General features: G+C 44.7%; 3 protein-coding genes and 1 long non-coding RNA gene across 4 annotated transcripts; 2 read left to right on the top strand and 2 right to left on the bottom strand.

Annotated features, from left to right (window-relative positions):
• Positions 1-32,472: 32,472 nt before the first annotated feature.
• Positions 32,473-48,422, bottom strand: LOC127315343 (cysteine-rich receptor-like protein kinase 44). The gene is made up of 7 exons (XM_051345838.1): positions 48,287-48,422; positions 47,958-48,216; positions 47,547-47,775; positions 47,319-47,466; positions 46,997-47,215; positions 33,534-34,016; positions 32,473-32,565 (listed from the first exon to the last, which is right to left on the bottom strand). Exons 1-7 carry the CDS (start codon positions 48,407-48,409, stop codon positions 32,473-32,475), a joined length of 1,554 nt encoding a protein of 517 aa, XP_051201798.1. The 5' UTR covers positions 48,410-48,422.
• LOC139834186 (uncharacterized) lies at positions 35,152-36,532 on the top strand. Its single transcript, XM_071824612.1, has 2 exons — positions 35,152-35,646; positions 35,727-36,532. Exons 1-2 carry the CDS (start codon positions 35,515-35,517, stop codon positions 36,021-36,023), a joined length of 429 nt encoding a protein of 142 aa, XP_071680713.1. The 5' UTR covers positions 35,152-35,514; the 3' UTR covers positions 36,024-36,532.
• Positions 48,423-51,701: 3,279 nt separating the features above from the next.
• On the bottom strand, positions 51,702-54,712 carry LOC127313222 (uncharacterized). Its single transcript, XM_051343776.2, has 4 exons — positions 54,557-54,712; positions 54,380-54,480; positions 52,003-52,081; positions 51,702-51,924 (listed from the first exon to the last, which is right to left on the bottom strand). Exons 1-4 carry the CDS (start codon positions 54,557-54,559, stop codon positions 51,877-51,879), a joined length of 231 nt encoding a protein of 76 aa, XP_051199736.1. The 5' UTR covers positions 54,560-54,712; the 3' UTR covers positions 51,702-51,876.
• Positions 54,713-57,192: 2,480 nt separating this feature from the next.
• Positions 57,193-59,009, top strand: LOC127313221 (uncharacterized). Its single transcript, XR_007858834.2, has 3 exons — positions 57,193-57,712; positions 58,476-58,570; positions 58,657-59,009. It is a non-coding gene; the product is annotated as an uncharacterized lncRNA (long non-coding RNA).
• Positions 59,010-72,089: the final 13,080 nt, after the last annotated feature.

Genomic DNA, 72,089 nt, shown 5'->3' with positions numbered 1-72,089 from the left:
GTACTCATCATGATATATGTATATGCATTGTTATGCCTTCTTTATTTGTCAATTGCCCAACTGTAATTTGTTCACCCAACATGCTATTTATCTTATGGGAGAGACACCACTAGTGAACTGTGGACCCCGGTCCATTCTTTACATCTGAAATACAATCTACTGCAATTGTTCTTTACTGTTCTTCGCAAACAAACATCATCATCCACACTATACGGTTAATCCTTTGTTTACAGCAAGCCGGTGAGATTGACAACCTCACTGTTACGTTGGGGCAAAGTACTTTGATTGTGTTGTGCAGGTTCCACGTTGGTGCCGAAATCCCTGGTGTTGCGCCGCACTACATTCCGTCACCAACAACCTTCACGTGTTCCTTGACTCCTACTGGTTCGATAACCTTGGTTTCTTACTGAGGGAAAACTTGCTACTGTACGCATAACACCTTCCTCTTGGGGTTCCCAACGGACGTGTGTCTTGCACGCATCACCCAGCGTGGCAAGATAAGAAATATCAAACTCCCAGCTATTAGATACTTTACCTATTATCTTGCTACTAGTATTCTTGGTAGGGAGAATACTAGTAACATTTCCCATTATCACTTGGCCTTTCTAGCTACTGCACTTGATGACAGTACTAAGTATAATCTTGGTTCTCTTATCGCTCGTCGCTTGTCTACTAGAGGACCCATTTATGGGGGAATTGTTGCTGCACATATTGTAGCTGCCTTGGATCTTACTATTGACCCAAATGATGTGTTTTTGGAGCCACAAAGCCTTGATCTTGCTGCCATGAAACATCGCCACTTTGTTACTGCTAACTCTTGTGCAGGGAATTGAGTGTATAGAATGTTATTTGTTGATGGGGAAGAAAGGAAGGTTCCCCTACCACAACCTGGTTTGTTTAGTATTCACAGGAAGTCGTGGTCTCGCTCAAAGGAGGAGTTGGATGAGCAACTTTGACTGCTTGGATTCCATGGCCAGCAGCAGGAGGAGGAGGCGGCGGCCCCTGAGGACTACACCGCGCACTACACCAAGCCGCCCTCGAGTTCATACCAGACGAAGGTGCCTCTTCGTCGTATTACGGAGGGAACATTTCTTTCGATGCTTGGTCACCATGGGGTTGATCTCCACTTAGGCCAAAAGCCTAAGCTTGGGGGGGTATACCGACATCCCACTCATCTACATATCATATTCTGTCAGAACTTTGTATATTCATGTTTCGCTTTCTTTTTGTTCTTGTTAGTTTTATTTCAGTAATTTATCTTTATTTGAATCTTGTAAGTTGTTTCTACTGTAATAACCTCTGCTTAGCTTGTTTTTTTCGTTTTTATACTAGGATAGCCTCTAATAGGAAGGAGGTAAGAATTTGGGGAGTTGCTGTCTAAAAACAGATTCTATGCTGTCACCATAAATATTCGTATAAATATCCAGAATGGAGTTTTTAGCTACCAATTTTTGATCATATGCCCCAGGTTGTTATCTAACTTTAGTTAGTTGAGCACTTTTCGAGATGAGCTACAGAAAATTTTCATAAAAGTTGATCATTGACTGCTGTTCTGGGTTGGCAGATTTCTGCCACTTGTTGCATTTGCGTGTTTATTTTAGTTTTCTTTCTTTTTATTGTTATTGATTTTGTTTGTACTTTCCAAAACACAAAAGGACCAAAAACATTTCTTTGTTTCTCTTCATTTTCTTCTTAGTTTGCTTCATTTCTCATTATGGTCTGATATGTGAAAATTCAAAAAAGATTTTGCTTTGTGTGTTCATTAAAAATCGAAAACCCAAAAATATTTGTTGTTCTTATTTGGTTTTGTAAAGTTGCTACAGGGTTCACCGGTCTTCCGTGACTTCATGGGAGGTTGGTTATCATTTCATATTATTCAATTCATACAAGTGAAGAGCAATAATAACGGTCACGATAATTCGAGTTGTGGTGAGAGGCTGGTATGAACTCTACTTGTTTTCATTTTTGTACATATACTCATTTATGTGAATATGCTTAGCTTGTTTGTGTAAGGTGTATGCTACTTGATGATGCTCAGTAGTTTATGCTCTCTCATGATTAGTTCTAATTTACTAATATTGGGTAACATGTCATATAGATGTTTGCTTGCATTGCTCTATTCATATAACAGTATGACATTGTGGTATCCTCCTCTGAATGTTTCATTTGAATCGACTTGGCACATGCTCAAGCATGCATAAGACTAAAACAAAAGTCATTTAAGCCTCGATGATTTATCTTGACTTGGAGTTCTTGTATTAGTTTTATGCTTCCGTTAATTTTATCCATCGCAAGCATGATTATGACAGCTACTGCTTTCTTGATTGTCGCTTCCCAGTCTATTGCTAGCCTTAACTTGTACTGAGTATGAGCTCTACTTGTGCATCCAACTACCAAAAACCAAAGAACCAATTGTGTCCACCATACATACCTATATGTGGTATTTTGCTGCCACTCCTAAGTGAATTGCTTGTGTGCTACCTTTAAACCTTCAAAATTATTATCACTTGTTTTGTGTAATTTCTAGCTCATGGGAAAGTAGTCTAAAAACTATTGTGGTAAGTACTATGTCTTATGCATCTCAGTTCTTATAAGTTGCTTGTTGTGTGATAACCATGTTGTCATGGGGAACACCATCAACTTGCCTTTGTTGAATATCGTGTGAATTGCTATGCATGCTCATCTTGTTTGAAGTAAGGGAGATTTACCATGAGTTGCAAAGATTGGAGTATGCATATTGTTAGAGATGAACATTGGGCCGCCAACTAAAGCCATGTTCACATGGTGAAAGTTTCAGTTGGACAAAAGTCCGAATATCTGTTGTCCTTGTCTTCCCGATATAGATGTCCAAAAAGTTGAGATTTATCACAATTGAGAAATCAAATGAGATTCATCTCCTAGGACCTTTGTACAGGAGGCAAGAAGGTACCCCTTTGTGACACTTGGTTGAAACATATGTATGCGATGAAAATTCATGGAAATCCAAGCTAATTAGGACAAGGTGTGAGCACTATTAGTATATTATGCACGTGGCAGGCAACTTATAGGAAGTGTTATGCATGAGCCATATTATTTATCACTACCATTGACATGAGTTGCACTTCTCAAAATATATATTTTCAACACTCCTATTGCATTCAAAATGAAAAGCTCTAGCACATGAGCAATCTTACTTTCCTCTGCGCAGGGCCAATTTTATACTTATATGTTGAGTCACCATCTGTTCTCCGAGCATTTTCTTGAAAGCATAGCTGTCATTCTTAGTTTAATATGCTTGTCCCGGAATAAGATTAATTGTGGCATGACTGTGATGCTTGAATCTTTGAATATTTTTACTTCTAGTCTTCTCCTAAACTTGAGAGGTGCCTGATACGTCTCCGACGTATCGATAATTTCTTATGTTCCATGCCACATTATTGATGATATCTACATGTTTTATGCATACTTTATGTCATTATTATGCGTTTTCTGGAACTAACCTATTGACGAGATGCCGAAGGGCCAGTTCCTGTTTTCTGCTGTTTTTGGTTTCAGAAATCCTAGTAAGGAAATATTCTCGGAATTGTACGAAATCAACGCCCAGGGTCCTATTTTCACACGAAGCTTCCAGAAGACCGGAGGAGATACGAAGTGGGGCCACGAGGTGGCACCACACTAAGGCGGCGCGGCCAGGCTAGGGCCCGCGCCGCCCTGTTGTGTGGGTCCCTCGTGACTCCACCGACCTTGCCCTTCCGCCTACTTAAAGTCTCCGTCGCGAAAACCCTACGACGTTCGACGAAACCAGAGAAAACCTTCCAGAGCCGCCGCCATCGCGAAGCCAAGATCTGGGGGACAGGAGTCTCTGTTCCGGCACGCCGCCGGGACGGGGAAGTGCCCCCGGAAGGCTTCTCCATCGACACCACCGCCATCTTCATCAACGCTGCCGTCTCCCATGAGGAGGGAGTAGTTCTCCATCGAGGCTCGGGGCTGTACCGGTAGCTATGTGGTTCATCTCTCTCCTATGTGCTTCAATACAATAATCTCATGAGCTGCCTTACATGATTGAGATTCATATGATGATGCTTGTAATCTAGATGTCATTATGCTAGTCAAGTGGATTTTACTTATGTGATCTCTGGAGACTCCTTGTCCCACGTGTGTAAAGGTGACATTGTGTGCACCGTGTGGGTCTCTTAGGCTATATTTCACAGAATACTTATTCACTGAGTTATGATTTGAGTTGGATGTCTCTATGAAATTGTGGTGTGTTAGTACCTCCTGTGAATGCTCAAAGTGACAGCGTGGGGTGTTCATTAGTACTTGGGAATGCATCTTTAAGGTTTGCCTACATGATGAATTAGTGTTCGTTATCTTGCCAGAGAGTAATTCAGAGTGGCATAGTGAAGTGCTTATTTATATCTCTTTATGATTGCAATGTGTTTTGTATCACAATATATCTGTGTGCTACTCTAGTGATGTTATTAAAGTAGTTTATTCCTCCTGCATGGTGTAATGGTGACAGTGTGTGCATCGTGTAGTACTTGGCGTAGGCTATGATTGTGATCTCTTGTAGATTATGAAGTTAACTATTGCTATGATAGTATTGATGTGATCTATTCCTCCTTTCGTAGTGTGAAGGTGACAGTGTGCATGCTATGTTAGTACTTGGTTTGGTTATGTTGATCTGTTATGCACTCTAAGGTTATTTATATATGAACATTGAATATTGTGGAGCTTGTTAACTCCGGCATTGAGGGTTCGTGTAATCCTACACAGTTAGTGGTGTTCATCATCCAACAAGAGGGTGTAGAGTCTAGCATCTATCTATTTATTCTGTTATGTGATCAATGTTGAGAGTGTCCACTAGTGAAAGTATGATCCCTAGGCCTTGTTCCTAAATACTGCTATCGCTGCTTGTTTACTGTTCTACTGCTTGTTTACTTCCTGCAATATTACTACCATCAACTGCACGCCGGCAAGCACTTTTCTGGCGCCGTTACTACTGCTCATATTCATTCATACCACTTGTATTTCACTATCTCTTCGTCGAACTAGTGCACCTATTAGGTGTGTTGGGGACACAAGAGACTTCTTGCTTTGTGGTTGCAGGGTTGCATGAGAGGGATATCTTTGACCTCTTCCTCCCTGAGTTCGATAAACCTTGGGTGATCCACTTAAGAGAAACTTGCTGCTGTTCTACAAACCTCTGCTCTTGGAGGCCCAACACTGTCTACAAGAATAGAAGCACCCGTAGACATCAAGCACTTTTCTGGCGCCGTTGCCGGGGAGGAAAGGTAAACGGCACTCACACACCGGATCCCGGCAACGAAGCACTTTTCTGGCGCCGTTGCCGGGGAGGAAAGGTAAAAGGCACTCATACTCCGGTCCCATGTAATAAGTACTTTTCTGTTACCGTTGTGTGTGTGCTCGAAGCTATTTCCTTTAGATTCTGCAATTGCATCTTTTTGTTTCTTGTTTACACTAGTTTGGCATAATGGACAACAATGAGCTTCTTATTCTATTTCCTGATTTAAGACATGGATGGTTTGATGCGAAAATTAAAAAACCTATGGAACATATTAGTATGAACGCTTTGAACACCATTGTTGCTAATGATATGGAAAATTCTAAGCTTGGGGAAGCTGGCTTTGATGAGCATGATATTTTTAGTCCCCCAAGCATTGAGGAGAAAATTTACTTTGATGATACTTTGCCTCCTATTTATGATGATTATAATGATATTGGTCTTTTAGTACACTTTGTTATGGAGGATAAATTTGATTATGATTACAATATGCCTCCTATATTTGATGATGAGAATAATAATGATAGCTACTTTGTTGAATTTGCTCCCACTACAACTAATAAAATTGATTATGCCTATGTGGAGAGTAATAATTTTATGCATGAGACTCATGATAAGAATGCTTTATGTGATAGTTATATTGTTGACTTTGCTCATGTTGCTACTGAAAGTTATTATGAGAGAGGGAAACATGGTTATATGCATCTTAATAATATTAAGTTTCCCCTCTTTGTGTTGAGAATCTTGAAGTTACTCGTGTTTTATCCTCTTATGCTTGTCACTTTGTTCTTCATGAATTCATTTGTGTACAAGATTCCTTTTCATAGGAAGCATGTTAGACTTAAATGTGTTTTGAATTTGCTTCTTGATGCTCTCTTTTGCTTCAATTCTTATTTCTTGCGAGTGCATCATTAAAATTCCTGAGCCCATCTTAATGGCTATAAAGAAAGCACTTCTTGGGAGATAACCCATGTGTTTATTTCACTACAGAAATTTTGTTTTATATTTGAGTCTTGGAAATTGTTATTACTGTAGCAACCTCTCCTTATCTTATTTTATTGCATTGTTGTGCCAAGTAAAGTCTTTGATAGCAAGGTTCATACTAGATTTGGATTACTGCGCAGAAACAGATTTCTGTCTGTCACGAATCTGGGCAGAATTCTCTGTAGGTAACTCAGAAAAATCTGCCAATTTACGTGCGTCATCCTCAGATATGTACGCAACTTTCATTCAATTTGGGAATTTTCATCTGAGCAAGTCTGGTGCCATTTTAAAATTCGTCTTTACGGACTGTTCTGTTTTGACAGATTCTGCCTTTTATTTCGCATTGCTTCTTTCGCTGTGTTGGGTGGATTTCTTTGTTCCATTACCTTCCAGTAGCTTTGGGCAATGTCCAGAAGTGTTAAGAATGATTGTGTCACCTCTGAACATGTGAAATTTTGATTATGCACTAACCCTCTAATGAGTTTGTTTCGAGTTTGGTGTGGAGGAAGTTTTCAAGGGTCAAGAGAGGAGGATGATATACTATGATCAAGAAGAGTGAAAAGTCTAAGCTTGGGGATGCCCCGGTGGTTCACCCCTACATATTTTAAGAAGACTCAAGCGTCTAAGCTTGGGGATGCCCAAGGCATCCCCTTCTTCATCGACAACATTATCAGGTTCCTCCCCTGAAACTATATTTTTATTCAGTCACATCCTATGTGCTTTGCTTGGAGCGTCTGTTTGTTTTTGTTTTTGTTTTTGTTTGAATAAAATGGATCCTAGCATTCATTGTGTGGGAGGGAGACACGCTCCGCTGTTGCATATGGACAAATATGTCCTTAGGCTTTACTCATAGTATTCATGGCGAAGGTTGAATCTTCTTCGTTAAATTGTTATATGGTTGGAATCGGGAAATGCTACATGTAGTAATTCTAAAATGTCTTGAATAATTTGATACTTGGCAATTGCTGTGCTCATGTTTAAGCTCTTGCATCATATACTTTGCACCCATTAATGAAGAAATACATAGAGCTTGCTAAAATTTGGTTTGCATAATTGGTCTCTCTAAAGTTTAGATAATTTCTAGTATTGAGTTTTGAACAACAAGGAAGACGGTGTAGAGTCTTATAATGTTTACAATATGTCTTTTATGTGAGTTTTGCTGCACCGGTTCATCCTTGTGTTTGTTTCAAATAACTTTGCTAGCCTAAACCTTGTATCGAGAGGGAATACTTCTCATGCATCCAAAATCCTTGAGCCAACCACTATGCCATTTGTGTCCACCATACCTACCTACTACATGGTATTTCTCCGCCATTCCAAAGTAAATTGCTTGAGTGCTACCTTTAAATAATTCAAAATTTATCACCTCTGATTTGTGTCAATGTTTTATAGCTCATGAGGAAGTATGTGGTGTTTATCTTTCATTCTTGTTGGGCAACTTTCACCAATGGACTAGTGGCTTCATCCGCTTATCCAATAATTTTGCAAAAAGTGCTGGCAATGGGATTCCCAGTCCCAAATTAATTAACCTAAATAGACACTCCTCCATGGTATGTGATTGTTGGAAGGCACCCGAGGATTCGGTTAGCCATGGCTTGAGAAAGCAAAGGTGGGGAGGAGTGTCATCATAATAAAACTAAAATAAAATGGCACTCCTTCATGGTATGAGATTGTTGGCAGGCACCCGAGGATTCGGTTAGCCATGGTTTGTGAAAGAAAGGTTGGAAGGAGTGCCACCCAAAAATAAAAATAATTCATGGGAGCCGCTCTTTGAAGGTTTGTCTGGCAAGGGGGTTAGAGTGCCCACTACCATTCGTTGACAACAACAAACACCTCTCAAAAAATTTACTTTTATGCTCTCTTTATGTTTTCAAAACCAAAGCTCTAGCACAAATATAGCAATCGATGCTTTCCTCTTTGAAGGACCTTTCTTTTACTTTTATGTTGAGTCAGTTCACCTATTTCTCTCCACCTCAAGAAGCAAACACTTGTGTGAACTGTGCATTAATTCCTACATACTTGCATATTGCACTTGTTATATTACTTTACATTGACACTATCCATGAGATATACATGTTATAAGTTGAAAGCAACCGCTGAAACTTAATCTTCCTTTGTGTTGCTTCAATACCTTTACTTTGACTTATTGCTTTATGAGTTAACTCTTATGCAAGACTTATTGATGCTTGTCTTGAAAGTACTATTCATGAAAAGTCTTTGCTTTGTGATTCATTTGTTTACTCATGTCATTACCATTGTTTTGATCGCTGCATTCATTACATATGCTTACAATAGTATGATCAAGGTTATGATGGCATGTCACTCCAGAAATTATCTTTGTTATCGTTTACCTGCTCGGGACGAGCAGGAACTAAGCTTGGGGATGCTGATACGTCTCCGACGTATCGATAATTTGTTATGTTCCATGCCACATTATTGATGATATCTACATGTTTTATGCATACTTTATGTCATTATTATGCGTTTTCTGGAACTAACCTATTGACGAGATGCCGAAGGGCCAGTTCCTGTTTTCTGCTATTTTTGGTTTCAGAAATCCTAGTAAGGAAATATTCTCGGAATTGGACGAAATCAACGCCCAGGGTCCTATTTTCACACGAAGCTTCCAGAAGACCGGAGGAGATACGAAGTGGGGCCACGAGGTGGCGCCACACTAAGGCGGCGCGGCCAGGCTAGGGCCCGCGCCGCCCTGTTGTGTGGGTCCCTCGTGACTCCACCGACCTTGCCCTTCCGCCTACTTAAAGTCTCCGTCGCGAAAACCCTACGACGTTCGACGAAACCAGAGAAAACCTTCCAGAGCCGCCGCCATCGCGAAGCCAAGATCTGGGGGACAGGAGTCTCTGTTCCGGCACGCCGCCGGGACGGGGAAGTGCCCCCGGAAGGCTTCTCCATCGACACCACCGCCATCTTCATCAACGCTGCTGTCTCCCATGAGGAGGGAGTAGTTCTCCATCGAGGCTCGGGGCTGTACCGGTAGCTATGTGGTTCATCTCTCTCCTATGTGCTTCAATACAATAATCTCATGAGCTGCCTTACATGATTGAGATTCATATGATGATGCTTGTAATCTAGATGTCATTATGCTAGTCAAGTGGATTTTACTTATGTGATCTCCGGAGACTCCTTGTCCCACGTGTGTAAAGGTGACAGTGTGTGCACCGTGTGGGTCTCTTAGGCTATATTTCACAGAATACTTATTCACTGAGTTATGATTTGAGTTGGATGTCTCTATGAAATTGTGGTGTGTTAGTACCTCCTGTGAATGCTCAAAGTGACAGCGTGGGGTGTTCATTAGTACTTGGGAATGCATCTTTAAGGTTTGCCTACATGATGAATTAGTGTTCGTTATCTTGCCAGAGAGTAATTCAGAGTGGCATAGTGAAGTGCTTATTTATATCTCTTTATGATTGCAATGTGTTTTGTATCACAATATATCTGTGTGCTACTCTAGTGATGTTATTAAAGTAGTTTATTCCTCCTGCACGGTGTAATGGTGACAGTGTGTGCATCGTGTAGTACTTGGCGTAGGCTATGATTGTGATCTCTTGTAGATTATGAAGTTAACTATTGCTATGATAGTATTGATGTGATCTATTCCTCCTTTCGTAGTGTGAAGGTGACAGTGTGCATGCTATGTTAGTACTTGGTTTGGTTATGTTGATCTGTTATGCACTCTAAGGTTATTTAAATATGAACATTGAATATTGTGGAGCTTGTTAACTCCGACATTGAGGGTTCGTGTAATCCTACACAGTTAGTGGTGTTCATCATCCAACAAGAGGGTGTAGAGTCTAGCATCTATCTATTTATTCTGTTATGTGATCAATGTTGAGAGTGTCCACTAGTGAAAGTATGATCCCTAGGCCTTGTTCCTAAATATCGCTATCGCTGCTTGTTTATCGTTCTATCGCTTGTTTACTTCCTGCAATATTACTACCATCAACTGCACGCCGGCAAGCACTTTTCTGGCGCCGTTACTACTGCTCATATTCATTCATACCACTTGTATTTCACTATCTCTTCGCCGAACTAGTGCACCTATTAGGTGTGTTGGGGACACAAGAGACTTCTTGCTTTGTGGTTGCAGGGTTGCATGAGAGGGATATCTTTGACCTCTTCCTCCCTGAGTTCGATAAACCTTGGGTGATCCACTTAAGGGAAACTTGCTGCTGTTCTACAAACCTCTGCTCTTGGAGACCCAACACTGTCTACAAGAATAGAAGCACCCGTAGACATCAGTGCCCCGGCATTTATGTTTTGCTCCACAAATAGGGCAAGCGAGATACCACTTTATCATATCATATTATGAACATTGCAATTCTGCAGATACTTATGTTTCATGTTGCTTATTATTGTGTTAGTATCCTTTCATGACTTGCATAACTATTGAGTATTCTTAGTTGCATGCTTCTTATTATAAATTGCCTGAGCATTTGATCATGTAGTGAGAATATATACATCATATGAAGCAAATAGGTTCGTGAAAGTTTCTTTTATCGCACTTAGTCACTGAATTGCTTGAGGACAAGCAACGAGCTAAGCTTAGGGGGAGTTGATACGTCCAAAACGTATCTACTTTCCCGAACACTTTTGCTCTTGTTTGCCCTTTATCTTGTGTTTTTTGAATACAACTAACGCGGACTAATGCTGTTTTCAGCAGAATTGCTCTGGTGTCTTGTTTTTGTGCAGAAATCCAACTTTCGGGAAAATTCCCGGAAAATATAGAAAAACCAATATTTCACCTGAAGACTCCCGGAGCTAGAAGACGAGACAGAGGGGGCCACGAGGGGCCCACACCCACCCTTGGCACGGGCCAGGCCTTGGCCGCGCCAAGGGGTGGTCTGGCCGCCCCGGCCACCCCTTCGACCTCTCCTTCGCACTATAAGATGCCCATGGACCTGAAAACCGAGGGGGTTCGACGTTTTTCCAAAAAGAGTTATGCTACTCCGCCGTCACCAGAAACCCCAATCCAGGGACTAGAAGTTCCCCTCTGCACCATGCCGGGACGGGGATTTGGAGGAGATCATCGCCATCGCCATCACCGACGCCTCTCCATCAACCATCCAAGATTCCCCCATCCATGTGTGAGTAATTCCCTGCTGTAGGCTATAGGGGATGGTAGGGATTATATGAGATTTGTTATGTAATAGCTATAAGATTGTTATGGGCATAGTGCCTAGTATCCGTTGTTAGTATTTTTGACATTGTTGCAACTTGCTATACTTAATGCTTGTCACTTTGGGCCCGAGTGCCATGATCTCAGATCTGAACACGTTATTGATACATGAGGATAATTGTTGTTTTTTATCATATCTGCAAGTTGTATACACACATTGTTGTCCGGAACCCGAGGCCCCAAAGTGATTTTAAATTGGGATAACCGGAGGGGATGGCTATGATGTGAGGATCACGTGTGTTCATGAGTGTTAATGCTTTGCTCCGGTACTCTATTAAAAGGAGTACCTTAATTACCAATAGTTTCCCTAGAGGCCCCGCTGCAATGGGCTGGTAGGACAAAAGATGTCGTGCAAGTTTCTCATTGCGAGCACGCACGACTAAATAGGAACACACGCCTATGGTTATATTATGCTAGGATGCTTATATCATTATTACTTGCAATGCCTATGTATTTCTATTACATGGACTCTCTCATTCATGCAGCGCCCGTTCATCCATCCCTGTGCCTACAATATTTTAATCCTGCTGTCTACTGCAATCATCGCTACTGCTCTTTTTATTTCGCTACTGCTATTACATCACTACTCTCACTGCCATAAAACTGTTACTACTGATAAACTATTGCGAGCAAGTCTATTTTCAGGTGCAGGCGAATTGACAACTCACTTGTTAAAGCTTATAAATATTCTTTGGCTCTCCTTGTGTCGAATCAATAAATTTGGGTTTTACTTCCCTCGAAGACTATTGCGATCCCCTATACTTGTGGGTCATCAGGGTGCTCGACTCGAGCTATTGGATGGTACTACACCGGTTCCTCCTCCAGCCACTGTTCACGTCGATCATGGTGCTCATTGCATGGATCATGCCGCTCCCTCGGTTGCCGTGCCACTGCCTGCTCACTCGTCTGGGCCCGTGGCAGCCTCTTCACCACCGGGCTTCTCTGCATCAACCTCTGGCCTGCCATCCCCCGCACCTGGGTCGCGCCCAGCATCTCCGTCGCCTAGGCCGTCGCCCCCGGCGACGTCTTCGCCTTCGTCGCCCACTTACCCGGCTGGGCCGTCGCCCTCGGCGACGTTTCACCCGCCCTCGCCCACTCATCTGGATGGGCCACCGTCCCCAGCAACTACTTCACCGGCTCCTCTGTCACCTGCGACCACGTCGCTGGCTCTCCTGTCACCTGCGACTACGTCGCCGACGTATGCTTACACGAGCCCCCCACCCACGTCGTCATCATCAAATGTGGCTGTGCGTGTGGTTTCTCGACCCCACACACGCAGTAAGAGTGGCATATCTCATCCCAAGGAGCGCACTGATGGGACCATTGCTTGGCTTGCAGCGTGTCTGTCTCAGGCTGTTGCTGATCCCACTGCTGAACCTCACCCTTACTCTGCTGCCATGCAGATTCCACATTGGAGGCAAGCTATGGAACTAGAGTACCAGACTCTTATCAAGAATGATACATGTACATTAGTTCCGCCAAGGACAGGTGTCAATGTCATTGACTGCAAGTGGGTATTCAAAGTGAAGAAGCATGCTGATGGGTCTATTGAATGATATAAGGTACAACTGGTTGCGAAAGGGTTCAAACATCGCTATGGTCTTGACTATGAAGACACCTTCAGCCATGTTGTCAAGCCAACCACCATTCAGATCTTGCTCTCTTTGGCTGTCACACGAGGTTGGTCCCTTCGCCAGTTGGATGTTCAGAATGCTTTCCTTCATGGTGTTTTGGAAGAGGAGGTGTATATGCGTCAGCCTCCTGGATTTGCTGACACATCTCGACCTGATCATTTGTGTCGCCTAGTGAAGGCCTTGTATGGTCTGAAGCAGGCTCCTCGTGCCTGGCATGCACGGCTTGGATCTGCTCTTCATGCTCATGGTTTTGTTCCCTCCACAACAGATACGTCACTGTTTCTGCTTCAGCGCCCAGAGGTCACTATGTATCTTCTGATATATGTTGATGACATCATCCTGGTCAGTTCTTCTGCCACTGCTGCTAACCGCTTAGTTTCTTCTCTTGGGACTACTTTTGCCGTGAAGGACTTGGGCAAACTGCATTATTTCCTTGGTCTTGAAGTGACTCATGATGATAGTGGCATGTCTCTTACTCAGAAGAAGTATTCTCAGGACTTACTCCGGCGTGCTGGCATGCTTCAGTGTAAGCCTGCCACGACTCCTATGTCCACCTCAGATCAGCTGACCTCTGTGGATGGTGCTCTTATCTCTTCTGAGGATGCGACAGAGTATCGCAGTGTTGTTGGGGGTCTTCAATATCTCACTATCACCAGGCCTGATATTTCTTATGAAGTGAACCGCGTCTGTCAGTATCTTCACTCACCCAGAGATCCTCACTGGGCCGCTGTGAAGCACATCTTACGCTATATCCGCCACACTCCGTCTTATGGGCTTCGTCTTCATTCTGCTCCTTCAGCCTTGCTTTATGCGTTCTCTGATGCGGACTAGGCTGGTAGTCCTAATGATCGGCGATCTACAGGGGGATATGCAATATTCTTTGGTCATAATTTGATCGCCTGGAGTGCTCGCAAGCAAGGTACAGTATCTCGGAGCAGTACTGAAGCTGAGTAAAAAATTGTGGCTAATGCTACTGCTGAACTTATCCGGGTGCAGTCATTGTTGCGAGAGTTACGCATTCCGCAAGCTCGACCTCCTGTTCTTTGGTGTGACAACATTGGGGCAACACATTTGTCGTCTAATCTTGTGTTTCATGCCCGGACAAAGCACATCGAAGTTGACTATCATTTTGTGAGAGAACGTGTTGCACAGAAGCTACTTCAAATAAAGTTTATCTCTTCCAAGGATCAACTTGCTGACATCTTCACGAAGCCACCGTCCTTACCTTTGTTTTAAGCCTGTAGGCGCAATTTTAACCTGTTAGATATGTTAGATGATAGAGTAAAGATTGAGGGAGAGTGTTAGACTGTATTTATACGTATAGCTTCTGCATTGTATCTATAATATTGTACACATTGTAGACTATAAATATAAACCCTACGTCAACCCTATTGGGCGTCGAGCGTTCCCAACATCGTTGTTTTACAAATGGAGATAACATGTGGTGAATATTATTGGGTTTGATTTGTCAATGCAATCTACACTACTTAAAAAGAATGAATCTGTTTCCTTATTCTGCCAAGATACCAATACGTCAAGATTTTGGTCGTTCGCTTCGTCGTTCCGCGTGGGTCGCTTCGTCGTTCCGCGTGGGTTTAACTGGGCCGAAGCCCAGCTACCAGATCGTTAACGCGGGATGGAACCTAAAACCAGCACCCGAAACCCTCGCCCCTGAGCTCGTCATCCTCCCCCCGTGATAGAAACAGAAGAGTAGGGCGGCGTGTGGGCGGCGGAGCAGGAGCGGCGGTGGAGAGCTCGCGGCGTCCATGGGGAGCTCGCATGAGCATGAGCTACATGACGGGCGCTGCGTCGTGCGGCGTCCATGGCGCGTGGGCGTCGGCGGGCGCAAGCAGCCGATGCGTGGAGGAGAGAGCCGCCCAAGCCCGGCGCGGCCGGGCGGAGGCATGGGCGATGAATCGGCATTGAGGAGCTCCTCCGCGCGACCTCAAGGAGGACGGAGCTCGGGGCGGAACCGGCGCGCGGGTCCAGCCCTGGAAAGGAGGCGCGGAAGAGGACCGGTCCGGCAGCCCGATGTCGAGGTCGCGGGAGAAGCATGGCGTGGCTGGGGGTCGACGGGGGATAACGCGCCGCCGCTACCATCCAGGCGCTCGAGGTCTTTCCACATCTTCCTCCCTCACCCCGAATCGGCGAATTGCATCTCCATTTCTTAGTGCCCAGTTCGCCTGATTTTGGTTCAATGTACGTTTAGGCGACGATCTCGCATCTCCAGGAGGAGATAACGAATGTGGGCTCCGAGCTGGAGGAGCTTAAGGTCAGAAATCTCGAAAATCGCAGTGAATCAGGGTCCTACTAGCATGTTGCTTTAACATGACGCGGTGTGTGTATGATTTGCATTGGCGGGGTTGCGCTTTGGGTGCTTGATGTAATGTCTCTACAGAGCAAGGAAGACAGTGAGAGGTGAGCAGGATGAACTATCTTTATTGGTTGTTTCTGTTGTGCTCCAGTAGGATGATGTTTCTGGTACCGACTAAAATTTGCATGCGCCTGCGCTTGGTTGTTTCAGAGACGAGTTCATAAGCCAGATGCTTGAAATGAATGCAAGGATAAGGTATGTGTTTTTTGTTTTCCTGTGACAACTCCATGTCGCTTCCTGCAAGTGCAATCAGCTGCGGCTGGTGCTGCATCTGTTGTTTGCTTTGGTACTGTAAAAAACCATGGTCATCGGCTAGCGCTCAAATTACAATTGAACAATTAGGCTTGCTCACGTTGTCATGGCTGGGCGTCAGCTGTTGGCGGACTGACAAACTAATTTGGTTATCACGCTTTGGTGGTGATCCTGAAAAGTTTGTTCTTTGGTTATTGGAATGTGCGTTGGTGATGGAGTAAGTAGCTGTGTAGTGGTGAACTTTGTTTTGGCGCCTGCCTTTTCCTATAGTTTGTTTTATGTTAAACTTTGTAAAACTGTGCGGGAACGGTTTAGCTCATTGCTTCATTTTGTGTGGATCCTCAGAATTACTTTGATATATGAAGTCTGGACTCTGGAGCATTGTTTCTCATAATTCAATTATTTGTTGTAGTCTGAAGGCATTATTAAGATCCTTTAATATAATTCTTCAGACGGGTCTTACAGAATCACCCTTCTGCTTTTCTGTGTTTATGTCCATTTGGTACTATTTGCTTTACCTGCTAGCTGAAGCGTATGTTGGAAATTTATATTTAGCTAAATATCTTGTGATAAACTACATACCTCCTTTGCAGGCAATTTCAACAGATGGCTTCTGTAGAATTAGCAAGGAAGTGCTCTGAAGTGTCAGCAGATGGTGAGCAAGGAAAGGCAACAGACGGTAATCAAGGCAAGGGAACAGATTGTAAGCAATGCGACTTTGTTTCCTGAATCCCTGTAAATTTTTAGCATCCGTTCTGTTTCTGTTTCACTGCTTTGACATGTCCTTTTATTGAAAATGGACTGTGGATATTGTATTTCTATGTTGTGCATTAATATTTTCTGTACCGAAAAGCTTGCTACTCCTATTATTTTTAGTCGGGTCAATCCGGTGTGTTTATTTGTGCTTGTGCCGTGAAAGACTAAGATGGCATATAATAAGCCTGTTATTTAATTATATTTCTCCATAATAGTATAAACTTGTGATTGAATATAAAAGAAGCTTCAGAATGTTCGATTCAGTGTTGTATATATACTTATGATCCAAATTGCTTTTGGAAATACAAGTTACTGCGGTCTTTGTTCTTCTGTGACTATTTTGTTAACTGTGTTTTCTGCAATGTGTTGAGGCTATGAGTTGCATGATAGAGCTCCCATTTGTTTTTTATTTATTTGTCATCAGTGTATTTTGCTCTATAGACATGTTATGTTGTTTCCGCTTAGACTGAAATGTTCACATTGGCAGGTCATAATGTGAACAACAAGAATGAAACTGATGAATCAGAATACATGGTGATAGATCTTGCTGATAAGTTCAGCAGCATCGAGGCTGAAATGCATGCCTTGGAGGAAGAGTATCGAAAGGACCTGCTTGTTCATAAACAGGTTTTTCTCCACTGTCCCCCCCCCCCCCTCCACACACACACCCCAGAATTGTGTTATTATTATTGACACTTCTTTGGTTGTGTCTTGACTATATTATTATTTATGAGAGCTTAACATATCTATGTGGCAGCTAAGACCCTCTGTTGCTAGATTTTACATGTCGTGGTTGTGTAATTGGAACAATCTATAATGGACAATAATTATGATGGAGGTGGTGGTTCCGCTGTGCCATCCGGAGCTGCCGCGGCGGCTCGGTATTTGGCCCCGTGAGCCAACACTGCTCTCCCTCTACCCATATGCGTCCCCGAGTTCACTACGCCAGGTGAGAAAAACACACTGATTAGTACAGTAGTTGCTCATCTTAGAAGATATCTCGTGCAAAGCTCTGTTTAATTTGCATACTATTTAGAAAAGCTTACCTCATTGGCTTGCTGAATTAGCACGCCAAATGATGTCTACACATAATAGGAGTCATTTCCAATACCTTTGTTATCAATTTGATAGATATATGTGTTAATCTGTGATATTTTGCAATCAATGAGAGCAAAAGTATTTAGTAATAACTAGCAACTTCCAGTGTAGTGGTATCATTTAAGGAAATAAAAAGTGCTCTTGTTTACCTTGGCCCGCCCATTGTTTTCTTCCAAGCTCCGCCACTGCTGGGTTGCCAGCTCGCCTTGCCGGTGGCGGCTCTCCTAAATTAGCTCGGATATCTTCACGTGCAGTACTTTTATATATTGTGCCAATCAAAGATACTTTGAGCTCCGTGGCAACACACGAGCATTTGTACTATTCTGATTTATGTGCAATACTTTCTACACAATTATCAATTATTTACTTGATGTGCCATAAACTATATGTCCACACTGGATCTTTGATAGCATTTGATCTGGGATGGTTTAATTGAAAAGTCTGAAGCTTACAGGAAATTATTTTAATAAATTCTGACCTCTTCTGAAAAGAATTATGTTTGTTTCGCCTTACCATTTTGCTTCAGGATCGAAATGAAACAATAACATCAAGACGAGTTTTTTAATCAGGTGATTCAAGCTTACATTAGTATCTCAAAATTTCCGTTGTTAGTTTGTTACAACTTTCTTGTTCTCTCTGGTGTTGATTTTTTCCTGGTCTGTTCAGCTGTTGGTTGGGTGATCTACCCGCAGCAAATGAGAACCTGGTGTGAAGAGGAGGCAGCTGGTTCCACAGCTAGACTGATGTTTAGGTAATACAAATTCATTGAGATTGATGTTTAGGTAATACAAATTCATCGAGGATGATCCTTTTTAAGTATATAATTACTATATCATCAAGATGATACGTTGTTCTTTAAAAAGTTACGTGTATTATTTGGCAAGAGATGCAAAAAAGCATAATCTTCTATATATATTTTCTTAGGCCAGTTTGGTGATGCAAAAAATAGAATCTTCTATATATCTTTTCTTTGACCAGTTTGGTGATGCAAATTCGCAAGTTCTGCATTAGCCTCACGGTGCGCCGAGATCATTTTTATTTATTGGCTTATACCACTGGATTCATGCATCTCAGGTCAATTTAGTCAGTCCTATACCTCAAATATTCTTGTTGTCTCCTTTGTAGGACAATGTGGTGCTCCTATGTGTGGTAATTCTTTGACACATCCTTAATGAAGATGAGGCTCATTGCTAGGATTTTGCTCTATTGTTATAGACTTGTAGTAGTTTCAAATTAACTGTGTTACTTCTCAAGTAAATAAGTAGTATCTGATCTGCTTTTAGCGCTGAGAATATTCAAGGAAATACCTTTCACAGAATCGTTGTCTAGGATATAATCGGTAGTACATGGCATAGGTCGTAAAAGGAAATGACATCAGTTATTTTTGTTGTAGGGTCAATTTTTTACCGACCAAGCTATTCTATGTTGTTTTTATATTATACACACGAGTCTCACACTTTATGTCATAACAAATAGTAAATATCGCAGCATGCATTTTTAATCTTTTTTTTGTGTCATTCTCTTACTTCTTGGTTGTCCTTCCATACTTGAGCAAAAAAAGCCTAATAAGAGTGTGTCACACTGTATGCCACAACGTTTTGTAGAGTCATATGATTTAAACATTACTATATTTTTCATTACTGACTTACTGAGTGCTTGGAAATACAGGTTTTCTAATATTATGTCCAGTTATTTTTGTGGCTTGAATAATTGGGTGAATTACTATACATGATTACCTCTGTAAGAATTCTAGGGGTGAAAAAAAGTATTTATTTTTGGAGGTAAAATCATGTTCTCTTACGGACACCAGTGGATATTAAATCTGGACAACATGAAGGCTCGATGTAAACATATTTTTACACTTAGGCTGAAGTTTATGCCACTTTCATCATTTTTTTTTGGATGATCAAGGACTGTATGTCATAAGGACAACCGATTATGCTTTCACAGGCATGTCTTCCGTTTGCCATGGGCCTGACTACGCTGGTAGCCCTCAAAGTCAAAGTCTTATATTTCAGGGAAGTTTGTGATGCAAGTATGTGCACACCAGCTTGTAGCAGCTTGTGACACACTTAGTCACTTTTGAGAATAGGTCAAGAAGGAGGGTGAAGAATTTGAAGTTGTGTAAAAAGAGTCCAAAGAAAGGATATGTGGTTCATCGTTGCTCCGGGAAGAAAGAAGATGTTCGGTTCTAGACATTTACTTCTGGCAGTTTGCTTGGTTGTGGCATGTTAAAGTGTCATGTTTGGTTCTCTTTTAAGTGTTTCCTCTTTTGAAGCTATAGTAACTTAGTTTTTTTTTTTTTTTTTTTGTTGCGTTGATGGTGGTATATGTGTTGTGGTGAAGAACTCTGTAGAATGTTTGGTTTTTTTAATGGAAATCGGGGAGTGATCTCTTGGTTTGTTCAAGAAACTTGTTCCACTGCCTCTGCATGCTAATGTAAAACCAAGAAAATGTTGTGCAACAAATGTAGAAAATCTATTCTATTTCCCTTATGGGATATACATTATATTGTAGATTGGCAGATGGGTCTATGTAGAGCCTAGGTCTATGGTTAACTTTGAAGCCATTCAAGTCCAGGAATGAGAAAGAGAGAGCGGTAGGGACCTACTGTCAACTTGCTTATGATTGCACGGCTTTACTATTGGTTCTAGCCTGCCTGACATTCTGACGTGTCTTTGAAAGAGGGAGGATAGGCAAAGATTTTATAGTCAAATCCTTTCGATAAAATGCAGCTCCAACTTTCTCGTGCTCCTGTAGCAATGCATGTTCTCTCTATTGGCTCGATGTGTTGGAATCATTAAATATTTATGTGCATTATATTCTATGTGCAACTAGAAATATTTTTTATGAACCGTGGCAAAGTACTGACATTTAACTATACATCTAAAAGGATAGGTTATTGAGTTAACAGTTATGACAGCCTAGAACATAGGTGTGAGACTTACCGCGGAAGAGTAACTACAAAACCTATAACTTGGAACCACGCAGATGCACAACAATGATGTCTCGTTATTGCGTATGGTATTAGTTCATTATAATATCCCTAATTCATTTTAAATTTTCATAGTGAGTTGTGAATTATATGTGTGCACTGGAAATGAAATTTGAGGACCCGTGGCAACGCACGGGCATTTGTACTAGTGAAAGAGAAGTAAGAATTCAATTCGGCTCCCGGGTGCGTATGCTCCCTCTACCAAAAAAACATATTTCGAAATGTCAAAAAATTTGGATAAAAAATTCTACATGTACATCTCCATAATGTATGTGCATTCGCTAAGTTTCACGAAAAACCAATATTTTTTGTGGTCTATGTAAAAAGGAGAAACTTTATCTTGTGAAAAGCATTATTTTTAGCACTGAATTTTATCTTTTTTACACACGTCACATGATAAGTCGATTTTTTTATGAAACGACTTTCTGAGCGCGTAGCACGTGAAGATGTACGTACAAATTTTTTGTTTCAATTTTTTTGAAATTTAAAATGTACATAAGATGCATTTCAAAATATTGGGAGCATACGCACCCATGTTCCAAAACACCACTCCCAGCTAACTTTTGCTACTTTAAAATATATTGGAAGGTAAAAATACACTCTTTTAAGAACAAAGTTTAAAGCTGTCTTTAAGTTCACTTATTTGCGGGCGGAGGGAGTAGTGCCCTTTAATAGTGAATAAATGTCTTACCTCCTTATAAGAACATTCTAACACTATCAATCGCAGTCCCCGGACCTATCCAACGACGTTCATAACGTTTCCATCGAATCGGTTGGACCAGTTTTTCATAGAAAAATAAGTTGTGGGACTACGGTACCCTATTTTACAAGTTGTAGATCCAATTTACACATCTCACTCAAGTTGTGGAACTACTAGATGTAGCATTGCTCCTTCCCAAACCCCGTACCCCAAATTGATCTGCACCGCTGTCGCCGTGCTTCCCTGCCACCGATCTTGGCCGTTACAAATCTTTTCACTGTAGTCCATTTACTGGGAAGAGTCCATATTGTATGAACAGCAGCTGCCGATCCGACACATGCAAGGCCTAGTGCGACGAATCCAGTTACTTCATTATTGTTATCCTACAGAAAGTTAGCCTCTTTTGAGATACAAAGTAAAAATGCCATATATATATATATATTCTCTAAATGTGCCAAGATTCGCCTCTTTTGTGATGGTTAATAGGAAGCGGTGCAGTTTGGGTGGTTCTTAAGGATGATTGTAGCACACGATCCTTGCATATAGCTTGCTAATGTATGGGTGCCACATCAAAAACTTCAAATGGAGGCCCAGCTTTCAGAGTCTTTTATTTTTAAAATTTAAAAATTATATATAAAAGTTCCTCAAATATTAGAAACCCTAGATACAATAAATGATGTATACTGTAAACGTGTAAAATATCAATGCAAAATACTTTGTATTTTAGGCTACATAAAAATGGAAAATGTGCCAATCTGGGTATAGTGAATAGTGCATGTTTCAAAAGGCAACACCGATAGTGGCCTCAAATGGAGAGGCAACACCGGCTCAGCGGCAAGGGGGTGCGGGCCCGCTTCTATGGCCATGTGGATGACGTGGAGCCAACATGTCATGGCCATGGAAGGGGGCCTCCTCGATGGCCGTCGACGCCAAATCTGAAGACTCCAACCCCTCCTCACCTCAGATGCGTTCCACCCTGCCTGATCTATGGATGATGGAACCGGATCTTGGACCGGTCGGGGTGCTGGTGGCAGGAATCTACGACCGGGGGAAATCCCTAACCTGTGGTGCCAGCCTCGACAGCGACGACGCCATTGGGGGCCGTCATGGTCATCTCCCTCCCCCTCCCCCTAGTTTCCTAGGTGAAAACCCTAATCCTCATAATGCGACGCCTTTAGGAGCAGTCGTGGTCCTCTCCCTACCCTTCCTCCTAGTAACCTAGGTGAAAACCCTAATCCTCAGAATGGGCCGCGACGACATTATTGGCGTCACATTCCTTACTGAAGGCGCGATCTTGGGAGCTTTGGGGGTATGTGGGCGCATGTGTTGTGTGTGTGGCGGTATGATGGTGATCTATGGGTGGTGGTGCCAGTTGTGTTCTTTGACAATGGTGGAGGACCTTGGTTATCTTGGGTGCCCTTCCAGCCACGTGAGTCTCGGTTGGCCTGCCCTTGTCGCTGGTGTGTCCGGGTGGTTGGGGAACGGCTCCCCACTGTCAATGATGGCAGAGTTGCAGTGTTGGTGAGGGCCAGATCTTCAACTATTGCTTCCCGTCAGTTCCTTTGGCATTCGGTGCCACTGCTAGTAGCTACTTCCATGTCTTCTTCTTCGGCCTACCCAAGAGCCACTTTTCTGATGTGTTCGATCTCTGGACACTGGTGCAGTTCTCCTAAAGGTGTGTGTGTGGCAAAAAGTTGGACTTGCTCGGGGTCGTATTCCTCGGGCATCGACATTAGTGTTCATCCAAGTTCAAAGTGAACATCTTCATCGGCGACGGTACGACATCCTTCGAACCATGAGGAGGAGGAGGCATATTGCCTTCTTCGGTGATGGACTCATGGACATGATGAGGCTGCAATGCTTGGTTCCCATGTGCAATCCAAGTTAAGTTAGTCACGTCGGTTCCTTCTTGAGTTGGCTTCCTCTAGTGCTCCGGTCTGCTGATCGTGGATTGGGGCTTGATTGTTTTGAAGTTGTTCTTCTCTTTCTATAAGTTATTTGTTAGTAATTTTGTTGCTTTGTCAGCTATTATCCATAAACACCAGTGTAGTGGTCGTATGGGATTTTATTAGTTTAAAGTCGTGTACTTGAGTGCCTTTCATCTAAAAAGGACCTAAAGACTCCCGTATCAATGTACACTCATAGGCATAGGTCTATTACCCATCTCAGCGGTCTGAATCTGGGTAAATGTCATGTCTTTGCGATGCTCATCATGATTATAAGATCGCCAGTAAATTGAGCTTGAGTACAGTTAGAGTATCTCTAGTCCGAACCCCCCAAAGCCCCACCAAACAGATTTGGGGGCGCAGACGCTTATTTTCCTTCTAGTCGGTCTTCCCAAAGTTGTTTTCGGACCGGCAGTAGCCGATTTTGCTGCTAGCGCTCCCTGCCCACTCCCAACCCATAGAAGGGCGAGCAGGGGTGCCGGCAAGAGGTGAAATCACCGTGGGCCAGCGCTATCGGTGACACAGCTCCAAAAAATCCTTATGTCAAATCTTTGCTTCCCCTTCCCCAAATTCGCCGCCGCTACCACCTGTCGCCACCCCTCGCCGCCTCGTCGTTACCACCACCCGAGAAGGCAGCGCCACCGGGCAAACAACTTCCTTGCCTCTCCCCGACCACCACCCATAGATCTGCGGCCCCGTAGCGTCCACCAATGGCTTCGGGTATCGCCCACCCGCGAGGTGTTCGGTGCATTGCCCGAATGGATTCAGACGACGAGAAGATGGCCGCGTTCCACGAGGAAGAGGCCGAGGCTGCTGCTTCCGCCAACTACGCTAACGACGAGCACAACATGATCCTCGCATCTCTCATGGACATGTACGTCCGGGATACGAAGCCTCGGCGTGTAGGTTCCAAGAAGGGGCGGATGAAGAGCAAGCCGAGGCACAGGCTTGAGGGGCACTACATGAGACTACTTCGTTGATAATCCATCATACAAAGCAGATACATTTCGGCGCCGTTTTAGGATGAATCGGAAGCCATTTTTGGATATTGTGATGGCTGTCCAGGTGTACGACCCTTGGTTCGAGTGCAAGAAAGTTTTTTTTTTTGCGGGGGAGTGCAAGAAAGATTGTACATGCACAATTAGGTTTTCCGTGCTTCAGAAGTGCACAACTACTCTTAGGGTGCTCACGTATGGAGCTCCTGCTGATACACATGATGACTACATGCGGATGTCCGAGTCCACTACCTATGGGTGCATGTATAGGTTCTGTAGGGCAATAGTGCCAGTGTTTGGGGAATCCTGGCCATCCATTCTGTCGACGTGGCGCGTTGTGAGCCGTCCAATCATTCGATCGAACCATCCTGACCGTCGGATGGGAGCCTGGGTACTCGCAAACCTCGCGAATCCTTTTGAGCGCCCGTGCCATACCCGCCCAGGCGCTGACATGTGGGCCAGCATTCCGCGGGGGCCGGCTGTCAGCGGCTGGCGGTACGTGGGCGCGTGTCCGCGTCGGTCGGCTGTGCGTCGCGCGGTGGCTAAGCGGGTATTGCTGCTTGCCCGCTAGTGGCAATTTCGTCATTCCACGTCCCATTTCGTCCTTCCTCACCCGGTCTTACGCGCGTGGCGGACGCCGTACGACGAGCTAGCGCCCGCCGGCTACCCCCGCCCGGTAGGTCGGTTCATCGCTGGGAACGGCCATCGGAGCTCCTGGCCTCCGCCCCCTAATCGCACCAAAGTACGGTTTCTTTCTCTTCCTCTCTCTCTCTGTATTCCCCGTAGCCTCATTTTTTAGTTAAGCCGCACATCGCATCTGGTTTTGCCCCTGCTGCCGTACAGGATACCACCTCTTTCTTCCTTTCTCTCATCAATTTAATTTTTTGTTCATAGTTATATGCTTTAAATGGGTTGAGAAATCTAACAGCTTTTCTATGGCTATTATACAGATCTGCTCTAATACTGCCCAATTTCCCAGTTTTCAAATTGCTTGTGGTGAAGATTCGGTTAATTGCAATCTTCAATCACTGTATTTGGAAATTGACTACTGCAAGGTTTGCTGCTCTACCTTTTCTTTTACGTTTTATCACCTACTTTTATGCTCTTTACAATACCCATTATTCATCTTGGAAATGCCCATTTTTTTGTACAGGCCACGGTCCATCTGCACCCAATAGCTCTAGGTGAAAGATAAAATGGAGTTTTTCTAAAGAGTAGAAATTTCCCATTTATATCTGAGACCTTCGTTCTCTAAAAATGGATTCAAGGTATCATATGCATCTTGTGCTCAGAGGTTAAATATATTACTGCAATTTACCTGCAATGAGTTTAGGTATGTTAGCTTTGTAATGTTCATGCAGGTGTAATGGTGTATATCGATCTGAATCATGAACATATGTTTATGGATGGAGGGTGAACATTAGCAGATGGCAGGTATCATTTTTCTAAGTTGCCTTCTAAATTTCGTAGGAAATATATCATGTAGTTAATATTTTTATATGGTTTATCAGGTTCTTAGTCAGGCTATCTTATTTTTAACCAAATCTTAAAATTAGCAAGTTGGAAGAAAATAAGTCATTTTTACCTTGATTAAAACCGCAACTGAAGCAGTACAGTTGTTGTTATTTGTATGAACAGCCAGCATGTACAGTGCAAATGTATTAGTTTTCTATTTGCTATTTTTCTTGCTATTTATTTGAATACAGGATGGCATTTGGATGCTTTTGTCTCTGATTCCTTGTTCTTACCAGTGCTCTTCAGCAATACAGTTGTTGTTATTTGTATGAACAGCCAGCATGTAGAGTGCAAATGTATTAGTTTTGTATTTGCTATTTTTCCTTGCTCTTTATTTGAATATATAGAATGGCATTTGGATGCTTTTGTCTCTGATTCCTTATTCTTATCAGTGCCCTTCAGTTTCATTTCAGGTCATGGTTGTCTTACAGTAATGTGGAGTGCTCCAAAAAATATGTACTCGCTGGCTGGCACTTTGAATTTGTGCCCAAGGTATTCTTTCAACCCCTGGTGACCATAAATAGGGAAATTTACAACCCTGTTTTGAATTGGAAAACATCTTATTTATTATATATTCTATAGCAGTTATGATAAGTAATCTTATCATATTTTAAAATTAGTTTTGGCAAAAGAAGATAGAGAAACCATACTGATCTGAAGTCACTTGCCAATATGGTTCAGGTATGGTTCTTATGTGCTAGGCACCCTAAATGGTCGGTAAAGTAAGAAGCTTGTCCAGACATATTGTGTCTTTCCAAATCAGTTGAAAATGAGTTACATTGTTGTCCAACTATACAACTCCCTTTTAACTCTGAAGCGTCTAAAACTATATGCTGACTGTGTGGTTGTTCTTGACAATACAACTCCTAATAGAATGGTCCACCGACGTCTTCGTTTAAATCATACTTTGGACAAACAAACTCTTTGGTCTCCACTATTATATCTGCAAGCACAACAACCTTGAGGTAAATCCTATGTTGTTGATTTACAGATTTGCGTTGTTTTTTATGAATTATATTTTGATGCTTTGTGGATGCTCATTTGTGAAACCTGCAGGTTTCTTATTTGAGTATGCTGCTATAATGCTGATGTGGATGCTTTCATGGCCCCTAGGTCAGCATAATTTGGTTAGAATGCAGCTAGATCTAAATATGCAAGGGTTGCTTCAGCTGAGGTCTGTCTGATTTGAACTAAAGATATGGAGGGCTACTTGTTTCTCCCATATTACATAACATTTATTGTTTGGAAAATTATATCTATTCAAGCACTCATTGTTTTCCTGAATTTGGATTTGTTCGCCGGATTGTTGTATCCGGTTGTTCATATGGTGCATGGGTCTGTCGAAGTTGTGTGAGCTCGTCTTGTCACTAAGTATCCAAATTAATAAACTCGTGTGCACTTAATTTAGTTGCTAACAGTGCTCAAATTGAATTAAAATTACCCAATAGAGTCGTCAATTTTTCATACTGTATGGTTGAAATTGTGTTAAATATTGCTATCACAATATGACATGTGTTCTGTACTTACATGGATCTAAGAAACCGTAATCTTTCATAATTGCACATCCCCTCAAGCATAATAGAAAGAATGAGGTGAAGACGAAATTAGGTGGGAAGTGCTCAGGTCAGGGTGTGCTTTCATTCCATTCTCTAGCTTCAACTAGAAAAAGAGAATTTGGTTCAGCCCTTACACTAAATTGGGTTAAAGCTTGATAAGTTTCACTGGTTATAGATTTGTTAATGCTTGCAAAGAGAGGACAATGTGAAAATGCCACTTACACTAATCTTTGTAGTATCTTTATTTGCAGATCTCCTTATACATGGATTTATGGAAGATTTCCTTACAATTGATTTGTGGAGCATTTACTCAAATAAACAAATAGGGATAAAAGAAGTGTTCAGGTTAGATTTGTATTTAACTATTAGTATATTTTTCAGCTTATTACGACACTATCTTTGCAAAAACAAATTCAAGTGAATGTATTTGATGATACCAGGTGGTGACAGAGGGCTTCTTAACTTAATTTGATGCATATATGTTTTCCTGAATAAATCAGATGTTTCTCCTATTTTTTTATTCTGTATGTTTGTTTTTTCAGATTCCGGTGGAAGTCACTGTCCTCTAAAATCATGAGAGTAAAAGTTGTTATATCAACGGTGGAGGGGAGGAGATGTAGCACGTGGCGGTGGCAAGCAGTGCCAGCGACGAGCAGCAGCAGCAGAAAGGGAAGGGGAGAGGGGCAATGGAGGTCTAGCAGACTATGGCTGTGACGGCGGCAAGCATTAGCGAAAGTGGCAGCGGGTTACCGCGTGGGGTGCACGAGCAGCAGCCGAGTTGTCCGGCTGGTGGGTGGGCGGCGACCTCCTCTGCCCTGACCTCGACCCCAAGTGCGGCGGCATATGGTGGGTAACTCTTTTCTTTGGTTTCCCCATAGTGACTCACGGTTTCAACATTATCAATGACGTGAATCATGTTTTTTTTTAAAATCATTTTTCATCTATTTTGGTATTTCCAAACAACAGAATGCGGAACAGTGTATAGCAGATTACAGTGAGATAATCCTCCATACCAAATGGACTTATTTGATTCTTCTTTGTTGCTTTAGGTATCTAATGATTCATAGTTCCTTTTTTCTTTCTATTGTCAGTACCTTTTCTATTTATCATTGTTCTTCCAGGGTTTTAGACTATTTTCAATTTCATGCATATAGAAAATTTCTTATTTTATACATTGTAGGGATATAAAACTATTTTCTTGTGCATTATCTGATATAGAAATCTTCCCTTGATATGCAGGTTTGCTGCTATCTTACATTTTATGCTCATTCTGATCCAACCAAACTGGCCCTATGGATTTGAGGTTGTCGTTTGTGTCAGGTAAGTGTGTGTCTTTATCTGTGGCAAATCACAAACAACCGAATTGTATAAATAGAGAGTGATATATATAGCTTAAGCCTTGAAATAGTTTGCATTTTCCCTCAGATTTTCTTTTTGTCTTGAACTTTCCTATATCTCCACTACTTATAAAAGCACGAAGTTGGCAGGAACAATTGATCTCCACCGTTTATTCCTTCACATCTAATGGTGTACGTCGCACCAAAGTTGTAAATTTTCTATCCTTTTCTGTTTGACACATCACCACTAATTGCGGTTTTTATGCTAGGCAGTTTTTCCGGATTGCAAGTTTGACTTTCCAAACCGACGCTCGTCGCGGCCATCTCACAACACCCCACGCAGCCGAGACGACGAGGAGGAGCATGAGCCCCAGCCAGAGTACGGGGAGAGCCGGCAGGGTCGCCGGCGGCGGCCGCAAACTGCACCACAGTGTGCCGCTACTGCCCTCGTGGCGTTGTTGCCAGTCGTGCTGTTTCTCGCGGTCAGGCTGCCCGCAGACCTTGTGCAGTTGTGCGCCACGCGAGGCCGACTACGACGTGACGGCGGCAAGACGATGATCGCGATCAAGGACACCCTGAATGAAGAAGAGGAGGAGGCGGTGGGGGCTATCGCGAGGGGCGGGATGCAGAGGCCGCATCGAGTTGGGGCGGTAGATCTGATCACGGGCTCCTGCCGGGTGCCTGGTTCTGGCGCAGCGCCTACTACGGTAGTACTACCGCTCCAGCACCTGGCCCTCATCCGCGCGCGCCAGTAGCAGAGCCAAGGGCCAACGTCTGTAAGACGACAGCGACATCAGCTTCTTCCCGTCGAGTGTTCGTATTGTAGTATATTACTTTAACATCTTGATACAGCATGTGGACGGAAGAGGAGCTCCATGCAGCCTGAAATTACAAGATTTGCTCCGAAAAACCTACAACTTAAACAGGACCTTCAAATATTTTATGAGTGATATCCAATCACTTAAACTGATGCTAAAATGATTCGTAGCCTAATGGCTTGTTACTGTTGAACTTTGTAGGCAGCAGTCATTTGTTGATGAAGAAGAGCAAGAAACAGTCACTTGTTGAACAAGACGAGCTGGAAACGATGCATCAGCATATTATTGTTTTACAACATCAGGTATTCACTTTCGTGACATGTCGGAGCAGTCCACCAGATTCATCTATCAATATTGTTATTTTGATCGCATTCTGCCGAACGATGAGTAGAGTTAAACTGAGAGCTAAGAATGCACGCTCTTGATGAAGCTAACATTGTTTAAATTTGCAATGCTTTTATATTTCCTTAAACTTATCTTGATTTGATTGCCCCAAGCACAGTTGATAGTCCGGGTTTCATATTAGGATGTTTTGAGAAAATATTTCTAAATTTTGCAAGTGAGTGCAAATAATATGTGTACATTTTCCCCTAACTTTTACTACTATAATAAAAACAATTTATAAATTACATGGTTAGTCGTGTGTTGCACACTTGCACGTGCACGCTAACAATCATAGTAGAACTCAAAAGTAAGTGTATGTTGTGTCATCACCTAGAGATGGCTTAATTGTTTGGTACTTTGGTTGATGGCGTCTAGACCTGATCAATGTTCTATATGTATTGTACAATTTTTCGAGATAAGACGCACATGAAATTAAATTGATTTACCAAAATATATGGACATTTAAAGGACCCAAAGTTAGCGCTTTATTTCAACATCTTTTATGAAACGGAGGGACTAAATGATATATTAAAACTATTTTATTATAAAGACGTGCCTTGCACGTACACACTAACTAGTTGCTCTTAAACATTTTGCTCTTACTATACCATGGCTACTGCAATTGTAAGAGATGCATCCTCACTGAATTCTTTTATGTGTTTTCTCATAATAGATTTATGTAGCTTCTTAATGCATGAGAAAAACAGTAAATCCATTTCTTCAGATATGAGGTTGGCGTCTAGGCCTAGGCTTTGGTTTCTTGGATTATGAAAAGCAATATACTCAGTTCAGCTATTACCAAGATATAGGTGCATGCTTTGTTATGAAATGAATGTCGTGAACTGAAATCCTGTTTGTGTTGTGATTTTCTTATTCTGTACATTAGAAAGAAAACAATTGTGTATGCTTGAAATAAAAACGTTGGGGGTGATTGATAGGTATTAGTTGATTAGTTATTTAGTTCTACTAGGGACATGATTACTGATACATATCTGCATGCATTCTATGTTTGTGGTTCTAATTAATATTAGGATCTTACTTTTCCATTCCATTTATTTAGAATCTCATGTTGATATTGAGATCATTCAGAAAACTGATGGTGCAAGAGGATCAGCGAATTGTATTCCTTCATGTTGCAGAGGTCCTTACTAGCATGCCACGCATTACCATGAAACTGGATATTTTGGTTTATCTTTGCGATCTTTCTGTGGCTTAGCCTCGAGAATTTTCTTTCTTGCAGTACCAAAAAAAGGTGTTTTTTTCTGGATTTACACTGACTGTCTCGAGAAAATATTAATTGAAATTAGCTTATGCAATGCTATTTTTTTCAAGTTTATTGCTATAGATTTCAAACTAGACAGAATCATCTGTAGCTTAATGTTGACGGAGAAAAGTAAGAGCCCTACTCAGAAGTAGTGGTGAGTTTGATTGCTTGCCTCCATAAATATGTCTATCCTAAATACGTTCTCAGTGCATATGTTAGTGCCATGTTTAGATAGGGGCAGTCAATTTTGCTGGTAGTTTAGTTTCCACTGTTGCTGCATAGCTTTAAATCTTGCAACTACATTAGGTTATGAATTTCAGCGGAAGTGCCTATTTTGTGATCTAGAAAAGAATATTACACCTACCGATTCGTGTCTGGTGTATATATGCTCCAGGCCAGGTGCCTCTCAGGCATTTTCTCTTGACACAACTACTCTGCCTTCTTTCATGCTTGTACGGTTAATCCAACTTTTGAGGATCTTACCGACAGATACACATGGACCAGAAGGTATATTTCTATTTTATCATCCTGATCGTCTTCATCAAGAATTCACAAGTCACTTGTCCAATGAAGTGCACTTATTCTCTATATTCTGTGATGTATACAGTTTAGTAAATCACATGAACCCAGGGAATTCACAATACACTAGGGGAATTTTTTTGGAAGCATACAGAAATATCAGTGACTATTTGCTTTAGGTGAGATCGCCCCATTATTTACAATCACAGATATTCTTTGTTGCCATTAAACAATCGTTGGTGGCAGCCTTATTGGTTATTTAATGGAAACAAAGATCATTTCCTTGCTGGTTATTTAGCAGCAATAAAATTCCACTGTATTTCTTCAAGAAGGGTAAGCATGCAAGTTAGTCATCAGTAATTTTTGCACCAGTATGTTGTCCGTGTGATGCTACATATATTTCCCACCTGACATGAACTTGGTTGATTTTTAAGATGTGAAGCACGACAAAACAATTAATTTCTTCGTTTCTGCTCTGTACCCACCTATTTGCTATACCTATCAAATATACTCTGAAGCTTTTAGATAAAATCCAAATACCAAACAAGACACGTATCCATATGCAGCAACAAGCATGTAGCAGTTTTGTGCAAAATAGGACTGTCGAAGTATTTCTTGGTTTGTACAGCAGTAATTTTTTTTTCAAAATGGATCTATCTACACACTAAAACATTTTTTTTTTCAAAATGGATCTTCAAGTCATCAAATATTCTATTTGGTGATGATTTCCATCCAAAGCTGTCAGACTTTGTTCTTGCTAAACTAGGTCATGTTGGTGACAAGTCTCATGTCTCTGCACATGTGATGGAAACATACGGCTATTGTGCTCCAGAATATGCCGTGACAGGGCAACTTACAATCAAGTCAGATGTCTATAACTTTGGAGTTGTATTGCTTGAGTTGGTTACTGGATGTAAGGCCACTGGCAGCACCAGACCACTTGGAAAAACAAACCTTCTGTCATGGGTAATCTATGTTAAAATTATTCATAAATCATTTGTTGCCATATAATATCTCATATTTTCAAGCTACCAATTGCCTCTGTTTACGTAGAAATTTATCATACACGCTTGATTATGATAAAACTGAACCACATTTAGGAAGTCTACGGTTGCTTTACATCTGCTACATATAACTTTTGTCCATTCGAAATTGCATATAGATACAAGTAGAACCTATGCTTAGGAGTAGGACAAAGAAACTAAAATCAGCAATGAGTATCCACCGCCAGTGTATGATAAAACTGAACCACATTTAGGAAGTCTTCGGTTGCTTTACATCTGCTACATATAACTTTTGTCCATTCTAAATTGCATATAGATACAAGTAGAACCTATGCTTTTTTGTGTGTGCGTGCGCGTGCTAGCTAGCTATTTGTATTTATTATTAGTATATACAGTTTTTTGTGTGATTTTTATTTTCATTATGTACGTTTGGACAACTCACTGTAAATACCAGTTTTGCATATACTATCCTTAATGTTCATTTCAAATGTTTATTCATGACAGGCTGCCTGCCTGTTTGGCATAGTCATGATAGGTATCCCTATGTTCTATTAATATGATGTGGACTTCTAAAGTAAAAATATCCTGACTACAATAGCATTTTCTATGTGCATATTATAGGAATATGGAGATGCAATGTGAAGTTTCGCTTTCCAACCTGATGGTAATTCCACTTATATTTTTTTTGGCTATTCATATTTGCTTGCCTGCCGGAGGCGGGCAAGCTTCCTACCTAGTATGTAAAAGAGTTCCTGGGATTAGTGGTACAGCAAATGAACAACCGACAAATTAAAATTGTGCACCATATTACTTGGCATCATGTTACACTTATCTCCAATATTATTTTAACGTCTTATTATGGGGGAGCCGCAGAATGCATATATGGCTTAAAAAATATATTCAAACTTCAAAGGAACTTACCTGAGGGCCTTCAGATTGCAGCGCATCTAATCTTGCTTCCGAATGCTGCACCTGTTCTTGACTAGTTGCTTGATTTGGAGGCACATGAACAATTGACAAATTAACCCTGTGCACCTTGTTACTTGGCATCATGTTAAACTTATCTTCAGGGATATGCTCGGATGTGACTCTATGCTCCTTCACTACGATGCTTTGTACAAGGAATTCATCATTGCACTGCAAGTCAGATGGCAGCAACTCCCCTAGCTCTTCCATTGTTACGACCACATTAGTCGTGGCGAAAGGCCACATGAATCCGTCAGCCGGTTCGATACAGTAATTGTTTGATGCCCTCGTAGCCTTAAAATGAAATGCAACACATTTATCAGTTACATTCATTAGCCTTACGAGGCAACGGATGTTACGGTTCCGCCTGCCTGGTTCCAAGCTAAAGCTGAGTTCGTTGGGGTAGATATAAAGCAATTCCGTCGGGCCAGACCTAATCTGCATATAAGTAGAAGGGCGCCTGGCATCAATACAGTAAGAAGCATTTGAAACAGAGCTAATTACAGTGGCAGGGTAGTCCACAAACTTGTAATGTAGTGCGGATTAGAGCATCTCCACCGGCGTCCCCGATAGCATTTTGAGGGGCGGCATTGAAAATGGCTCACACCGACACGCCCCAAAAAACACCGGCGCAAATTTCGAGCCCAATAGAAACGCCGGCAACCCCGTGTCGGCTCTTCACGAAAGGCGCGAATCGGACGCGCCGGCGCCTCACGCAACGAATAATTTTGGGCGTGGGAGCCGCCTATCAGCCACACATCTCAAAGTTATACATCCTTTCCCCAAAACTCCTTCCCCTCCGCCACTCATTTGTCCCGCCGGCCGCTCCATCTCTCATCCAGACTCCAACCCGAAAAACCCTCGTCGCTGCCATGCCGCCGAAGAAAAAGGCTCCGGTGAAGTTAGCGAAGGCGCTAATGAAGGCGTCGCCGAAGCCGCGCACCATAGCGCCGAAGGAGAAGCCGGCGAACATGTCGCATGGGGCGTGGGTGGAGGAGAAACGCCGCAGCTCCACGGTGATGGCCGACCGCAAAAGGCGCCACATCGCCTCTCTCGAAGCCGCGAAAACGGCGGCTGCTGGCGAAGTGTGCCTCAGCTTGGGCGGTGGCCAGCCCAAAGGAAGCCAGCAACTCGCGGACCGCAACTTTGGCGGTGGGTTCTTGAGCTCACCCTCGTCGTCGGGTACTACGCGGAGGGGCCGTCGCTCTCGTAGATGCATCTGTCGCAGATGGACGGCCGCGCCCGCTACTCCCCCGAGTGCGCCGACAGCGACATGACCTTCGACCCCAACACGTCGTTCTCGCCGGATTCGGCGACGAGGGGCAGCGGCGCCTTTCGCTTCCCCGTCGACCTGAACTCGTCGCCTAATCTGCGCCGCCCGGGAAGCACCGACGGCCACGTGACTAACGGCACCGGCCTCCCCCGCACCCTCTTCGCCGACGAGACCAAGAGCGCCCACCAGGTGTTCGGTAGCGCGTCCGGCGCGTCCATGGGCGAAGATGCCGTGAGTTTTCCTTCTTTTTATGTGTTATGTGCATCGTAGACACCACCGACGACTCAAAGTAGGTTACTTGTTGCGTAGATTGCCGGCGGTGCCGAGATCCTCACCGGCTTCATCCGCCATGGCAATAGCTACGAACCCCCCGTCGACAAGTATGAAGAAGAGGCCAACGAGGACGAAGATGATGAGGAGGAGGAGGTCGAGGAGGAGCTGATCGACGCTGACACCGGCGTGACCACGACAACGAGGACGAACAGGCGGACCGGTGGCACTCGTGATCCTAGGTGGAAGTCTTTGGAGGATGAATGCCTCATCGACGCGTGGAAGCAAGTGAGCTTCTGCCCCATCACCGGCGCCAATCAATCCTCCGACAAGTACTACAAGCGCATCCTTGATTCATTCAATGAGAAGAAAAACTATGGTGAGTACGCCACCATGCACATGATCCGGAACGAGGGCGCCCACTCTCACCGTTGGAACATCATCAAGGCGGCATGTAGCAAGTTCCATGGCTACTATGAGAAGATTAAGGTCCGGAAGGAGAGCGGCAAGACGATGGTGGATTGGGTATGTTTTATGTTCACTTGATGATGTTTATTTCATAATGCATTATAGTATATCTTGTTAATGTAATCAAGCATTGTTAGATGATCGACGCCCTCAAGATGTACAAGAGCCAATACGAGGACAAAGATTTCCACTTCATGCATTGCTTCAAGAAACTAGAGGGTTGCAAAAAATGGGACGCCATCCGCCTCACTCTCAACAAGGACGACGTCGGGGAAGATGGGCCGGTCGATCCCGCTGGCGCCTCCACCGGGCGCCCCATTGGCAACAAGAAGGCCAAGGCCGAGGGAAATGCGGCCGACATTGGCCGCCATGGACGCATCCCTCGAGAAGATGATATCCTCCTTCTCAACGGAGAACAAGGAAGCAGCGGATAGGGCCGCCGTCGTGTGAAAGATAATACTAGAGAAGCAAGACATGAAGATTGAGTTGGAGAGGATGGAAGCTCACGCCACCGTCGTGAAGACCACCAACGAAGCGACACAGCTTTCGTTGGCCAAGATGACTCAAGAATCCAAGATCTTGATGGCCGACATGGCGAAGATGGACCCATTCGCGAGGGCGTGACGAGATGTACCGCGAGCTGCGTCGGCGTCCATGACTCCCCCGGCACCGTCGACGTTCATCATCCCCCCACCCCGCACCATCGACGTTCATGCCTCCCCCGGGTGGATCCAGATCCAGCGATGGAGCTGCCGCCGGGGGTCGCCGACGATGAGGACGTCTTCGAGGTTGAGCCGCCCATGAACCCGTTCATCTGATCATTTGGCTTGGAAGTCAAAGTTGTTTTTTGCAGCCGGACTATGACGGTGATTCGGTGGACGTATGTTGGCCCAAACTTCATATTCGATAACCTATTCGAATTTGGTGGCCGTGTGTTGGTTCAAACTTTATATTCGAAAACCTATTCGAATTCCTATGCATTTTTTAAGTTTTAATTCAAATGATTTATCAGGGCCGCCGGTTTGAGGAGCGACGACGTGGGAGCAGCATCCCAAAATGGAGGATGCAGTGCCGGCTCCCCCCTCCCCCATACGGCAGTGTCAGCGCTCCTGCTGGCGCCTATTTAAGACGGGCCGGTGGAGACGCTCTTAGTCCAACAAAAAGTCTGAAGTGGACAACTAGCAGAGTAATTTTCTAAAACCACCCTAAAACTCAATGTATTTACCCAGTCCGGTCCTCAAATTGGACAGGGGTTACACCTGCCAAGATTTTTATAATTAACAAATCTAGTTATTATAATAATTAATCATCAGAATCACCGGTCAGTTGTTTTGTTTAGCATCTACTCCGAGCCCCATGCCGGCAGTGACGTTAGGTCATTAGAAGATCTCCAGCCATCTCTTCGGAAAGGCCTCTAGGACGTTTTTTTTTCATCCGGATGAACGAAAACGCTCAGTCGCGTCCTCGGATCATTGTTTTCCCCCGGATTAGGCTTTTCATCCATCCGGAGAGCTCAGGCCATCCCCGAGTTTCCGAGGCCTGGCCGGGGACTCCAGACGAAACAAAAGCGCGCGAAATGTCGAGCGGGCCCGCGTTGTCGGCGACAGAACTGGTAGTTCCCTCCATTAATTTCGTTTTCCCTCCAAAATGCGCCATATAGAACCATTTTTCCCGCCGAATTTTGGAGGAGCTACCGCCTCCCCCACAGTTGCAGCTCCTCCTCTTCCCTTCCACCACCATGCCGCCGAAGAAGCTCGCCGCCGATGGCGCGCTGAAGGCGAGGAAGCCGCGGGCGCCAAAACAGAGGCCGCCGGGCTGGACAAACGTGCAGTGGGCGGCGGATGTGGAGCGGCAGCGGAACGAAACTCGCGGCAGGGCGGAGAGGGAGAAGAAGTGTAACGCGAAGAGGGTGGCGGCGGCAGCGGTAGAGGAACAAACGGGGATGATCTCCATTAACTTCGGCCAGCCGCGCGTCGGCCAATTCCCAGGGCCTTGGCCGACCCAAGGTATGATCGGATCTCCTTCCTTCTCGCCGGCATCGCCGGCCACGACCATGTTCCAGGACACCTACACCACCGGCATGGTGGGGTTTACGCCATCACCGCCGACGTACAACGGTGCGATGTACGAGGGCATCTTGCCTGCCCTGCGACGTGGGCCGCTCTCCTTCTCCAACCCCGGGATGCCGCCGCAGAATGAGCCTGTGATGCACGAGATGATCACGTCGGGCTCCATGGCCACCGCGTCAAGCCCGAGTTTCTTCACACAAGAGGAGGCAAGGGCGACGAAAGCCGTCGCGGGGCGGCGTCAACCTCGACCAGGACGATCACCACGATGAGAACGACGGTACCCAAGACGTCGATGAAAAAGATGAGCAGACCTACCTCGACCAGGACGTCGACGAAGAGGAAGCGCCTGAACCCACGGAGGCGCCGTCCCAGGGGAAGAAGAAAATGAAGAAGAACTCGCCGCCAGCCGAGCCGCGGATCAAATGGATGGCAAAGAAGAGGAGTGCCTCGCCGAAGCTTGGAAGACCATGTCCATGAACGACATCACCGGCGCCAATCAGAACTTTTCGACACGTACTGGCAGCGGGTCAAGGTGGCGTTCGACGAGCGCAAACTCGTGGATCCATACTTCAACAAGACGGTGATGATACGCGGCGACAATGCAATGGGCACCCATTGGGGGATCATTCATGCGACGTGCAGCAAGTAGCACGGCATACAGGAGGAGCTCGACAAACGTGTTGTGAGCGGCGAGGACTTTGAAGCAAAGGTATGCTCAGTCGCCATGGCTCCTCCGTCGAATGTACATCGTCCGAGGTTTAATCTTGAATCGCTGGCCTGTTTTTGCAGATGCGGCGGGCGCTCGACATGTACGCGGACGACAACGACGACCAGATGTTCAAGTACCTCAACGTGTTCGCCCGCATCGAGGAGTGCGAGAAGTGGAAGGAGGTGCGCAAGAATCTCACCAATAACAAGGGCGAGCAGTACAACCCCGACGATCCAACACCTACCGCGTCAGCGGGCCGCCCCGAGCTCAGCCAGAAGAAGCTGAAAGAGCAGAAGAAGGCTGGCCATCCAGCCGACAGGTTGCAGGCGTCCTTCGACAAGTGCTGGGCCTACGCGAGGGCGCACACCGTCGGGAGGGACGACAAGCACGACGTGCGGTGGAAGGCGATGCTTGCCAACCAGGGCCTCTGGATATATTGCCTTGCTCAAGGAAACCTCCGCCGCGAAGAAGAGGAACACCGACCTGGCGTTCCTGATCGGCGGCAACGACGCCAACATGGACGAGGAGACGAGGGCTTGGTACGACGCTCATCGCCAAGAAATCCTCCGGCCCCCGTCGGCTGCTTTGTCCTCCACTTCGACGTCAACTCCCACCGCTGCGACAACTGCAGACGCAGATGCTTCGTCGTCCGATGCCGCGCCAGACGAGGCTCAGGACGGGACCGCCGATGAGAGCCTGTAATCATCTAGTTTCTGTTTCGATCGCCGAAATGTGGCTGATCTGATCGCCGTACTTTGACGATTTTGTTGTGGAGCGGGAAGAAGATTTTTTGAAACTATCGCCGCTAATGGGCGAATACCGGGGGTGCGACTGAAAAAAATGTTGCCCCTCCATCCTTTTTACATCCAATCTGACTTTTGTTATATCCGGATTTTCGTTCGGGGGTTCGAACGGCTGGAGATGTTCTTAGTGATGGGGTACATCATCAACACGTACTTGTTCTCCTACACCGCCGACGGGACCACACGGTAAACGGCGGAGGGACGAGGAGGCCGGCCTCGACTCGGAGCTTGCGTCTGTGCGGTCTCGCCTCGGAGAGTCTACCGCAGCCATCTTCAGCGACCTGGAGAGCTCCATGCGCGCCAACGCCGGCAAGTACCCGGTCCCTGGTGGACGTGCTAACTGATATACTAACTCAAAGTGTACTTTTGCTATTACGATTTTGTTTTGCTTTATTACGCGAGGAGTAATCGTTCCTCCTCGGTCAAGGATTTGTGTCAATCTTGGGGCTTTTTTCGCAAGAAAAGCTGTCACGTGTCTGCACCGTGGGAGATTTGGACAGGATTGAACCCGCATTGCAAGTTATATTAGAACATTTCTAACAGACCCTCTAAATTGCAAGTTATATTAGAATATTTCTAACAGACCCTCTAAATTTCTACCCCGTATAACATGAGTAGAGGGTCCTGCATTCGATTTCGATCGGCCGAAAACTCGTTCGAGCTAGCGTACTCCGTATCCCAAAACTGTAAAAGGGCATATTCCTACAATATGCCAAATCAATTTTTTTTTCTTTTTTTTTCCTCTTCTTCCTCCTCTCCTTCTTCCTTCTCCCGCCACGGCCCCTGCCCCAGGCCCTGCCCGCCGCCACCGGCAGTTGTCAAGAACGAGCGAGATGCGGCAGTGGTCAAGAACGAGCGGAGCGGCTGCGTGGTCGCTGGGCCGGCGACCGGTGGTGGAGCCAGGCAGGACGAGCGGAGGCGCGGGGCCGCTGACCCGCGGGGCGGGGAGAGCTGTGGCGGCCCGACTGCGTGGGCGTGCTGGCGGCGGGCGGCGCTGTGTGCGAGCCAAAACGGAGGTCAAGGCGGGCAGGTCGAGCGGAAGCTGAGGTGCTGGCGACGGCAAGCGCTGGTGCGGATGTTGGCCGACCGGCGCGGATGTGGGCGAGGTGGAACTTGGATGGCGCCACGCGGAGAGAATCGGGGCAGCTTGCGGGCGTTGACTGAGCTGGGAAGAGGAAAATTGCGATGAACTGTTCTTGAGGAACTTGGACACGGTGCAGGGCATGGCACAATTGGGTGCGTGCAGGATCTCGAACTTGGACACGAAGCAGTTGCGATTTCTTGGAAGTTCGGCGCGTCATGAGTGGGGGGTTGATCCTGTATTCAGCCTCCCACCCTATACTTGTAGGGGGCGAGGAGCCGCCCCGTAGCCAAAACTGTAAAAATTCAATACGGGGGGGCTAATTTACGGGGTCTGCTAGAGCTCTACCCTGTATATCGGCGATTATTTTACGGGTTAAGCCTTTTAGGAGATATGTTAGACATGCTCTTAATGGACTATCCCGCATCCCTGCCACCGTTTGCAACTAGTTGGACCAAGATGCACGCACTGCATAATTCTTGTATGACTAGTGTAATTAGCTCTTTGAAGTTTCTATTGCTAGAATCGTAGTCTCCTTTTCTGTATAACCTCACTCTATAAGAGCTTTATTGCACTTTACACACACATGTACATGTATTAGTCTTTGACCCCCTGCGAATACTAGTTGCATATTTACAACATGGTATTAGAGCTTCCGCACGTAGCAACTTCATGCCTTGTTGCGCCGCTGTTGACGTTCTTTCGGCCGCCGCTGTCTCTCCTTCTTCATCTCCCGTTTTTTGTTCGGGATCAAGATGTGCAGTTGATTTCATTGTGGATTTGCCACAAACCAGGTGTCGATTCGGCCAGTGGTCGGCTGCTGCCCGTCTCCTAGCAGGCCGCTACGTCGCCGGCCGCCCTCGGATGCCACCGCTCCCGGCAAGCCCGTTTCTGGCCACCACGTCGCCGACCGCCCCCGTTCGTGGCCGGCCCTGCCCGATTCCGGCCGGCCCTGGCAGATTCCGGTCGGCCCTGTCTCCTAGCAGATTCCTCCACACTCGGGGCTGACGGATCTGGTCATCTTCTACGACGCATGTGTCTGCTCGTGTTCTGTCTGCTTGTTTCTGTCCACCTCTCCAGATCCAGTGAAGGTTGACTTAAAAATATTGAGAACAATCTCAGTATGACATCCTCTTCTACAGGCTATTTCTGCTGGCCAAAGTTAGCATTCCCCGATACTCGGTGATTTTTTTATGGTACCAACTATGAAGAGTTTGCTGCCTTTATGCACATCCATATGTGTGGTCTTCAACTTTGGGGTGTTCTTACGGGCGAGGTCTCCTGTCCGCCACGCCCCATTGCTCTCGTGCCTCTTACCCCACCGCATGTGACACATGCTCTTGCTGCTGATGGTACCCAGGCTGCTCAGGATGCAGCCAAGACTGCAAGGCTGCTGATGATGATGCATATGAGCAGCAGGTACTTGCTTATTTAGAGGATCTTGGTCCCTATCGTGATAGTCTGGCTGCTTTTACTCAGTGGTGTGATGAAGATGCCAGGGATGCTGACGTTCTCTCTCAGAGTGTCCAGCCACAGTTTGCTTCTGATTTTATGGGCCTTTCTACTATCGTTGAGATGTAGTCTCACCTTCGTTAGCGCTACCAGCCTTCTCGGAATTCTCTCTATTTATATGTGCTGCGTCACGAGCATGATCTTTCGCAGGGTGACTCTACTTTTGATGAGTTCTACACCCAGAGTGATGCGATTTGGCGCCAGCTTGACTCCCTCCACAATGTTGTTTGTGGTACTTGCTAGTGTTGCCGGACTGTGCGTTCAGATGTGGAGTTTCAGAGGATCCATGAGTTCGTCTCTCGGCTTCGCCCGGAGTTTGAGCCCCGCCCTGCTCAGTTTTTTGCTCGGGGCCGTGTCCCTATCTCGGAGGTGTACACTGAGCTCCGGGATGAGGAGACTCGTCTGCGTGGTGCTGGTGTGCTTGGGGTCCCCTTTGTCCTTGCTGCTCGGGTTCCTACTGCACCAGCACCCACCCTCTTCAGTGCTCCTCCGCTCTTGCCCATGCCACCTGGCAGTGGAGGCCGTCCTTTCCGTGGCAGGGGCGCCCTCGTTCTGGTCCGCCGTGTGGATATTGCCATAGGCACGAGCACCTCGAGACTGATTGCTCAAGAAGCAGCTAGACTTGCACAATGGCGTGCTCACCGCCTCTACTGGTCCTCGTGCTCCATATTCAGTGCCCTCACCACCGATTTCACCGAGCAGGACATTGTGAGGCTTAGGGGCCTCCTTGCCTCCTCTGGCTCTTCTTCGACGGGCACAACTGCCTCTCTGACTGGCACTTCTACACAGTCAGGTACATCTTCGTGGTTCTTGATTCTAGAGCTTCTTTTCACATGTCCCCTGATTCTTCCGCTCTCTCTTCTCTTCGACCTCTTTCTCTTCCTGTTAATGTTCTTACTGCCGATGGCACTTCTCTTCATGTTGCTAGTCGTGGCACACTTTCTACTTCCTTCTTCTTCGTTCCAGATGTTTCTCATGTTCCCTTACCATTAAAATTGGGACTCGGTTCCCCTTTTCCCATTGGTTAGGTTAACCTAACCTAAAAAAGAGCCCAATGGATCTATTGGTTAACCCAAAATTTATTTAGGTCCAAAAGGTTCGATCCGTTTTTGCCAAGGGTTAACCGCACCGCACGAGGCAGGACGCCTCCGAGCGCCGCATCTGCCTGTAGCCCCCTGCGGCCCTGCGCCGTTCACGCCTCCACCAACGCCGCTCGCCTGCCCGCTCGTCCGACGAGCCGCCCGCCCCTCCGACGATCCACGCGCCCTCCCCTCCGCCCGTCCCTCCACCAGCGGCTCCGCAATAGTGACCTCACCGGCAGCGGCGCGGCGGCGGCGGCGTTTGCGTCCTTGATCTCGGCAGCCTGCTGCTCCTCCATGTCTTCTCCGACCTTGACGCTCTTCTAGCAGAGCTTGGACAACACCTGTCGATGCGGCTTTCTCCGGTGAAGGCGTGAAGCTACAGGCACTTCGACTTCCCTATGCCGACGACTACCTGAGTAAAGGGCCTCTTTTTCTTCCAATTTCTTTACAATTTGCTAGCTTCTACGGTGAACTCGTGTCTGCCTGTATACGATATGCAGTTGAGCTGCAGCAATGCATTTTGCTCTCTACGCTGTTTCTTCAGGAGGTAGTACAGCGTTGGGTGAGGAGAAAAAGAACCTCTCTCTGATTCTTCTTATTTTCTTCTTCTGAACTGGTTTATGTCTTACAGATTGAAACTGGAAGAGTATGTGTGTTGCTTAGGCTAACGTTATGATTCAATTAATGCATCTTGTTGTTTGTTTTTGAAGCTCTGCGAATTTTCCATGCTTATATAATGTTAAAAATGGATCGACCCTAAATAACCAATGGTTAACCATTTAAACCTTATTAACATAATGGTTAACCTATATATCCTTTTATACAAAATGGTTAAATAGGTTCGAAACCAGAAAATAAACGGTTAACCAACTCCCATCCTTACTTACCATGAACTTGTTTTCCGCTGATCGGCTCACTGATTCTGGTTGTCGGGTTATTCTTGATGTTGATTCTTGTTCTGTCCAGGATGCTCACACTCAGGCACTGGTTGGGGCAGGCCCTCGGTGTTGTGACTCCCAAGGACTTTGGGAGCTCGACTGGCTTCATGTTCCTTCTGCTACCACTACACCCATGTGTGCTTGCTGCTTCCACTACCACCTTCTTTCAGCAGTGGCATCATCGTCTTGGTCACCTTTGTGGTTCTCGCTTGTCGTCTTTACTTCATCGAGGTCTTCTGGGGCCTGTCTCAGGAGATGTCTCGCTTCAGAGTTGTCAGGGTTCTAGGCTTGGCAAACATACTCAATTAACTTAACCTACTAGTGTCTCAGTGTCCTTTCGACTTGGTCCATTCTGATGCATGGGGACCGGCTCCCTTCGCTTCGAAGGGGGGCCATCACTACTATGTTATCTTTATAGATGACTTCTCTCGCCACAACTGGATTTATTTATGGCTTCTCGCAGCGAGGTTCTCTCAATATGTTCCATACTCAGTTTTCCGCTCCTATTCGTGTGTTTCGGGCTGACTCTACTGGTGAGTATATCTCCCAGCTGTTGCGTTGTTTTCTTGCTAAGAAGGGCACTCTTGCCCAATTCTCCTGCCCTAGCGCCCATTCTTAGATGGCGTGGTTGAGCGCAAGCATCGCCACCTGCTTGAGACGGCTCGTGCGATGATGATCGCCACCTCTCTTCCTCCTCACTTATGGGCTGAGGCTGTGTCTATTTCCACCTATCTCATCAACCTTCAGCCCTCCACGGCCCTGCAAGGTGGTATTCCTCTCGAGCGTCATACTGGTTGCTCTCCTGATTATTAGGCCCTTCGCTTATTTGGTTCCGTTTGCTATCTCCTTCTTTTCCCACGTGAACGCACCAAGCTGACTGCTCAGTCAGTTCAGTGTGTCTTTTTTGGATACACTCTTGAGCATAAGGGCTATAAGTGTTGGGATCCCGTCGGTCGTCGGATGCGCATTTCTGAGGATGTCACTTTTGATGAGTCCCGTCATTTCTACCCGCGTCCCTCCTCCTCTTCCTTCTATGTGGAGGATATTTGTTTCCTCATGTTCCCTGACTCACCTCCTTTTGTGCCTCAGGTCCCCGCTCCTCGGAGTCTCTCCACTGCCGACCCCACACCCTCTTCACCATCCAGCTCCTCCTCTCCTCCCTCACCACCTTCCCCACCTTCCTCCCCGACGTCTCCTTCCTCTCTTAGGTGATTCCTCCCTTCTCGTTTCACTACTCCTGTCGTCCACATGATGACGATGATGATGCTCCTCCTGACATGCCTTCCACTTTTGGTGTGTTACCTTCTCCGCCTAAGCCGACTCATAACCTTCGTGCCCGGCCTTGTCCTCCGCCTGATCGCTATTCTCCCACTCTCTATGGTCTATTTGTTGTCCTTGAGCCGACCTCTTATCGGGATGTTGTTGCTCATCCAGAATGGCATCTAGCGATGGTCGAGGAGATTGCTGCGCTGGAGCGCACTGGCACTTGGGATGTTGTTGCTCCCTCTCCCTATGTTCGTCCCATCACCTGCAAGTGGGTCTACAAGATCAAGACTCGCTCCAATGGTTCTCTTGAGCGCTACAAGGCTCGACTGGTGGCTCGCGACTTTCAGTAGGAGCGGGGCCGCGACTATGATGATACCTTTGATCCAGTGGCTCAGATGACCACTATTCGCACTCTCCTTTGTTGTTGCTTCTGTTCGTCACTGGTCTATCTCTCAAATTGATGTGCAGAATGCTTTTCTTAATGGCAAGTTACGTGAGGAGGTGTACATGCATCCACCTCCTGGGTGTTCTATTCCCGATGGCATGGTCTGCCGTTTCCGGTGATCCCTCTATGGCCTTAAGCAAACCCCTCGCACCTGGTTTGAGCGTTTTGCCTCTGTGGTGACTTTCGTTGGCTTTGTCCCTAGCGCACATAACCCTGCGCTCTTTGTCCACACATCTTCTCGTGGTCGGACTCTTCTTCTTCTTTATGTCGATGACATGATCATCACTGGTGACGACTCGAGTACATTGCCTTTGTCAAGGCCCGTCTTCGTGAGCAGTTCCTCATGAGTGACCTTGGTCCTCTTCGCTACTTCCTTGGGATTGAGGTTTTTCTCTACCTCCGATGGCTTTTATATCTCCCAGGAGAAGTATATTCAGGACCTCCTCACTCGTGCCGCTCTTGGAAATGAGCGCACTGTCAAGACTCCTATGGAGCTCAATGTGCATCTCTGTGCCACTAATGATGATCCTCTATCGGACCCGAGGCGCTACCGTCACTTGGTTGGGAGCGTTGTCTACCTTGTTGTCACCCGTCCTAGCATCTCCTATCCTGTCCATATTCTGAGTCGTTCATGTCTGCTCCCACCACAATACACTACAGTCACCTCCTCCGTCTCCTCCGCTATCTTTGCGGCACCATCTCTCGGGCCTTTTTCTTTCCTTGTTCCATCTCCTTACAGCTCCAGGCCTACTCAGATGCTACGTGGGCTAGTGATCCATCGGATCGCCGGTCTCTTTCTGCCTAATGTGTTTTTCTTGGTGGTTCTCTCATTGTTTGGAAGACCAAGAAACAGACCACAGTCTCCTGATCGAGTGTTGAGGCCGAGTTGCGAACAATGGATCTTTTGACGATAGAGGTGACTTGGTTACGTTGGTTACTGGCGGATTTTAGTGTTTCCTGTTGTCTCACAGTACTGGCGCTATCATCATTGTGCGTGACCCGGTGAAGCATGAGCTCACCAAGCACATATGTGCCTCCTTTGTGCATGCTGCTGTGTAGGATTAGATTCTCGCTCTTCAGTATGTGCCTTCAGAGTTACAACCGGCAGACTTCTTCACAAAGACGCAGACTACAGCACAACGTAGCTTCTTCCTCTCCAAACTCAGTGTTGTTGATCCATCATGAGTTTAAGGGGGGTGTTAGAGATGTATAGTCTCCTTTTCTGTATATCCCCACTCTATAAGGGGTTTCCTGCACTTTACACACATGTACATGTATTGACCTTTGACCCCCTCGAATACTAGTTGCCCATTCACAACACCTATATATTTGTTCTGCAAAATTAATTGGATGACTTGTTAGCACGCAAGTCCGTACATGTGATTTGGTTTATGTGTTTTGAAAGAAAAAAAAAACATAGTTACTACAACGGGTCGGAGACTGGAGGAGCAATGTTTTCATCATTTAGGGGGAAAGTAGGCGCACCATTTACGTGATCGTACCTGGAATGCCGATGACATTACATCATTGCTAACATCACCGTCAGTATCGTCCTGTCCTCGAAGCATCTTGATGACTTTAGTTATTGTAGGCCTTTCTGCCCGTAAGGGATTCATGCAGATTATACCTATTTCAATGCATCTCTTTATTTGTGGGCAATCTATCTCTTGCATTGTATACCCTGGTGCTTGCTGCAACATATTTCTCCATTTTTGAAGTTCCTGTGAAATCGGAACATAATTGTTAGCAATAAATAGTATAATGTAACATGATAGTCTCTAGGAAAAGGCATCTATCTTGAGAAATGAAAAAGATTTCACATACAAGCTCGATGAACTCCTCGGAAGAAATAGTAGCATCCTCTAGATAATTCCTTTGTCCCGTTACTACCTCCATTATTATTACACCCAAACTAAATATGTCTGATTTAGATGTGAGTATACCTTGAATGAACTCTGGTGGCATGTATCCTCTGCCACAACATGAGTGCGTAAGTTTTGTAGTGTTAAGGGAACTAATAATCAATGGAAAGTCATGCAGCATTTCACTTACAATGTTCCCCTCACCATCATAGTGCACATAGTTTCCCGTGGATCAAGCAGCCGTGACAGACCAAAGTCTGTAATTTTGGGCACAAAAGCATCACTTAGCAATATGTTAGCTGGTTTCAGGTCCAAGTGAATGATAGGCCCATCAGTTTGCTCGTGAAGGTGCTCTAAGCCATTGCAGATTCCCTCAATTATTTTGTAGCGTGTGTGCCAATCAACTCGGGAATCTGGATCTTTAACCAAAAGGAAAGAATTGTCAAATGTTGCCTGAAAGCCTATCATCGATGTGTTCTACATAATGTACTGAAGGATTCCTATATTATATGGCATTTTCTCCTTTCTCGTTCATAAAAAATATAGAATAAAGAAGATGAAAAATACAGAAACAGCACACATTGAATTGTCATACCCATACCTGAGAGAAACCTGTCTAGACTTCCGTTAGGCATATACTCCAGGCATAGTAAAATTTCACTCTCCTCGGCAAAAACGTGTTCCCCCTTGTAAGGCACATGTTGTTTTTGTATATTGTAGCAGTAGCCTATTAATCGCACTATATTAGGATGTTCAAGTCTCATAAGAAGATCAATCTCGTTCTCAAATTGTTCCAGTGAGTTTGGCATTGAGTGCAAAAGCTTCTTCACAGCAACTATTACCCCATCTGATTGCACTCCCTGTTAAAGTTATGTATGTAATGTATAAGATTTTGGACCAACTATGATTTCAACACAACTATAAGCTTACCTTATATACCACACCGACACCACCTGTGCCAAGTACCTCAGAGAAGTTGTTTGTAATCTTCATTAAATAGTGTAACGGCAGTTTGTGTGGTCTGGAACTTGAACTACAGTAGTCGCCGTTCATCTTTATTTTCCGAATGCACACACTACAAAATAATTGAAATTTAGAAAAGGTTATCGATTTTTAGTCCTATTAGTACTCCTACCAACATTACGGAAAGCCGATAAAAAATAGGAGAAGATACAACAGTTAGCGTACAATATTTGCATCATGCTCGATACACATGCCCAGTGCACATGCCACCCTCTTTTCCTAAGTGGATTGATAAATTCATAGTTAGAAATGAGCAATTGTGCATTTTTTATGCGTATCTTCCTTAGCTTTGAAATAAAACTTTTGAAACAACTAAGGAATAGCAAATTCGACACGTAAAACGACATGCAAGCTTAGTTCTTGATTTATGCATGAATCTGGAATGAACATGCCTATGCAGCTACAAAATTGAAGACATGTAATACTTTTTTCGAGGGAAATTTCAAGACATGTATTTTTGTTGGCATACTCAAGGTATGATCCAGAAAGCTGAAGTGGTGATAAACTGACAATAGCAAACAGACTTTCAGATTTTGAGAACTAAGAGGATATTCAAAAGAAAAAAAGAAACAGAGAGCATTAGCTGGCATGCATAAACCATAAGTAAGAAGCAAATTGATAAGTAAACTAGGGAAACGATTAGAACTAACCCAGAGAAGACCCTGCACGTTTCCAGCTATGCTGATGGTACAAATTGTGGATTTGCGCCGGGGGGGGGGGGGGATTAGTACTTGTTACTGGTTTGGAGAGGGCACGAAGAAAGTGCGTACTGGACACTAGTATGACATGCCATGTAGAAATCACATGATTCCTAGGGGCAGCATAGTACCGACAAGAATACACAAACCCAACGGTTATAGTTTGTTTTTGGAGATACTGATAACCTTTGAGGGAGGATTACCTGCAACGGGTACGGATACAAAGAGGTGAGCCATCGTACTCTTGAATATTAGGAGTTGGTCCCAAGAGACTCAGAAGCTAACTGACAAGCAGAAGAGGTTGGATAAGACGATGCCAACCTCGTCAGACTAATGGAACCGTTGTCACCAATGAAATACCACCTGTCATAGAGCGTTGTCACCAATGAAATACCACCTGTCATAGAGCATCTTCACCGGCAGCCCCCAAATAGGTGCCGCCGGCACCTCTGTTTGGGGACGCCGGCACAACATCCTCTATTTGGGGGAGCTGTTCCCACATCGGTGCCCCCAAAACGGTGGCCCCGTTAGATGTTTTAAATTAAAATTATAAATAAATGCATAGAAAATCAAATAAAAAACATTCCATTCCACAAACTAATACATAATTGGGAACGTGGTTTACACGAAGATATAGTTTGGAACATGATTTTCCATAAACTAATACATAGTTTGAACCATGGTTGACACAAATATAAAACATTGCAAAAAAATTAAACCTAACTAGATCGGTCATCGCACGTTTCGTGTGTTCGCTGCCAAGAAAAAAACACTCGAGGGCACACCCAGTCACCCAAACTGGAAAATCCAGCTGGTGAGGTTGCCCCTGTTGGTTCTTTCGAGGAAGAACATCCAAAAACATGCGAGCCGATATTCGCTGCGAAGAAACAACACTCAGTCGTCGTCCTCCTCGGTGTTGTCACCGTGGTAGTGGCGGCGGCAACGCATCTCGTCGAACACCTTGACGGTCATGTCCCTCTCGCCAAAGTAGGAGAACATGAGCACGAAGCCGGCTTGGAGGCGGTGGTAGCGCGCGAACTTCTCCCAGCCGATGTGGAGGTACATCTTGCCGCGAGCGTCGTAGATCACGTCCACGATCCATCGACAGAAGCCGCAGACAGCCTCCCGCAGATGCAGCGAGCCGGGGCGCTCGTCGCCGGCGATGAAGTCGGCGAAGGTGTCCGACAGCCTCTGGATGCCGTGTGGGTCGCCCTTGAGGACGAGGACGAACTCGAGCAGCACGGGGCCCTCATCGTCCATGTCCGACGATGAAGACGATGGCGTCGCAGGCGACGGCGTGCGTGCAGCTCTGCCGCGGCCACGACCACGGCCGCGACCTCGGCCTTGACCAGACATGGCGTCGTCTCTTCAGATGGTGGCGGCTAGGGTTGGGGCGAGAGGCGCTAGGGTTTGTGTGTGAGAGGGACGATGAGAGGCGACCCTTTTTATAGGCCGAAGGGAGGCGGGGGAGCGGGGGGGGGGGGGGGCGGGGGAACGGTGGCGCTCATTAACGGCGCACGAAGAGCAAGGCGCGCGCGACGGGACGGTTCGCTGCGCGTCTGCGGAAACTACACCGCCGCTGCGCCCCAGTAACTCCCGTCGCGAGGTAGGCGACGGTTAGGTTAAAATTGAATGAGCCGCTGACGCGTCGGCCCCGCCACTCCCCACGGGCGTCGACTTTTGGTTTGTGTGGCTGACAGGCGGCTCGCACGCCCAAAATTTTCAGCCTCGCGAGGCGCCGGCGCGCCCGATTCGCGCCCTTGACGAAGGAGCCGGCACGGGGTTACCGGTGATTCTATTGGGCTCGAAAATTGGCCGGCGTTGTTTGGGCGCGCCGGTGCGAGCTCATTTTCGCACCCGCCCCCCAAAAAGCCATCGGGGCCGCCCCCGTCAAGTACGCGCTAGAGGAACACAAACGAAGCCAGCATACTATTTGTTATAGGGAGTATTTCTGATCTCGGTGAAGAAACTAGTAGCTAATGCTGCTTATTTTGTTTTTGTGTGCGTCTCTTCTTCGATTCTGAGCATGTGGTCTTAAACTTCTAGCCATCGCCTGCCAATTAAACAAGCCCTCTAGAAAAAAATGTTGACATTTTAACTGATACTTTCCTTCTGCAGATACTATATTCGATGCAAGTATATCTCCATTTTACGGATATTTCCTCTTACAAATGCTACGTTTGATGCTTGCGAGATCGAATTTCTGTCTCATACCCTACAAGGATTATCTAAGAATCAGTGCGCTTTCACTCCGTCCAAATAGAAAACCTCATATACTATCTCATACTTGTGCGTCTCTTCTTCGATTCTGGTAAGTGGTGAGAATATCAATAAAGGAGCCAACTAATCTATTTTTACCATCTAATTAGGGACGGAAATCATTCCAATTAGGAAGTTAAGCTTGTTGCTTTCTATTTTATCAGAATATGAGCCATGATCTTCACAGTTTTTGAAACCAAAATGCCCCTTTATTTATCCAGGTTATGCTGTAGAAACCAGTCGACTGCAGTTTTCTGTTCAGGGCTTACTGCTCCCTTTCCTACTGAACAGAAATTTAACTGCATATTATGAAACGAAAAAAAGGATTACAGCTGTGGCTTCTGTAACATAATTAATAACGGAAATGAAGCTGCAAACTGGCAGTACGATAGGCATTCCAGAACAGGTTTGACAATATTTGGTAAGTTTTGACGCCCCTCGTCTAAAACATGTCCATATAGGACTGCAATTCTCCTGGAAGTTACACAGTTTCAGACATGTGACATATCCTAGCTAGAACTACGGCTGGAGAGCCGATCGTCAGACATAAACACCGCTTGCAAGGAGCACGAACAGAGATCCAAAGCCCTGTGAAACAATTAAAGATATGCATCAATCACCCCACACGGAATTATGAAACCACCTATGCTCTTTTACGGGGCGTACCAGAAAGACAGAAGCAACAGATGCTGTGACTATCTCCTTTGCTAAACTACGGTTCCGCCTTGAAGTCGTGGCTTCATAACTGAAATGGGCCAAAAATGGCTAGTTAGGTTTTTGTATGCTTGAATTGAAGTGCTAAAGTACTTAGAAAAAATCAATAGTTAAAGGTTTAAAGCAACACATGTGTTCACTAATAAATTTCATGTTAACTCCAAAATGCCTATGCCTCATTTCCAATTAACTATTTTTGATAAATAACCAGACTTTACTTACTAAGCTACTAGAGACACACAAACACAAAATAGAGCCACACACACACACAATATGGAATGACAGTCATACGGTATTGCTCAAAACCTAGGAGTTTGTACTTGAGCTAGAGCGGTGAGGCCTTTTTGGAATCAAGGATTTGTGATAGGAATATTGTAGGATTTCAACCTATAGGAATATTTCCTACAGAGGTCTTTAGAGCAACGAAATGAGGCCATCAAATCAAAATGGAAATGCTTTCCTAAACCCAGATTCTATAGATTCCTAACAAGACATAAGGTTAGACCTCTTGGAAATTCTCCATTGTGTCTATAACATCAACCGCGTGAGCCTTAACACTAATAAAAGCTCGAGTTTTTTCTGTGCTGTATAAACAGCTTCTATTGCGTTGTGAGTTTTTTTATTTAGGGCTCAGCAGGACATGACATCCAATTCTTACTTTATCCTATTTCTGTTTCATATTGATGCATTCCAAAGAGTCCCCAAGTGACATGCATATTCATTATGCTTCAGTAAGCATGAGTAGGAGACAAACAGAACTATTAGGTATATAGCTAACTATATTCAGAGCAAGAACTTTGCAATCTATATTGCTCGAGAACATGTGCTATCCATGAATATAAAAACTTTGGAGCTAACATTTTAGAAAACAGCAACAATATGTAATTCATACTAGTTGGTTAAGGGCCAATGTGTTAATCACAGTTTCTGGGCACAAGGATAGCTTGGTCGATTACCACTAACTTGCCAAAGATAAAGACTAACTGGGACATACTCCCTCCGTTCTGAAATAGTCTACATTCTAGCCCCAAAATTTGTTCTGAAATACTCTACATTCTACTACCTCTGTTTCAAGGAATAAGGCGTACACGTATTTCAAGACGAACTTTGACCATAAAAATTAAGCAACAAAATCTTGATTATATTATATGTAATTAGTATCGTTGGATTCGTATTGAAAAGCACTTTTTGATGATACTAATTTCATACAAATAATCCTTATCTATTTGAAGTAATTCTTGGTCAAACAAAAAGCTCGTAAAACGAGGACGCCTTATTCCTTGAAACGGAGGTAGTAGCTTTTAGTCAACAACAACACTGAAAACGAGGTGGTTTTACTCTCTTTATTGGATGTTGTTATTTTCAATGTAGCTTGGATTGGTTGCTCAAAAATCTAAGTAGTACTAATAAATGCACTACTAATTTGTCTCATTTTTTCTAGAATGTAGACTAAATCAGAACGGAGGGAGTATTAGTCTAGGTTGCACAATTTTATAGGTAGTCAATAACAGGTACAACCAAGTTTCTACCTGTCCTGACCTGTCTTAAACAGAGTAATAATTGTGTGCTTCGATTGATTATTTTTATAGTGTCTGTGGTAATGGCGTAATGTAACAACATCTAGTTAGTAGTACTACAAAATATATGAAGCTAAACATCACTACCAATAGGAAACAACAAAAACAACAATCCTTCTATTCGGCAGAACAATTGTGACTTGGCCCATGGATCTATCCTGTCCTAGCAGCCCAAATCTAATACTCCCTCCATCCTGAAAAGGATGTGGCAGGTTTGTCTAAATTCGGATAGATCTGTATACTAAATAGTGTCTACATACATCTGAATTCGGACAAATTTGCGACATCCGTTTCGAGACGGAGGGAGTAGAACATATCCAAACTCTAATTCCAGGAATCCAAATAACTGTTTGCAAGCAAATCCTTTCCTAACACGCTGAATGAAGAGGTGAAGATCCAACGAATTTCACCATCAACCGCGAAAACTGAACTTCCAAAATTCCTGACACAAGACTAGGTAGTTAACACGGCGCTGTGCAGTGAGAAAAAACCAAAACGATGCAATCTAAACTCATCGTGGCAAGGCTACTCCCCTAGAGGATTCTACCCCCTACTGTCTGCGCTAAGTAGTCAACAGTACGGCCAAGCGGCAGATCAACACATCAGATCACTTATTCCAGCCCGCGGATGAACCGATTCCGCGAGATAGGTCGATACCAAACACATACACCAGACCAGATCGGATCAGATCATCGATCCCCCATGAATCGCACGAGGAGCTGGGCAGGTACGGAATGGGGCAGACGACTCACATGAAGAAGGAGGCGGTGAGCATGAGGCCGACGGAGACCATGACGACGGCCAGCGTCGGGTACCATTCCACCGGCACGGGGCTCGAGATCGCCTTCGCCGCCTACGAGACCATCACCAACGGCGCGTAAGTAACTCGCGAAACCCTGAACCAGGAGGGTCGGGGTTTATCGGCTTACCATCTCGCCGGATCTGAGCTGACGCTGCTCGTCGTCGCCGCCGCGTGCCGACTGGTCGTCTCGTCTCCGCCGCGACGAACTGGTGTGGTCTCTGGTGGGCAGAGGACACAGTCGGGCAAAGCCTTTGAGTTTGGGACGTAGGGAGGAATTCACGTGGGCCTTCAGGTCCGGGTCACAAGTTCAGGAAAACGGCCTACGAGATGCATTGGGCCCCGAGAGCAGGAACTGACGAATTGTGAGCACGAAATTTAGAAGCCCGCGGTGTAATGGATTCTCAGTTGGATCCTCCTCATTTCCATGCATATCCTAGAGACTAATGTGTTTTTGTTCCAAGGTTTCTGTCATGTAGGGAATATAGATGGTTTTGTGCCTCACTGCATAGCTCCTATATGGCTATGTTCATCATCTGATGTTCATCCAAGTGACTACCTCAAATGTAGGGTGGAAATTGGGTTCTAATTGATGTGGCTTATATTTCCTTGCATTGTTTTTAGACATCAAAGCCCCCGACGAAGGTATCCAATGCCAAAAATCTCATTTCTAACCATGAGCATCGGTCTATTTGGCCACTTCTTGCAATTATATATTCAACACTAGAAGTCTAAGATTGCAAACTCTTAGGAAGGTTATCTATGCTCTTGTCAAAAGAGCTATCAAACACCAGGTTGTGTACGTCTAATATGCAGAGACCATGGTAATGAAGTTCTTCCATTGTCTACAAAAAAAAACTATTTTCCCACCATCTTTCTCGATGGTGTTTGGGATCCTTGAAGTTGCGCTGTGCTTAAATTTCACCGTTCTCGAACAACTAAAAATAGAATATATATTTCCTGTGTAGTTTGCTCTTCTCTATGCGGGAAATTTAAAACTTCTCGCGCCATCCAGACTTGACCCGACACAACCGACGATAATGGGGTTTAGATTGACTGACGTTGTGAACAAAACACATTGGATGACTTAAGCATTTTTTTTACACCATGTATTCTCCGTCCATTGGCGGCTACACTTCTCAGATGTATCATCAATGCAGAAAACGCAGCCTAGCATACGCCTAGAAAGCCCAAGTTCGAGACGGAGGGATCTTGTCTAGGGGCGGACCTAGGTACAGCCGAGTGGGGGCCTAGGCCCCCACCCCCACCACACCAAAATTTTAAATTCCATTAGTATTTGTACATATTTTAGAGAAAATTTACTCAAATTCTAAAAATTCAGTGAAGAAGTGCCCTACACAAATGAAATGCGCCCCAGTGACAAATTGTTATAGGTCCACCTCTGATCATGTCGTTAAATTTAGCAGAGAGCTGCGGGACGAGGGTACTTATTGTGATCATAAAAACCATTTGCAGAGGAGTCGTTAGAGGGAGTAGGCATATGGTCAAGAAGGAAATATGTTGAAGTATTTTCAGGATAAGAATACCGAGAACACTTGGTTCTAATATACTTTGCAGTTGGATTGTGAAGAAAACATATTCACCATATTTTGGATTGTTGCCAAAATAATCATTGATTATGCACACTTGCATATGGAAGCGTTCGCGGTTGCACACTTGCATATGGAAGCAGACAGCTCGCCCACCGTGCTACTGTTAAGCGTAGCCTCGTCAGTCTTCAGGGATGGATCTCACTCTCAGTCCCCATCGCCGTAAGTCGCATCTCATCTCCTGCTGGTGACGGATGAATGGACGGACGGATAAGTGCAGCGCCGTCTAGAGACGATAGGTGCTGCGAAAAAGAAGAACCAACGTCTCACGTAGTCACGTTTCAGTTCAGCTTTGCCTTCTCCTCCAACATCGATCGTAGCCTCGTAATTGGCATTGCTTATTCTTGGGTACAACAAAGGAAACCAAGATTTTGTCTAGCCGACGTTAGCTAGCTGGTCAAGTCGCCGTCGGAATATCGGCAACTATAGTTTATGTTCAATTAACCACTGAAATTTTCCAGACCCGAGAACCAACCTGAGGTTGGGTGGTTAGGAGGGTGGTCGTACCCCCAGCTCACCAGAGTTCAAATCCCAGGTTAGGTGGTTAGGAGCGAGGCGCCTGTGGTGACTTCGTCAACTTCAAGATCCAATCCGCTAGTTCAGCCTTCCGGAGGTGCTCATAGGGGTAGAGTGTGCGTGTGTGCGTTTATAGGGATGAGTGTATATGCGTATATGTGAGCGTCTGCATTTGTACTGTGTTTCTTTAAAAAAAAATCCCTGAGTCGAAAGAAAAATATTTATGTTCGTTTAGCTTGTCATCATTTAAGGATCTTATAAAATCCTAAACACTACTAGGAAAAGGTTTATAGCCGCACTCCTTACCGCCGGCAAATACGATTTGAAGATGCCGGCGGTAATGCCTTCCAGGGGGGCCTAACCCTACCGCCGGCGAGATTGAAACGGAGTTACCAGGGGTAGTGCAGTTACCGCCGGCGAAATGAAATAGAAAATGCCGGCGGTAAGGTGGGCCGAGACCACCCGAACAGGCCTCCAATTACCGCCGGCGATTGGACTCGAAAATGCCGGGGATAGTATAATTACCGCCGGCGAAATGGAGTTGCATGGGCCGGGGGTAATTTAGGCTGTTGTGGACCATTTTGGGCCAAAATTACCGCCGGCCTCTACCATTTGTTTTCGCCAGGGATAGTTGCCCTATACTACTCCTTTTCTCCCATTCGGGTCAATCCCCCAATTGTCCTCTCCTTTCCTAGCGCGATCCCCTTTCTCCCTCCGTCCCCACGCCGACGCCGCCTCCTCCCCGACGACCTCGCCGGCCACGACGCCGTAGTCCTCTACCGCACCACCTTCCCTGCTCCCCCAGACCCGCGCCGCCCCGTGCCTCCGCGAAACCCTAGCAGAGCTAGCGGCTGCTAGTCCGGCGTCGAAGACCAGCCGCCGGGTGCTGCCCTCGCTCGATCTCCTTCACGTCGTCCGCATCAAGCTCGCCAGCCTCGGCGTTGGGAACCCGCCTTCGTTCCGCTGCTGCCTGGCCGCCGCGATGGGCTTCTGTGCCTCGCCCCAAGCTGCGACGCCGTGTGCCGCTGCAGACGTTCCAGGGCCGCCGTGTGCTGCTCTTCCTCGCCCCTCGCCTCCGCTCCAAGATCGAGGAACTGCTCTTCCTGGCCGCTCGCCTCCGCTCCATCCTGGCCGCCTCGGCATCCGCCTCCAGCCCAAAGGTGAGGAATTTCTCGTCTGTGTCTATTTCTCATCCCCTCATACACGAAGGTGGGAAATTTACTAGTCTGCAATTTAATTCCCATTCGTATACTTGATGCGATGGTGTGTTCCCGATTCTGAAGGTTAGAAATTTACATACATTTGATTTAGTTGTTCACACAAGGTTGTGGCTCCACTTAGTTTAAAACTACTGTGCAGTTTTGATTTTGAGAGTTCATTCACTGAACGTAGAAGCTGCAGTTCATTCTCTGATCATAGAAACTGCTTCATCATTCATCACACTGCACTGGGAACGTAGAAGCTGCAGTTCATTCTCTGATCATAGAAGCCTCATTGTTGTTTATCATCTTCTTAGTATACATTGGTAATTGTTTAATTGGTTCCCATTGCCGGTTGGAAAACTCTATATGTCCGCTAAGGGCTAGCTTTTATGAGTATCTGATGTAAGGAGGTAGAACACAAAGAACTCTTGTTCCTTTTTTAACCACATAATTAACCTAGGTGCCTAGGCATTATGTTCTTGAAGCGGCACCTAAGCTGCCCAAGCATGCCGAGAAACCAAATTTCAGCCAAGGATTAACTATGAGGCTGCTAGTTACAGTTTATAATCGCATTCTAAGTATCATTTATCTTGTCTTTTAATTAGTTGGAGGAGGGTTGGCATCACAAGTTCATTTGGCTTTCAGATTATGTCTAGAGTTTGGACTGCAGTTCTAAATTTTCAACTGAATTTCAAATACTCCAACTAATTAATTGGTGCAGAGGAACCTTGAAGAAAATAAACTAGCAACTTAGGGAACAGATATTCCTTAGGATCTTGTTCCCGACGGAAGTTGCTTCAGGAATCCCTAAAGAAGGTTAGCATCTCTTATTCGACCTTTGTGTGTTCCTTCATTGCCGATCCCTTGTTTCATGTGCTGAAGCTAGGTTCCCTTTTCCTTAGGAGAGCCAGCTAAGATGCGGAACAGCTGCGGCCAGCGTTGATGTGTTCGTGTTCGAAGACCTAATGGCGGCAGAGTGGAAGCGGTTGACGGAGGGAGCAGCGGACGGTGAGGGAGCGGCGGCGGACGAAAAGAGAGCTGCGGTGGCGGACGCCCTCTCCGAGGAGCGGTGGCGCGCGGTCGTCCGGACGGGAAGATGTTGTCTTGAATCAGACGTATTTTGGAACGTTGTAAAATTGAGCAGAGTATCTGTACAACGTGGCTCTAGCTGGCCCCACCCTTATAATATTGCTTAATTAATGTAATAGCAACTATATGGTGAATGTGGACGTTCTGGTGACTAGTTTTTTTTTAATCCTGTACACACATAGCGCCGGCGAACATGGCATGTGCCAGGGGTAAACCTCACTATTGCTGGCGTTTTTGGCATGTGCCGGAGGTAACAAATACCGCTGGCAAATATGGGAAGGGCGCCGGGGATAACGACACGTTACCGCCGGCGAAATGGAAGGTGCCAGTGGTAAGACTTTACCACCGGCGAGGTTATCGCCGGCGAACAGCAATGTGCCGGCGGTAGGCCAATCCAGTGTGCCAGCGGTAAGGTAATTCCTAGTAGTGAAAGGTACCCCTCATTTGGTCCTAAATGCTAGAATGCTATGTCATGTGACTGGTGATGTTTTTACAAGAGTTTTTATTAGAGTCTTACAAGAGTTATACTAACAACCACATTCAAGAGATGGAACTGCCGGAGATCGTCGAATTTTTTTACCATCCCACATTAAATTTAGAGTGAATTTCACCTTTCACCCTTCGAGTTTATGCATTTGCATGATGTTACCGGCCTCAGTTTCGGAAATTTAATTCGGCTCCTGGGTGTGTATGCTCCCTCTACTAAAAAATTATATTTCGAAATGTCGAAAAATTTGGACAAAAAATTCGACATATACATCTTCATAATATATATGCGTTCGTCAAGTTTCACGAAAAACCAATATTTTGTGTGGTCTATATAAAAAAAGAGAAAGTTTATCTTGTGAAAAGCATTATTTTTGGCAATGAATTTTTTCTTTTTTACACACATCACATGATAAGTCGATTTTTATGAAACGACTTTGTGAGTACGTAGCTGTAAGGGTATTTTACCCTTATCCATTATTTTGGTTACAATGACACCGTGCTAGAGTATTTGGCCTAATACATGTTTATAAAGATAATCTCATGTATTAGCCAAAGAGGCATAAATGGTGTATCAAGGAACAAGAAGTCTAAAGGAGACCCCCCCCCACTTCAACAACAATCAAAAGGGGTTCTCCAGAAGGCAGCCGGTCATAGACCCGGTTGGACGGCCCGTGCGCCGGCAGACTCCGGTCTGCCGCCCGGTCGACCGGGCGCTGGGCCGGGCACTCCGGCGCCAACCGGCTCCTGCGCTAACGGCAACCGGGCGAGGTACTGGAAGACACGAAGACGTCCCCGGTCATGGGCCGGTCTGCCGCCCGGTTTGGACCGGCGGGTCCGGTCCCTGGCCCGGTCCGACCGGGCTCCCGACCGGGCGCCCCCGGCGCCAACCGGGCTCTACGCTGACTGCAACCGGAGGGAGTACTGCGCGACATTTCGAGGGTCCGGTCGTGGTCCGGTCTGCCGTCCGGTTTGGACCGGCGGGTCCGGTCCCTGGTCCAGTCCGACCGGCCCCTGCGCCGAGCTGTCCGGTCTGTGGTCCGGTTGACCAGGATCCTCGGGAGAAAGCTGATGTGTCAAGTGTGCAACGGCCATATTTCAAGTGACACTATAAATAGCTCTTCTCCTACCTCTGAATAGTTAGGCACTACATTACAAACTGTTCTTGAGCTCTCTCTCTCATACTCCATTGCTAGAAACACGAAAAGCCTCAGATCTCTCTCCTCCTCCACCCAAACTCAAATCCCTCCGGGGAAACGATAGAGGAGGACCCGATCTACTGTTCTACCAAGCCAAATCTCATTCCCCCTTGTATTTATCAAGAAGCTTCCTCTCTAGGGTTCCTTGGAAACCCTAGGTGGGCAAGAGTGGTCCGGAAGCCTGACAAGATTGTGAAGGTTTGGATGCTACCTCAAAGTCTACCACAAGTGAGTGAGCTATTCCTTCGTGGGATAGGCTCCGGAGAATAGGGTGAGCCTTCGTGGCGCGGGGAATCCTTCGTGGGACCTCCACTCCTCCAAACGTGACGTACCTTCTTGCAAAGGAAGGGAACACGGGAATACATCCTCGTCTCCCCGTGCTATCGGTTATCTCTAACTGAACTCCTTACTTGTGATATAACTGCCTGTGAGAGCCTTCGTGCTTGAGTTGCTTGTATCCTCATATAGGTTGTTTCACCTAGTTTGCATTAGGCCCATCTTTATATTCCACAAAGCCTAATATTGCAAAGAAAGAATTAAAATCTGTAGAAACCTATTCACCCCCCCCCCCCCTCTAGGTTTACCATCTCTGATCTTTCAATTGGTATCAGAGCCTGGACTCTTTTTAAGGGCTTCACCGCCTTAAGAGTGAGATGGAAAAACTATTCGAGGGTCTAGATGAAGACTCTAACCTTTCGGTTAGAGAAATGAAATCTAGATTCTTGGCATATGATGCCGAGAAGAAGAAAAAGGAGGATGACCTACAAAGCCAAATGGCACAGATGACTGTCATGCTTAAGAACTTGACTAATGGGAATCCTAGTGGGGCTTCGGCCTCTCAAGAGAGTTTCCATCAAGTCAACCATGACTATCCCAAAAACACTTCACCCATGCCTCATATAAACCATAGTGGGACCGTTCCCCATTTTGATGGAACTCACTTTCCTTTTTGGAAATCTGCTATGGAATCTCATATTCGCAGCTGCAGTGTGGAGCTATGGGAGATCATTGTTCATGGATACCGGGAGCCACAAGATCCCATTCGATTGACCTCCACCGAGTTCTACAACCGTCAACTCAATGCCTCTGCACGTGACAAGATTAGAAGTGGCATCAACCGCAAGCTCCTTGATCAAGTCAATGACATTGAATCCACTAAAGAGTTGTGGGATCGAATCGTAGTACTCCAAGAGGGAACCGATTTGATCCAATTAGCTCTTTATGAGACCGCAAAGCAAGAGGCCCACCGGTTCATGATTCGAGAAGGAGAATCCATGGCCGATGCCTATGCAAGGCTTGGTGCTCTTAGAGTAAGGGTCAAGGGACTTGGAGTTGAGAAGTACAATGACGGCTTCGAGATGAATGAAGCATTCATAAAGTCCAAGGTCATTGCTATGATTGCTGTCAAGTAAGAAGACACCAACCTTGCACTCAACTTGCAAATCATGACCAAGAGTGCTGATCTGAACTCCGATGATCTAGTCTCCTATGTGGCCGTCAATGAGAACATGGCCAAGGCAGGAAAAAGGCTCATGGCAATGAACCGTGTTGATGAAGCGTCACACAACCTTGCTCTCAAAGCTAGAGCTGACCATGGAAGAGAAGAAGACTATGAAATTGAAGAAGATGAGGAGATGACTTCAACTAGTGACATCACTACCGACTTTGCCTTCTTTGCCAAGAAGTACAAGGGAAAGTTGCCAATGTTCCTCAATGACAAGAAGAAGAAGAGAACTTGCTACAACTGTGATGAAGATAGCCACTTTGCAAGTGAGTGCCCTTATGAGAAAAGGGTAGACAAGCCAAAGTTCATCAAAGGGGTCAAGCCAAGATTGAAGCCAAACCCAATCAACGATCGATACAAGAAGAACAAGGGAAGAGCCTTTGTTGGGGCCGAGTACTTGTCCGATGAAGAAGAGGAAGATGAGGAGAAGGAGGCCGCAGTGGCCGGCTTGGCTTTCTCTAAGCCCGGGTCACTCTTCACATATGACTACTCCAAGGATTACTCCACGGAGAATGATGTTGGTTCTTCCTTCATGGCAAGAATAACTCAAGATGATGACTCCGATGACTCTCCCTCATCTACAATCGTTGGCTCTTGTCTTATGGGAAGAGAGACCAAGGTAATGGAACCCCCACCTTCTTTATCTAGTGGTCTTGATGATGAAGCTGAAAAACAAGAAGAATTAACTGTACTTAAGGAACTTTACAATGTTAGATGCACCCTTCGTGGTGAAGCTCTTGTCAAATTTGATTTCTTGATGGACTCCCTCAAAGAAAAGGATGAGTCCATTGAGGAATTAGAATATCATTTGAATGATAAGGAAAGGAGATTCAATCTCCTAAGACAAGAGCTAAAAACCGAAAGGTGCATATCTCAAGGTCTTAAGCAACAAATTGAAACTTATGAACTAGATAAAGTTAAGGATCATGAAACTATTGAAAGGGCTCAATCATTGACCCAAGAGCTTAATGCCTCAAAGGAGGAGCTTGAAGTTGCTCATGCTTCTCTCACTAGGGATCTTGACCACCTTGAAAGAGCTAACAAGCTTGTTAAGGATGAGCTCAAGAAACTTGGAGAGAACCATGATCTTCTCCAAGAAACCTACACGAAGGCTCTTGAATCAATGAATGATCCCATTATTGATAAAGATGTTGCTAGTTCCTCCACCTCTTTCACTAGTGAGCATGCTAAGCTTGTTACGGAACATGTTCGTTTACAAGAGGAACTATCTTTGCATGTTGAGACCAATACATATCGTGAATCTTTGGTAACCAAATATGGTCTCAAGTATCATCCTAATGAATCGGCTTGTGAGAAAGCAACTATTCTTGAGGAAAATGTTAGGTTGAAGAAGGAACTTGCCAAGTTCACCACGACCAAGAATAAGATGGGATTGGATGACCTCTTGAGTAAGCAAAGGTCAAACAATCAAAAGCATGGACTTGGGTATGTTCCCAAGCCCTACAAGAAGAACAACTACAAGAAGGAGAATCCCGCTCAAGAAAAGAACAAGAAGGTCACTAATGATGGCAAAGCCCCAAAGGGCAAAGCCACTAGTGGTGACCGCATGGGGCGAAACAATCACTATGCTTTATTTATTGATTATTATGGTGATGTTTATGCTAACTATGTTGGCCCTCGTAATGGCTATGCTTATAGAGAGTACTCAATTTGGGTACCAAAAGATATTGTTGCCATTACAAAGGAACCCATTCATCGATGGGTTCCTAAATCCTCTACTTGATTTTGTAGGGGTATTCCTCCGGTGGTCCAAAATGGGTGTTTGATAGTGGATGCACCAATCATATGACCGGAGGAAGAGGTGTGCTTGATCAATTCATTGAGGATATCAACAAGAAGTCAAGCATCACCTTTGGTGACAACTCAAAGGGAAAGGTACTTGGGTATGGCAAGGTGGCAATCTCTAAGGACTTGTGCCTTGAGACGGTCATGCTTGTTGAATCCCTTGGCTATAATTTGCTTTCTATATATCATCTTGCCGATGTCGGTTACAATTCATATTTCACTAATTATTGTGTGAAAGTCTTTAGGAGTGACAATCTCAAATTGGTCCTTGTTGGATATGTGGAGAACAACCTTTATGTGGTTGACCTCTCGAAAGAGAGCCCCTCTCCCTCCACATGTTTAATGGCGGCCAAACATGACGAAGGTTGGTTGTGGCATCGCCGCCTTGGTCATATCAACATGAGAAATCTTAAACAACTCCTAAAGGGTGAGCACATTGTTGGACTAACCGGCATTTCTTTTGAGAAAGATCGTGTGTGCAGTGCATGTGTAGCCAGAAAACAACTCAAGAAGAGTCATCCTATCAAGAGCATCGTCACCACATCTAGGCCTTGGAGCTCCTTCATTTGGACCTCTTTAGGCCATCACATTATGATACTCTTGGTGGGAGCAAGTATGGACTTGTCATTGTTGATGATTACTCAAGACACTCTTGGGTCTTTCTCCTTAAGTCTAAGGATGAGACCCATAGAGAGTTAATCACCTTCGCCAAGAAAGCTCAACGTACGTATGAATCTGAGATCAAGGCGATTAGGACCAACAATGGCACCGAGTTCAAGAACTACACCATGCAAGAGTTCGTTGATGATGAGGGCATCAAGCATGAGTTTTCGGCGCCATACACCCCTCAACAAAATGGTGTTGTTGAAAGGAAGAACCGGACTATCATTGAGATGGCAAGAACCATGTTGAGTGAATTCAACTCACCCCACAATTTTTGGGGAGAAGCCATCTCTACGGCCGTCCACTACTCCAACCGGCTCTTCCTCCGCCCCCTCCATAACAAAACTCCATACGAGCTTCTCACAGGTAACAAGCCTAATGTCATGTACATTCGTGTCTTTGGATGCAAATGTCTTGTTAAGAACAACAAAGGGAAGCTCGGTAAATTTGAAACTAGAACCATAGAGGGCATATTTGTTGGATATGCGGAGAAATCTCACGCCTATAGATACTACAACCGGTCCACTGGGACTATTGAAATATCTTGTGATGTGGTGTTCTTGGAGGATAATGGCTCCCAAGTGGATCAAGTTGTTCCATGTGTTGCAGGTAATGATGATGTTCCATCTAGTGCCATCAAGCATATGGGCATTGGACACATCCGGCCCATGGAAGTTCATAATGATGATTAAGATGAAGGAATAGAAGTATCAAGCTCACCTCAAGTTGAGCCTAGCCCAACTCAAGTTGAGCCATCAAGTGCAACTCAAGATTTATCCTTTACTCAAGATGAGTCACTTTCCGAAGAACAAGAAGAAAGCCCTCAACCCACTGAGCAAGACCATGATGATGATCAAGAAACATCCTCAACTCATGTTCAAGCTCAAGTTGTCCCTCATGATCAAGTACTAGCAAGAGATGAATTTATTGATCATGAAGGAACCATTCGGAAGATCAAGGCGGCTACAAGGGCAAGTGACATGAAAGTAGATCAAGTCCTTGGAAGCATCTCAAGAGGAGTGGTAACTCGTAGACACCATGCATTACTTATCACTTATTGTCAACACCATGCTTTTGTGTCTAGTTTTGAACCACTCAAGGTACATGAAGCCTTGGTTCATCCGGATTGGGTCATTGCCATGCAAGAAGAATTGGAGTGTTTCACTCGTAATGAAGTATGGTCTCTAGTTGAGAGACACAAGGATCATCGCATCAATGTTATTGGGACCAAATGGGTATTCAAGAACAAGCAAGATGAGAATGGCATTGTCATACGAAACAAAGCAAGGTTAGTGGCGCAAGGGTTTGCCCAAATAGAAGGTATGGATTTTGAGGATACCTTTGCGCCGGTAGCCCGTCTTGAAGCTATTCGTCTTTTGCTTGCATTTGCATCTTTCCACAATTTTAAATTATTTCAAATGGATGTGAAAAGTGCATTTTTGAATGGTCCCCTAAAAGAAACCACATATGTGGCTCAACCCCCGGGTTTCGAAGACCCATGCCGACCCAACCACGTGTATTTACTCCATAAGGCACTCTACGGTCTCAAGCAAGCTCCACGTGCTTGGTATGAGTTCCTTAGGGATTTCTTACTACATGATGGGTTTTGTATGGGTACGGTCGATTCCACCCTTTTCACCAAGCGGGTTAAAGGGGGTGGCTTATTTATATGTCAAATATATGTTGATGATATTATCTTTGGTGGAACTAACCCAATCATAACAAAGCTTTTGAGCTATTGATGACTAGGAAATTTGAGATGTCCATGATGGGAGAGTTGAAGTTCTTCCTAGGCTTCCAAGTGAGGCAACTTGCAAAAGGCACCTTCATCTCTCAAGAAAAGTATGTGAAGGACATGCTCAAGAAATTCAACATGACCAATGCAAGCCCAATGAAGACACCCATGCCCGTAAAGGGGCAACTTGGCTCATGTGACGGTGAGAAGGATGTGGGCATAAAGGTATACCGCTCCATGATAGGATCCTTGCTCTACCTTTGTGCCTCTAGGCCGGATATCATGCTAAGTGTAGGAATGTGTGCTCATTTTCAATCCGCTCCTAAGGAGAGCCATTTAATGGCGGTCAAACGGATTCTAAGATACCTTGTTCTCACTCCTACTCTCGGGCTATGGTATCCAAAGGGGTCAACCTTTGAACTCATTGGCTATTCGGATTCCGATTGGGCCGGTGATAAGGTTGACCGGAAGTCTACCTCCGGGGCTTGCCAATTTATTGGCCGGTCATTGGTGAGTTAGTCATCCAAGAGACAAAACTCCACCGCTTTATCCACCGCCGAAGCCGAATACATATCCGCGGCATCTTGTTGCACTCAATTGTTATGGATGAAGCAAACCTTGAAAGACTATGGTGTGTCTCTTGGTACGGTGCCTTGATGTCTACGGGTGCTTCTATTCTTGTAGACAGTGTTGGGCCTCCAAGAGCAGAGGTTTGTAGAACAGCAGCAAGTTTCCCTTAAGTGAATCACCCAAGGTTTATCGAACTCAGGGAGGAAGAGGTCAAAGATATCCCTCTCATGCAACCCTGCAACCACAAAGCAAGAAGTCTCTTGTGTCCCCAACACACCTAATAGGTGCACTAGTTCGGCGAAGAGATAGTGAAATACAGGTGGTATAAATAAGCAGTAGCAACGGCACCAGAAAAGTGCTTTGCCCAGACAAGAAACAAGCAGTAGTAACGCAGCAGTAGTAACGCAGTAAAACAGTAAACAAGCAGCGATAGCAGTATTTAGGAACAAGGCCTAGGGATCATACTTTCACTAGTGGACACTCTCAACTTTGGTCACATAACAGAATAGATAAATGCATACTCTACACTCTTGTTGGATGATGAACACCATTGCGTAGGATTACACGAACCCTCAATGCCGGAGTTAACAAGCTCCACAATTCAATGTTCATATTTAAATAACCTTAGAGTGCATGACAGATCAACACAACTAAACCAAGTACTAACATAGCATGCACACTGTCACCTTCACACCATGTAGGAGGAATAGATCACATCAATACCATCATAGCAATAGTTAACTTCATAATCTACAAGAGATCATAATCATAGCCTACGCCAAGTACTAACACGGATGCACACACTGTCACCATTACACCGTGCAGGAGGAATAAAACTACTTTAATAACATCACTAGAGTAGCACATAGATAAATTGTGATACAAAACACATTGCAATCATAAAGAGATATAAATAAGCACTTCACTATGCCATTCATAACAGTGAATAAGTATTCTGTGAAATATAGCCTAAGAGACCCACACGGTGCACACACTGTCACCTTTACACAAGTGGGACAAGGAGTCTCCGGAGATCACATAAGTAAAATTCATTGACTAGCATAACGACATCTAGATTACAAGCATCATCATATGAATCTCAATCATGTAAGGCAGCTCATGAGATTATTGTATTGAAGTACATAGGAGAGAGATGAACCACATAGCTACCGGTACAGCCCCGAGCCTCGATGGAGAACTACTCCCTCCTCATGGGAGACAGCAGCGTTGATGGAGATGGCGGTGGTGTCGATGGAGAAGCCTTCCGGGGGCACTTCCCCGTCCCGGTGGCGTGCCGGAACAGAGACTCCTGTCCCCCAGATCTTGGCTTCGCGATGGCGGCGGCTCTGGAAGGTTTCTCGTACCGTGGCTCTTCCGTATCGAGGTTTTAGGTCGAGGACCTTTATATAGGCGAAGAGGCGGCGTCAGAAAGTCAACGGGGCGACGACACCATAGGGGGGCGCGGGCCACCCCTAGGCCGCGCCGGCCTATGGTTTGGTGGGCCTGTGGCCCCCTCTGGCCTCTCTCGTGTGTTCTGGATGCTTCCGGGGATTCTAAGATCTTCGGCGTTGATTTCGTCCGATTCCGAGAATATTTCCTTACTAGGATTTCTGAAACCAAAAACAGCAGAAACAAAGAATCGGCACTTCGGCATCTTGTTAATAGGTTAGTTCCAGAAAATGCACAAATATGATATAAAGTGTGCATAAAACATGTAGATATCATCAATAATGTGGCATGGAACATAAGAAATTATGGATACGTCGGAGACGTATCAGCATCCCCAAGCTTAGTTCCTGCTCGTCCCGAGCAGGTAAACGATAAACAAAGATAATTTCTGGAGTGACATGCCATCATAACCTTGATCATACTATTTGTAAAGCATATGTAGTGAATGCAGCGATCAAAACAATGTATATGACATGAGTAAACAAGTGAATCATATAGCAAAGACTTTTCATGAATAGTACTTCAAGACAAGCATCAATAAGTCTTGCATAAGAGTTAACTCATAAAGCAATAATTCAAAGTAAAGGCATTGAAGCAACACAAAGGAAGATGAAGTTTCAGCGGTTGCTTTCAACTTGTAACATGTATATCTCATGGATATTGTCAACATAGAGTAATATAATAAGTGCAATATGCAAGTATGTAGGAATCAATGCACAGTTCACACAAGTGTTTGCTTCTTGAGGTGGAGAGAAATAGGTGAACTGACTCAACAATATAAGTAAAAGAATGGTCCTTCAAAGAGGAAAGCATCGATTGCTATATTTGTGCTAGAGCTTTGATTTTGAAAACAAGAAACAATTTTGTCAACGGTAGTAATAAAGCATATGTATCATGTAAATTATATCTTACAAGTTGCAAGCCTCATGCATAGTATACTAATAGTGCCCGCACCTTGTCCTAATTAGCTTGGACTACCGGATCATCGCAATACACATGTTTTAACCAAGTGTCACAAAGGGGTACCTCCATGCCGCCTGTACAAAGGTCTAAGGAGAAAGCTCGCATTTTGGATTTCTCGTTTTTGATTATTCTCAACTTAGACATCCATACCGGGACAACATGGACAACAGATAATGGACTCCTCTTTTATGCATAAGCATGTAGCAACAATTAATTTTCTCATATGAGATTGAGGATATATGTCCAAAACTGAAACTTCCACCATGGATCATGGCTTTAGTTAGCGGCCCAATGTTCTTCTCTAACAATATGCATGCTCCAACCATAAGGTGGTAGATCTCTCTTACTTCAGACAAAACGGACATGCATAGCAGCTCACATGATATTCAACAAAGAGTTGATGGCGTCCCCAGAAGCATGGTTATCGCACAACAAGCAACTTAATAAGAGATAAAGTGCATAAGTACATATTCAATACCACAATAGTTTTTAAGGCTATTTTGTCCCATGAGCTATATATTGCAAAGGCGAATGATGGAAATTTAAAGGTAGCACTCAAGCAATTTACTTTGGAATGGCGGAGAAATACCATGTAGTAGGTAGGTATGGTGGACACAAATGGCTTAGTGGTTGGCTCAAGGATTTTGGATGCATGAGAAGTATTCCCTCTCGATACAAGGTTTAGGCTAGCAAAGTTATTTGAAACAAACACAAGGATGAACCGGTGCAGCAAAACTTACATAAAAGACATATTGAAAATATTATAAGACTCTACACCGTCTTCCTTGTTGTTCAAACTCAATACTAGAAATTATCTAGACTCTAGAGAGACCAAATATGCAAACCAAATTTTAGCATGCTCTATGTATTTCTTCATTAATGGGTGCAAAGCATATGATGCAAGAGCTTAAACATGAGCACAACAATTTCCAAGTATCACATTATCCAAGACATTTATGCAAATACTACATGTATCATTTTCCAATTCCAACCATATAACAATTTAACGAAGAAGAAACTTCGCCATGAATACTATGAGTAGAAACTAAGGACATACTTGTCCATATGCAACAGCGGAGCGTGTCTCTCTCCCACACAAGCATTTATTCAAACAAAACAAAAACAAAAACAAACTGACACTCCAAGTAAAGTACATAAGATGTGACCGAATAAAAATATAGTTTCAGGGGAGGAACCTGATAATGTTGTCGATGAAGAAGGGGATGCCTTGGGCATCCCCAAGCTTAGACGCTTGAGTCTTCTTGATATATGCAGGGGTGAACCACCGGGGCATCCCCAAGCTTAGAGCTTTCACTCTCCTTGATCATAATATATCATCCTCCTCTCTTGACCCTTGAAAACTTCCTCCACACCAAACTCGAAACAAACTCATTAGAGGGTTAGTGCATAATCAAAAACTCACATGTTCAGAGGTGACACAATCATTCTTAACACTTCTGGACATTGCCCAAAGCTACTGGAAGTTAATGTAACAAAGAAATCCATCCCACATAGCGAAAGAAGCAATGCGAAATAAAAGGCAGAATCTGTCAAAACAGAACAGTCCGTAAAGACGAATTTTAAAATGGCATCAGACTTGCTCAAATGAAAATGCTCAGATTGAATGAAAGTTGCGTACATATCTGAGGATCACTCACGTAAATTGGAATAATTTTCTGAGTTACCTACAGAGAATTAGGCCCAGATTCGTGACAGCAAGAAATCTGTTTCTGCGCAGTAATCCAAATCTAGTACGAACCTTACTATCAAAGACTTTACTTGGCACAACAATGCGATAAAAAATAAGATAAGGAGAGGTTGCTATAGTAGTAACAACTTCCAAGACACAAATACAAAATAAAAGTACTGTAGCAAAATAAACACATGGGTTATCTCCCAAGAAGTTCTTTCTTTATAGCCGTTAATATGGGCTTAGCAGTTTTAATGATGCACTCGCAAGAAATAGTATTTGAAGCAAAAGAGAGCATCAAGAGGCAAATTCAAAACACATTTAAGCCTAACATGCTTCCTATGCATAGGAATCTTGTAAATAAACAAGTTCATGAAGAGCAAAGTAACAAGCATAGGAAGATAGAACAAGTGTAGCTTCAAAAATTTCAGCACATAGAGAGGTGTTTTAGTAACATGAAAATTTCTACAACCATATTTTCCTCTCTCATAATAACTTTCAGTAGCATCATGAGCAAACTCAACAATATAACTATCACATAAAGCATTCTTATCATGAGTCTCATGTATAAAATTATTACTCTCCACATAGGCATAATCAATTTTATTAGTTGTAGTGGGAGCAAATTCAACAAAGTAGCTATTATTATTATTCTCATCATCAAATATAGGAGGCATATTGTAATCATAATCAAATTTATCCTCCATAACAGGCGGTACTAAAAGACCAATATCATTATAATCATCATAAACAGGAGGCAAAGTATCGTCAAAGTAAATTTTCTCCTCAATGCTTGGGGGACTAAAAATATCATGATCATCAAAACCAGCTTCCCCAAGCTTAGAATTTTCCATAGCATTAGCAACAATAGTGTTCAAAGCATTCATATTAATAACATTCCCATTAGCATGCATATAAAGTTCCATCGGTTTTTTAATTCTCTCTTCAAACACATCATGTCCTAATTCAAGATAAAGTTCATAAAGATCTTTCATATTTTTGTTGTTTTCCATTATGCCTAACTAGTGTAAACAAGAAACAAAAAGTTGCAATTGCAGGATCTAAAGGAAATAGCTTCGAGCACAAACACAATGGCGCCAGAAGAGTACTTACCTGGAACCGAAGTATGAGTGCCTTTTTACCTTTCCTCCCCGGCAACGGCGCCAGAAAATAGCTTGATG

Source organism: Lolium perenne, chromosome 7, assembly GCF_019359855.2.
Source record: "Lolium perenne isolate Kyuss_39 chromosome 7, Kyuss_2.0, whole genome shotgun sequence".
Classification (NCBI taxonomy): domain Eukaryota; kingdom Viridiplantae; phylum Streptophyta; class Magnoliopsida; order Poales; family Poaceae; genus Lolium; species Lolium perenne.
This window is presented reverse-complemented; position numbering and strand designations above follow the sequence as displayed.

Excerpts from the sequence above, each read along its gene's own strand:
- LOC127313222 (XM_051343776.2), bottom strand. Across the intron at positions 52,082-54,379 it reads CTCACCGCCTCCTTCTTCAT|TTATGAAGCCACGACTTCAA; the intron begins GTGAGTCGTCTG and ends GGCCCATTTCAG. Across the intron at positions 51,925-52,002 it reads CTGTTGCTTCTGTCTTTCTG|GGCTTTGGATCTCTGTTCGT; the intron begins GTACGCCCCGTA and ends ATTGTTTCACAG.
- LOC127315343 (XM_051345838.1), bottom strand. The coding sequence starts at position 48,409 with ATGAACGGCGACTACTGTAGTTCAAGTTCCAGACCACACAAACTGCCG. Across the intron at positions 48,217-48,286 it reads GTGTCGGTGTGGTATATAAG|GGAGTGCAATCAGATGGGGT; the intron begins GTAAGCTTATAG and ends TAACTTTAACAG. Across the intron at positions 32,566-33,533 it reads TGCAATCTGAAGGCCCTCAG|AAGGTTTGTTTTTCCAAGTG; the intron begins GTAAGTTCCTTT and ends TACCCATGACAG.
- LOC139834186 (XM_071824612.1), top strand. The coding sequence starts at position 35,515 with ATGCACATGATCCGGAACGAGGGCGCCCACTCTCACCGTTGGAACATC. Across the intron at positions 35,647-35,726 it reads GCAAGACGATGGTGGATTGG|ATGATCGACGCCCTCAAGAT; the intron begins GTATGTTTTATG and ends AAGCATTGTTAG.